The sequence below is a fragment of the Zea mays genome, chromosome 7 (assembly GCF_902167145.1).
Source record: "Zea mays cultivar B73 chromosome 7, Zm-B73-REFERENCE-NAM-5.0, whole genome shotgun sequence".
NCBI lineage: Eukaryota > Viridiplantae > Streptophyta > Magnoliopsida > Poales > Poaceae > Zea > Zea mays.
In genome coordinates, this window is record NC_050102.1 from 160,512,420 (window position 1) to 160,583,783 (window position 71,364).

Genomic DNA, 71,364 nt, shown 5'->3' on the forward strand with positions numbered 1-71,364 from the left:
CTTGGTCGTATCCTTTTCTTTGTCACTTGCGAGTTTTAACTCTATCCTTTGTTGCGTTTTGTTTGTTGTCTCCTTTACCCTTCTCATCACTCTATCCTACCTTGTGATTACATTATGTCTGTTATCTAAAATATCCAATCTCTTGTCCTAATTTGAGAGCAGTGTTTTACTTATCTCACCCTTGGCAATATCCTCTTCTTCACCGTGTGTAAGCCTTGACATAACTCCATTCTTTGTTGTACTTATACCACTAGCTCTTCAATGCCTTCGTCTTTTCCCTCATACTATTGTCTGTTATCGCCTCTGACACTTGTGATATTTATGTCTTCTACCTAAATTCTTACCTTGAACTTATCCTTTAAAAGCCTCCCCTTTCTTTCAACCCAATTTGAGAGTTGCGAGTTACCCATCTCTCCCTTGATTTCTTTTCACTTCTTGTCGCCTTACAAGTCTTGTCTTAATTCCATCCTTTGTTGTGTGTTTTATTTGCTATCACCATTACCTTGTCATCCATCGGTCTTGCCTTGACACTTATCTTTATTCTTGCTCTTTAAAAAAAATCTCCTCTCTTCCACCTCAATTTGAGAGTGGCAGTTTACCTATCTAACCCATGGACGTACCCTCTCCTTTTCCATTTGCAGGTCTTGTCTTAACTCCATCCTTTGTGGTATTTATATTCTTGGTTCTTATGCACGTTTACCTCCTCTCCTACATCCTCGTCCATTATCACCTTTAAACCCTCGTGATACCTATGCCCTTGCCACATGCCTACTTTGAACCTACCCTTTAAAGCCTCCTCTTTTTCATTGCTGTTTGAGGATAATACCTCACCTACTTCACCATTGATTGCTTCCCCTTCTTTGATGCCTCACAAGTTTTGTCTAAAATACATCCTTGGTTATGTTTGTCTGTTATCACCTTAACCCTTGTAATCCCTTGATCTTTACCATGATGCTTATCTTGCACCTGCATTTTAAAGCATCCTCTCCCATTTCATTTCAAGAGTGATGTCTTACCTATCCCGCTCTTGTTTGTTCCCTTTTTCCTCTGTCGCGTTGCAAGTCTTGTCCTAACTCTATCTTTTGGTGTGTTTTTGCCTTTCACCTCCCTTACCTTTGTAATCTCTAGATCTTTCCATGATGTTATCTTATGCCTACCTTTTGAAATATTATCTTTCCCATCTCGATTTCAGAATGGTGTTTACCTACCTTGCCCTTGGTTGCATTTTCTCCCTTGTATATTACAATCCTTGCTTTAGCTCCATCCTTTATAGTGCCCATGCCCCTATTTTGTATGTCCTATTATTCCCCTTGCCTTTCGATGGCCTTAGAATGGTTTCCCCTTGGTAAGGAAAGACCACCATTTAATTAAAAGTTACGTATAGCAACGAGATGTCTGTTGTTGTATGCTTGTGCTGTTTGTCTTTATGTTATGACTGATTCGCCTCTTTGTGATGAGTGTTGATGTGTTGTGGCCCTTGGTCCGCAATGACATCAGTTCACTAGGTGAGTGCTATATATTTAAGTAGTTGGGTTCTCCCCCTGCTCTCTCTAATCCGTCTATACTTACCTTTTCTCGCTATTCTTTCCTGTTGCACCTGTCCATTTGGCAACCTCCAACTCCTCCAAATCAGTGAAGATCAGAGTCGGCAACGCTTTCACCAAGTGCATATCAACGCTCCTGTTAAGGGGGTTAGCCGCTAACCCCAATGAAGACAATGTGATCAACATCAACCAACAAGATCAGGGTGGCGCAGCGGAAGCGTGTGTGGGTCCTAACCCATAGGTCCAGGAGTTCCTCAAGAACTGCATCAATTGGTCTCGAGCATCCGAAAGTCAAAGCAACAAGTCCGCAAGTTAAGGTTGCAGAGCGAAAGTCAACTCAAGAAAGTCGTGATCAACCGATGAACCAATCTCATTTTCTTGCTAGCCTCTTCTTGAATCTCGAGGGCGAGATTCTGTTAAGGGGGTTAGATTTGTAACACCCTGAGTTTGGGGGTATAAATTTTCTTTTCCAATATCCACCAAATTCAAGTGTTACCCTCTCTTTTCCTGGATTTTTCTTTTCTTTTCCCTAAATAGTGGGGGATTATTTTGTCTTATATCTACGTGTAAGCCTAGTAAATTAAAACCCTATGAGTGCTTTGATTGTCGTATCATGCTGAAGCATATTTTCACTTTGTTTGATGAGCGAGTTTGTGAAGTATGCGTTTAATTAGGAATTCGATTCGAGGTAGTAGGAAATAGAAAAGGAAGAGAAAATAACAAAATGAAAAAACAACAAAGAGGCCCAACATTATCTTTTCTATCTCCCCCTCTTGGCCTACGTCGGCCCAACCTCTAATTAGCCCCTCTCGGCCGGCCCACACCCCCTCCTCCTCGCGTGGCCCAGTTTCCCTTGGCCTGCTCGGCAGCCCAGCGCGCCCCTCCCCCGCCGGCCTACGCGCGCGGCCCATCTCCTTGCCAGCGCCCCCCTTCCTGGCCCAGCAGCCAGCGCGTGCGCGCAGCCCACTCCGCAGCCGCCCAGGCCGCTGCGCGCGCCCCAGCCCACCTAGCGAGCGCCTCAGCCACGCCTGCGCAACCCACATGCTCCCCGGCCGCGGTCGCTCGCTCCCAGCGTGCGCGTGGGCAAGACCGCAGGAGCGCAGGAGCAGCGCCCAGCCATGCCAGGCCATGGACCCACCTGTCAGCTGAGTGCAGGGCCCACTTGTCAAGACTATTTTTCCTCAACCGCCCACTCTTGTTTCTCCTGGTCGTACGCTCCCAGCGCCGCATTTTCTTCGTGCCTGGGCGTTCCCAGGTGCCATGCGAGTAGATTCGGCAACTACTCCATCCTCCTCTCCCTACCTGGCTATCGTGCAGCAGTAGCCTCTGTCGCCCTCTCTCTGGCCACTCGCGTGAGCCCCTGCTGGTCGGCTGCCCGGACACGACGGCTATGGCCGAGCCCAACGCAAAGTCATCCTCCAGGACTGAGCCCCTGTGCAGCCACTACCGCTGGCAGGCCTCGGTGTCCGGTCGTGCTTCGACAAGTCACGCGCCTCCGACAAACCTCGCGCCCGTCGTGTTCTTGCCTCTACGTCAATCGACACGCATAGGTGAGAATCCTCTTCCCTCTCTTTCTCTGTATTGCAACGAGTGTGTCCAGATCGGATCCCAGAGATCCTCAGCGATGGCGATCTTTGGACCCCTCTTTGTGGCTTCGATCTGACCAATCACGCCACGCCACGCCACATTAAATCCGAGAATCGTTAATTACGTGTTAACTTTTGCGTAGCCGTTAGATTTATTTTGTTCCTGTGCGTTAGCTTCGTAGGAGTGTCGTGCCCACAGTAAAAGTATTTTTTTTGTTATGACACATGCTTTGTGTATTTAAGTGATTAATTATTTACTAGATCGGTTATTAAAATAGAGATAAACAAATCTGTAATTTTAATTTACGCTTTATAAATATACGTTAATGTGATTAATGCAGCTCAAACGTTTTTGAATCAATACTTATTCAGTATACATCTATTTAATATTTCTTGCGTGTCGCGCGTTGTTCGTGTGCTACTCGCCTGTACTGTTCGCGTACGCTGTCACCGCCCATTCCGCGTGTGTCGCGTGCTCTGTTCTACGCGTACTGCGTGTTCTATCCGCACAACGTTCGCACATGCTGTTCACGTGTCGTCGTCCGCGCGAGTTGTGATTCGCGCACTTTAATAAAATTGTTTATTAGCTACGAACAGTTAGCTATTCAATATATAATGCGCCATAAACCCGTTTCTATTTGTTTCAGTCGTGTCAACTTTGTAGCAACACCGATTTCATATTAGTAACGTATTTTATCACGTCACAAGTCTATATTATTTAATTAGCTATTAATTCTGTTTTATAGTTTCTAACTCGCTCTTTTATAAATAAAAGTTAACTTGATTAATACAAACTTAAATGTTTTTTTCCTTTAATTTGTGTCTAGTATAATCACGTTATCTGTTAGCGAGCATCGCGCGTTGTCGCGCACATTATTTTGTGTATCAATCGTGCGCCGTGTGCGCGTCGCCGTGCTGTTCGCGTGGCACGTTTAAGTTAGTGCATGCCGTTCGCACGCATCGTGCGTGTCGTTCACACGTGTCGACGCGCGCTGTCGCGTACGCCATTCCGCGCAACTTGTTTAGTGTGTTGCGTGCCATGTCGCGCGGCAATAAACCAGTTCGTCTAGAATCGCTCATGTTAATTAATCTACGTAATTAAACGATGATTAACCGAGTAGTAAATCAATCAGAACTAAGTGTTAATTCTATCTGTGCATGCGATAAATACCTCTAATTGTGGTTATGTCAACTTAAGTGTTGCATTTAATTTATGTGTAGAATAAATACGACAGAGTTTAGTAGTAGTTCGTGCGTCGCGCCGTTTTCGCGGGTCGCGTGCTGTTTGTGTGACGCGCACGCTATTCCCACATGTGGCGCTCGTTGTCGTCGGGTCGTATGTTTTAGTTGTATAATTAATTATTGGCTTATTCTAGAGTTAATAAAATAACAATTTATTTAGAACGAGTATATAGTTTTAACTGATGCTTTTATAAATATAAATATTAGTTAACTTGATTAACACCAGCTTAAATGCTTTTAACTAATTATTTATTTATTCGTTGTTGGCGCACGACATCGTTTGCGCGTCATCGTGCTGTTTGCGCGCATAGTCGCGTTGACTCGTGCGTGTCGCGCACGGGCGTGCGCGTTGTTTTGCGGATGTCGCGCGTGCCATTCACACGCGTTGTCGCTCGCCGTGCGCGTGGCGCAGTATTGTTTCTTGTGTCGTGTGGCGTCTACGTGTAATAATAAATTATTTTCGCTTATCATATATTTTAGATAATCAACCTAAGGTTTGCTCGACTAATATTTATTAGATTAATATCTCAGTTAGATTAAATGTGTAATGTTCATTTGCGATTTTACAATAAATATTAACATGGTAAATATTAACTTAACTACTTTCTATTTATTTAATATTTGTTTAGTATAAACGTGTCGCCTATTTAGTTTTCCTCGCCTGCCGCGTGTGCTGTTCCGCACGTGATGGCGTGCTCGTTCGCGCTCGTCGCGCGCGCTGTTTCGTGTGTCATCAGCGTGCGATGTCGCGCGTGTCCGCGCGTCGTTCGCACGCTGTCGTGCTGTTTCGTGCATCGTCAATTCGCATCGCTTAGAATCTCTTGTGTTAATTAAAATTACTTATTTATTTGACAGCTGTTAGCGTAACGGATTTAATTAGAACTAAATAGCAGTTATAATTTATATTTTATAATATCGAATTAAATGTTTTACTTAATATTTATTTAGCGTAAACGTGATATCTTCCAGATCGACGCTTCGAGTTCGACACTTCTTTTTCCTCGCGTGACTGTTTTAACGCGCTCTAGTTTATTTTGCATATTTTATTATGTTTGTATTTGTATGGTGTAATGTTCTTATGCATATATGTGTTTGCTTGCTTGTGTCTGTTCGTCTTCGCTCCGCGTTGCGATTAGAATGCGATCCATCTCCAAGCTTCGAGGGATCGAAGATCAAGCGTTGGCGACCATGTGATCAAGCTCTCTGAGTTCTATGAGGCTGAAGATCCTGAGCATCTGTTTGGTGAAGGCAAGTGTCCTCTGACCTATTATGTCCCATTCACTTATAATTCATTGTCCCGCATTACTCAATTGAAACCTAAGGATTGACTAGCTTTCTATTTACCTTATCCTTGTTTACCTTTTGGGTTATCATGGTTAGCATTATGCTATTGCTTTACTTTAATCAATGAACATGATGTGAATATTATGATACGATGATGTTATCCCGATGATGTTCTTGTGATACTTTAGGGGGCTCAGGCTGTTTCCTGAGTACCTCTCCATAAGGACCTGTTCGTTGAGAGACCACCCGGGATAACAGTGCAACCATGATGGTGAAATGGGACGCCCTTAGCTAATTAATTAGAGGAACTAGAGGTGTAGTTGCTTCGCCGTCGTGCCGTCAATGGGGTCCAGGCACAGTGCTTGCTCTGCCGAGGCTGGGTGCCGAGGTTCTTTTGTTTGGCTTTTGTTAGTTACCCTCCTGCAGGGAGAGGTACTGTGTTTATCAAACTGGAGAAACCTAACGGGCGGCTATGACCTCTAGGGAATCTTTGTAAAAGCTACGTAGTGATACCCTGCCGGACCACCTAGGAAGTGATCAATGGGGAGTCATGATCCCCGGGCAAAATGGGAATCACGGCTCATGGGTAAAGTGTGCGACCTCTGCAGAGGGTAATGAAACTGATATATCAGCCGTGCTCACGGTTATGAGCGACCTTGGGATCCTCTTTGATTAGAGATACATATGATATGAGATACAATGGTTCTATTGATGGTTTTGGCTCGATGATGATAATGATGTTTTCTCGATGAGGAAATGGTTCATGGGTTGGCTATTACTAAAACTTGGCTTCCACTAATAATAAATACTTGACCAACTAAAAGCAACTGCTAGAGCTTAACCCCACATAAAGCTAGTCCACCTCAGCCAAACAGGACATTTGCTGAGTACGTTGATGTGTACTCACCCTTGCTTTCACAAAACACCAGGTTGCCTTTGGTGCAATCTATGCTCAGGTAAGAAGAAGGCGTCAAGGCGGATCTCTAGGAGTTCCACGACTTCGACGAGTTCGAGGATTAGGCTAGCGACCTCCCCCAGTCAGCTGCCTGTGGTGGGTTGTTTACGTTGGCTACGTTTCGATTCTGTGTACTTTGATTTATATTATGTAAATGACTCTAGTCTGTAATATCATTACTTACTCTTTATTGTAATTCGAAGCATTGTGCTATGATGAGTCATTTATGTAATCGCTGTGTACGTGAATTACTGATCCTGGCACGTACATGGTTCGTATTCGGTTTACCTTCAAAACCGGGTGTGACAAAGACGCCCTGGGAAGGGCCGTTCATCATTGCCAAGATTTTGAAGCCCGGGACATACAAGCTGGCCAACGAAGAAGGCGAGGTCTACAGCAACGCTTGGAACATCCAACAGCTATGTCGCTTTTACCCTTAAGATGTTTCAAGTCGTTCATATACCCCGTTCTCTTTACATACATAAATAAAGTCTAACCGTCAAGGAAGGGTCAGCCTTGCCTCGGCAAAGCCCGACCCTCCCTCGGGGGCAAGAAGGGGGGAACCCCCTCTGCATCAAAATTTTCCTCGGAAACGTTTTCTACCAAAATGACTTTCGTGCTTTCTGACTATATCGATAACAGAATCCTGCAAAACGAGTAAGAGCGCACGTAAGTGGCAAGGCCGACCGAGCCGAGGGACTCCTATGCCTCCGGGATACGGATACCTCACTCGTCACCTTCCGCGAAAAGTAACTCTTGCTCGGATAAGCGATTCTGCTACTGACGAACAAGTCCGAATACTCGAAACGAGAGGAAAAGAAACACAGCTTTATAACACGACAATAAGGTGTTTAGGCCTCGGCGATCGCGAAAAACACATGCATGCTCCAAACAGACTGCTCCGGCAGAATCAGACATTGCCCGGGGGAGGAGCGGCACCCTCGGCATCGTCTCCACCCTCGGCGTCGTCTCCACCCTCGGCGAAATCTGGCCCGGCTCCAGACGGCGACGCGAGCGGAAGGATCTCCACCTCGAAGGAGGACACCAGCACCGCGCTTGGGCCCGCGACGGCCGCGTCAAGCCTCTGAACCTCGGCTAAGGCAGCCTCATCTTCGTCGGGTAGGCAGTACCCCTCGCTGACCCGCTCTAGATCCACGTCGTAGTGGGAAGCGAGCACGGCGAAGGCCCGCCTAACGCCGTGATGCAGCGCCCCGCGGAGTCTGCTGCGCACATGGCCGCCCAAGGCCCGCAGGCGACTCTGGGGGGAGCTACCCGAGGGGACGTCATCGAGGCCGGAGACCTGGCAGAAGGCCAAGATAGCTTCGAACATGGCCACGCGTCGGCCACCTTCTGCTCAGCCGCCTGGGCAAGAGCCTTGATGGACTCGTTAAGAGCTGTCTCGAACTCTGCAGACAGCCGAACAGAATTCTTCAGACACGAGTTGAAGAATGAAGCTGAATCAAAGTCACAAAGCGGCCGAAACATACCTTCAACCCGGGCACGCTGCTCCGAGGCTGCGGCTTGGGCGGACTGAGCAGACCCGACGGCCACGGCCAGGTCCTCCGCAAGGGCTCTGGCCCGAGCAGACACTTTGGCTAGCTGACCCCCAAGGGCCTCAGCCCGGCCTACAACCTCGGCAGCCTGGCTCTGAGATTGGTCTCGCTCGCCAATGACCTGGCCAAGCTCCAGCTGCCGCTGCTGCGCCTCCGTCCGTGCTGACGCCGCCTCTGCCTGTGCCGCCGCTGCCTCCGCCTCCAGCTCATCACAGAGCAGCCGAAGGTCCGCCACCTCGGTGCTCCATTGGGCGAGGCGTTCATTAGCCTCGGCAAGCGCGACCCTCAGGAACCGCAGCGAACCCCAGACGTCGGTCTCGCGGCGGATGAACAGTGACTTGGCGGTGCTCACATCCATCAGTTCCTGAGGAAGGGAAGCAGGGTGTTACAAAGAATGCCCTGGTCACGCGAAAGGTATGCCTAAAATCCTTACCTGGAGGACCCTGGGAACGTCCCTGGAAAGGATCTCCATGGTCGACCGGAGCGACCCCATCGCCGCCTCGGCATACTCACGGAGCTCATCCCGAGACTGCTCCTCCCGCTCATCGTCAAGGACGAAGAGGGGTTTCAAGGCGTCGCGGGTCCAGAACTGGAGCGCCTGCCCACACCACTCATTGGGGTCGCGTCGCGCGGGGATAAGGTCGCCGCTCCCCAAGACGGGCCGCGGTTCTGCGCGCCCCTCCTCCAAGGCGTCAGGACCCCCTGCAGCCGACGCATCGGGTACCATCGCTGACGACGTACTGGGCCTCCCTTCGGCTAAGGAGGCGGGCTTCCGATCACCGACCTCGGCAACGGCGGCCGCCCTCTCCTTATGGCCGAGACTGGGGAGGTCAGAGACGACCTCGAGCAGCGGCACTTCAGCCATCCCAACATCAACGGTGACAGGTGGCTCCACGGGCAAAACAGCGACGGCCTCGGCAGGAGCTGGTGCCGGCGCCGGCAACACGTCAGGTGGGCTCGGGGCCGCAGCCACGCTAGCAGTCTCCCCCGGCACGATGGCCACCCCAATGGAGGGGTCAGCCTGGGAGGCTTGCCCTAGGGCAACTTGTGCCGCCTGGGCCCCCCGCTCGAGGGCGTCTTGTGCGGAAGCCGGCACTGTCTTAAGGGCCTTCCGGGGGGCCAGACCGACCGAGCCTTGCCTTCGTTTGCTGAAAGGAAGAGATAAAGCAGGATCAGGGCACACAGAGAAAGAGCCAAAACAGAGGTATCCTCAGATACTTACCCGCTCCGGACCAAGGCCAATCGTGCCTGCGGGGAGGCCCCTCGGGCCTCGGTCCCCGCAGGCGCTGCCGAGGGTTGCCCCGCTGTCGGCTTCGGTGCCTTTCCCGCCTCGGGCGCCCGAGGCGCCGAAGGGACGGCCTGCCTAGGCGCCATCACGACGGCCCGAGGATCAACCTCCTGTACAGCCGGCACGGGCGACTGCTCTTGGGGGACAGACGGATTGGCCTGACTCCCCGGAGTCACCTCAACTACCTCGGCCAAGGGGTCAAGTACCCCCCTCGGCCTGTCCCCGCTCCTCGGACCGGGACCTTGATGTCCCGGCCCCAGATACCGACGGTGCCAGCCCACTCGGAGGCTGGCTCGACGACCCCTGGTCCAGCCTCAGATCCGGGCTAAGGCCAAGATGGGCCGCCATGTCGTCGTCCTCGTCATCATCGTCGTCGTCAGGTGTCTCTGGCGATAGCTCCCTCGGGAGCCCGTCCCTCTCCTGCCTCCGACGGCGCCTCTCCAAGGCTTCATGAGCCCGCATCCGCTCGCGGGCCCGGGCCTTTTCCGCGTCCTTCTTCTCCTTCTTCTTCTCCGCGGCGACCCTCCGCGTGGCTCGGTCCACCGCGTCCTCCAGGACCGGTGGCAGGGAGGGCTTGTAAAACCCCAACCCCTGGAGACGAACGGAAATCTCGACGGTAAGAATCAAAGGCAACTCGGCACAAGATAGGAGAAGGAAGGGACACTCACCAGGGACACGTACCCACGCTCGGGACATATCACGGGCTAGGTAAGGGCGCCGGCATCCAGCCTCCCTATCGTGCCCGCTACCCGCCTGCGGAGGTCGTCGGCGGAGCGGGTGGCCGAGGACGTCTGCGAACCCTCCAAGTCAACCCCGGCTTCATCTCCGAAAGCGGCAACCGCCGCTCTGCCAAAGGAAGCACCCTCCGGCGATGGATGGCGGCAACCACCCCCGCGGCGGTGAGCCCCCCATCTCGTAACCTCTGCAAGGCCTCCAAAAGAGGCTGGAGTTTCTCCTGTTTCTCGCGCGTGGCCCCCCAGCGTCAGTTGCTGCCGGCGGCAGTCACCACTCGTTGAGAAAACGACGGGAGCCTTCCGTCGTCGTTCCGGAGGTAAAACCACCGGCGCTGCCACCCTTTGTTCGAAGACACAAGGATGGCGGGGATGTACTGCTGCGCGCGCCCCTGCCTCAACTGGAGGGTGCAGCCACCGGCCCGCACCGCCATGCGGACCTTCTTTTCCCCCGTCGTCAAGGAAAAAAGCTCCACGGAGAAGAGATGGGTCCACAGATCCCAGTGGGGGTCAATCCCCCAAAAACCCTCGCAAACCGTCGCGAAGATGGCCGCTTGCGCAATGGAGTTAGGGTTGAAGTTGTGCAGCTCCACCCCGTAGTAGTGCAGGAGCGCCCGCATGAAACGGCTCGCTGGCACTCTGAACCCCCGCTCGTGGAAGGAGACGAAACTAACCACATACCCCGACGATAGAGTCGGGTCGGCCTCGCTCGCAGGGGCCATCCACTCTGGCTGCGGGTCACCGGAGAGGGGACAGAGCAAACCATCGGCGACGAGGGCCTCCAGATCGTCCACCGTGACGGTAGAGGAAGGCCACGGATCGCGCGGCGGAACGACAGTCACATTGTCAGTCATCGCTGAACGAAGGGGATGGAGGCAGAGGGGACAAGGTGCGTGGTTTTCTTTTCTCTGGCTATTCTCTTAGGTTGCGGAAACCAAAGCAGAAGGTGAGCAGCAGAGTAAAGAACCACCGCCGGCCCCTCTTCCGGGTATATAAAGGCATGGGCGAGATCCATTCAACACTTCGCCCAAACCCGCCGCGAAGTTCAAACTCGAAGGCGAAACGCCCGTTCCTCGAACGACTCGCGCACGCGCAACGACCGCCCCGCGAATCGCCCGTCCCGTCGCATTAACTCCTCGGCAGGGCAAGCGACGCCTTTGGCAGGCGAAGCAGGCGTTGTTTCACCTCCGCCATGATGACCGCGTCAAAAAAGGTGTGCCCCACCATTTAAATTCATATCCTTTTCCTCTTCCCCTTTCTCTCTCTTGCTACAGGGACCGGGAAAGGGGATATTACAAAAGGGATCCTTCTCCACGAAGGAAGCGGACCCCGAGCCCTCCTACTGATCAGGGGTTCGAAGGCTGGCCCCTCGGAAGGGTTTCGACAGCCGCCCTAGAGCACTTGGGCTTCAAGCTCATTACTGATCAGGGGTTCGAAGGCTGGCCCCTCGGAAGGGTTCGACAGCCGCCCCAGAGCACTCGGGCTCCGCGCCCACTACTGATCAGGGGTTCGAAGGCTGGCCCCTCGGAAGGGATCGACAGCCGCCCCAGAGCACGCAGAGCAAGGGATGACTCTGGGTACGTCTGTTACATGGACGAGGCTCGGGCTACGCTCCCGAGGTACCCTAGGACATTTCCGAGACCAGCAGGAGCGATTTTGTAACAGAATCCCATCAGAGGGAGGCATCGAGCCCTCGGATCCTATCGAACGGGTCCGGGTCCGGCAAATCACCTGCAGGTACTTTTGGAGCGCGCCTCTGGGCCACTAGCCGACCCTTATCGAACGGGGCACGGGCGTCCACTCGGATTACCTGTTAGCAACTCACTAGAGACACCATGTTCGGCGCCCTCCGAGGGCAACATGGCGCTTTCCCTCCTTCCTCCTTGCGGAAAGGCGACGAAGGGGCGTATAATAAAAGTCGAGACAGTCCTTGATCGTCCTCTCGCTCCATGCAGAGGCTCGGGGGCTGCTCTCGCAAACCCGGTGAAAGGATCACGATGCCCAAGAGGGGGGGTGAATTGGGCTTTTCTAAAAATCAACACTAATTAAAACCTAAGCAAGAGCTAAGCAAGAGCCCAACTTCACCCCAACAACTAGCACTAAGAATATAATACTAGAAATGCAACAATGCTAAGACAATACTTCAAATACTTGCTAAACAAATACACAATGTAAAGTGCTTGAATTAAGAGCGGAATGTAAAGCAAGGTTTAGATGACTCCTCCAATTTTTCCCGAGGTATCGAAGAGTCGGCACTCTCCACTAGTCCTCGTTGGAGCACCCGCGCAAGGGTATCGCTCCCCCTTGGTTCTCGCAAGAACCAAGTGCTCACTACGAGATGATCCTTTGCCACTCCGGCGCGGTGGATCCCTCGAGACCGCTTACAAACTTGAGTCGGGTCACCAACAAGATCTTCACGGTGATCACCGAGCTCCCAACGCCACCAAGCCGTCTAGGTGATGCCGATCACCAAGAGTAACAAGCCGTAGACTTTCGCTTGACCAAGAGAAGCCTAATGCAAGTGGTGTGTGCTCTAGGTGGCTCTTGCTAGCGCTAATGAGGAACAAACGCGGATTAAGATTCTCTAATCTCCTCACTAGGCTTTTGGTGCTTGCAATGCTCTAGCAATGTGCTGGAATAAATGTGGAGTGCAAGACGTTGAATATGGTGGGTGGAAGGGGTATAAATAGCCCTCACCCACCAACTAGCCGTTACAGGCATCTCACTGCGCACTGGCGCACCGGACAGTCCGGTGCGCCACCGGTGCGCCAACGGTGCGCCACCGGTGCGCCAACGGTCGTTTTCCAACGGCTAGTTCTGACAGCTAGCCGTTGGACTCATGGCACACCGGACAGTCCGGTGCGATGTCCGGTGCGCCACTAAAATTCAACTCTGAAACTGGCGCTCTCGGGTTTTCTGTGGAGAAAGCTTCTTCCTCGGACCAGCCTGGCCCCACCTGGCAGAGGGTGCACCGGACAGTCCGGTGCACACCGGACAGTCCGGTGCCCCCAGGGACAGAAACCCTAACTCTTGTTTTTCAGCTGATTTTCAAATCGGTTTTCGTTCTAACTTGTGAGTGAGTTCTAGAGTGACACCTAGCACTGTATGTGAGTGTGATTGTGCACCAACACTACACTAGAACTCTCTTGGTCAAACTACTTATCGACAACCCCTCTTTATAGTACGGCTAAAAGAGAATAAAAGACCTAACTAAATCGCGAGTGTCCACATCTCCTTGACACTCGGACTCCGTAGACCTTTGCCTTTTGTTTCGTCGTTTTAGCCGTCGCTTCGAGTTCTTATCTCCGGGATTGTTTTCACTGTTGTAGTACTTCTACCTGTCATGCGACCTAACTTACCATTTGTCTCTACAAAACATACGTTAGTCACATATAATATTACGTTGTCATTAATCACTAAAACCAACCAGAGGCCTAGATGTTTTCACTCGGCTACGACCAAACCGTTGACAGCGTCAACAAACCGGCTTAAAAACTCGGAACCTGACCGTGCACCCGAGCTACAATCAGGTCGCATGAGGGAACAACCAGGCCGGCCAAGGGGTCACGAAAGGCATTAAGACGTCAGAGGAGTCAAACCACTCCTCCGAGGCCTCGGGGGCTACACCTGGCGGGTGCGCTCGCGCGCACCCACCGGAACAAAGTGAAACCGAGAAAGGCCGGTCCCCTTGCGAAAAGGTGCGACAAAGCCTCCAAGCGAGTACCAACACTCCCTTTGAGGCTCGGGGGCTACTGTCGGGTACCGTAATTAGGGGTACCCCCAACACTCCTAAACACGACTGGTAACCACCATCAGCGCAAGCTGCAGAGACTGATGGGCACGATTCAGGTCAAGGCTTCGTCTACTCAAGGGACGCGATCTCGCCTCGCCCGAGCCCAGCCTCGGGCGGGAAGAGAAGTCCCAGATGAATTCTCGCTTCGCCCGAGGGCCTCCTCAAGCAACGGGCGCACCCTCGGCTCGCCCGAACCCCAGCTCGGGCAGGCTTCGTTGTGAAGCAACCTTGGCCAAATCGCCTCACCAACCGACCGTATCGCAGGCGCGTTCAATGCGAGGATCGCCTGACACCTTATCCTGACACACGTGCCTTAGTCGGCAAGGTCGAAGTGACCACAGTCACTTCGCCCTTCCACTGACCGACCTGACAGGAAAACAGCGCCGCTCGCCCCTCTCCGACTGCTGTGCCACCCGCCAGGGTGAGGCTGACAACAGCTAAGTTCAGCCTCAGGCGCAACAGGAAGCTCCGCCTCGCCCGACCTTGGGCCTCGGCCTCAGGAGGAGGTCTCCGCCTCGCCCGACCTTGAGCCTCGGCCTCAGGAGGAGGTCTCCGCCTCGCCCGACCCCAGGGCTCAGCCCCCGCCTCGGCCTCGGAAGGTGGTCTCCGCCTCGCCCGACCCCAGGGCTCGGCCTCAACCTCGGCCTCGGAAGGTGGTCTCCGCCTCGCCCGACCCCAGGGCTCGGCCTCAACCTCGACCTCGGGAGGAATCGCGTCCTCGCCCGACCCCGGCCTCGGCCTCAGGAGGAGTCTCCGCCTCGCCCGACCTTGGGCTCGGACCGACCGCGCCACGAGGGATGCATCATTACCCTACCCCTAGCTAGCTCAGGCTACGGGGGAACAAGACCGGCGTCCCATCCAGGCTCGCCCCAGTAACAAGTAATGATGGCTCCCCGCGTGCGTCCATGACGACGGTGGTTCTCAGCCCCCTACGGAAGCAAGGAGACGTCAGCAAGGTCCCAGCAGCCCCAACAGTTGTGCTTCTACAGGGCTCAAGCGCTCATCCGACGGCCACGATACCGCGTACACAGGGCTCTAGCACCTCTCTGACAGCCACGTTGGCATGTACACAGCGCTCAGGCACCTCTCTGCCGGACACGTTAGCGCATAGCTACACCCCCATTGTACACCTGGACCCTCTCCTTGCATCTATAAAAGGGAGGTCCAGGGCCTTCATGCGGGGGGGGTCGCGCGGGAGAACGAGCTGACGAACAGGTTCACTCTCTCTCTCGCGCGCGAACACTTGTAACCCCTACTACGAGCGCATCCCCCGGGCGCAGGATAACACGAGCCGCGTTTTCCCCCTTGTGTTCCATCTCGCGCCAACCCATCTGGGCTGGGACATGCAGCGACAATTTTACTCGTCGGTCCAGGGACCCCCGGGGTCGAAACGCCGACACTATCTTTTTTCTCGAACACGCAGGAGAACTGCCCATCATTATATTAAGAAAAAGAGAAAAAAAAGGCCCAATGAGGACCCACACAAAAACCACCAAAAAGGCGGTTAGAAAGAAACTTAGGATATTACATGAATAAAAGAAAAAATGACATGACATGCCCTCCCCCTTAATCTAGCACTAGCAGGTCCCCATAGCCTAACATCATCCTTGATGTCCTAGATAATTTTGTTAATGTTTGGAGTAGTCCGATCAAATACACACCAATTCCCGTGTTTCCAAAGCCACCAGGCAACCAGGATTATTGCAGAATTTAAACCTTTTACTAGGAGCTTGGGGACTGTCATCTCTGCACTGAACCACCAATCTTGAAATTGTTTCTACATGTCCATTCCTAGAGTGAGGTGCTGCAGCCCGAAAAGAGAGGATTCGAAACCCGACATCTCTAGTAAAGACACATTGTATCAGGATGTGTTGTATAGTTTCCTCCTCTTGATCACAAAGAGGACATTTTGCAAGATGCTCCAGCCTCCGACGAGCCAAACAATTTGTTGTCCAACATCGGTTTAGAGAGGCTAGCCAGACAAAAAAATTACATCTTTGAGGTGTCCAACTCTTCCAAATCCTTTCCGTTGGTTCAAAATGGATAGCCCCCTCAAAAAGACAGCCATATGTCGATTTGGAGAAGTACTCCCCTAAGACAGGAGGAGTCCATCTATGTTGATCTAGAACTCCGGGGTGAAGCTGATAATCTTGCAAGAGATTCCAAACCATGAGCTTCTTAAGGAGAGCTTGGACCGACGGGCGTCTGTAGGAGTCATGCATTAGCTATTATGAGACAATGCATCTTTGACTGTTCTGGTTTTGAGGATTTTTTGGAGGATTTTTTTGGCACCCGAGAACTAAGAGTTAGTGCCACACCAGCCATGGTCTGTCCATGAAGCCAGTGATCAGTCAAAACAAGGTATGTCATTCATCACCCACTAAAGATATTATTGAACATGAAAACATAGCTGCAACTGTTTGGTGTATTTTGATCTCTATTTTAGCCTACATCTGATTAGGTTATGTTTTCTTCAGCCATAACCATCTCATATTCAGAGCCCAACCAAGAATCTCTAAATCATGGATTCCCAAGCCTTTCAGATCAAGTGGTCTGCACACCTTCGCCTTGTGTATATCACTTTTTTTGTTTTAAACTTTTATCTGTAAATAGTAGTCTACAGCACGAAATGATGTTTTGTGCGCTCATATCCATACCGTGCTAGAGATAGCCTAAGTTATATGTGTAGAATTTATTAAAAAGATACTTACAAAATTATATAGTAGGTTGAAGGACTCGAATATAATTTAGAAGAAATTAGGGGGCCAAATATATCCATGAAAAGACGGTGTGAAGTCCTATGCAACAAGTATTTTACTTACGTCGTAAAATGTATGAACTCATCTGCACTGGAATGTAAGAACACGAACTGAAATTACTATGGTGGTACCATGCTTTATTTGGAGCCTTAAACAAACAACAATATGTTACAAGCCTTGACCCTCTTTGTGGGGTCCCAAAACCAAAGAAGGTAAACAAAATGTCCGACACCAGCGAGCACAAGACTTAAAAGATAATTTAACACGGTATACAATCGGGAGACCATTTAACCTGACGATGTGCTAGCACATGAACTTGACTACGATAACTGAAATGTCGTCTTTGCTCTTCCGATTCACGGCCTGCTCCGTCAGGTGCTTGGCAGCTGCCTGCGCGTCCTTGCAATCCTTGATCTCGTCGACAGCCTCCTGGTTGGACATCACCTGCACATGCGCCATTCTCACATTATAATCATCATTGAAAATGGTAAACACAAACTTCATGGCTAGATCTATTTAGAGTCTACTGTTGATAACAAAAGACCCAGTTAAATTGCATGCAACTTGCAAAGCCATGTGCATACATGCATACAACATCGTTTGAAGACCATGCTGTGAATTGGGTTACACCGTAAATCCTTCAGACATGGTCTGTAAGAGTTTCATATGTATTACCTTCCACAAGCCATCACTTGCTAGAATTAAAAACTCAGTATTTTCATCGATAGTTTGCTCGACCACATATGGATCAGAGCTGAGGTGCTTCTTCAAGCTCCGGTCTCCAAATGCCCTTGCAACTGCCAGCTGCCCATCAACACGTGGCACATCACCTGCAAGTGAAATAAGTTTCAGATTAAATTTCAGTATATCAAGATCATATACATGTGACTGTCACAAGTGACACTGACAAGCAGGTAAGGAACATGTTTTGAGACAATAAAGAAACATCTGAGGCCCTGTTTGGAAGTGTAGTATTTTTGCAGTTTTGAAACAATACTATGGTATTTGATGATACTATAGTATTGGAACTCAAAAGGTGTTTGGTTTGTACAGGCAAAACACTGTTTTAAATACCATGTTTTACTCAAAACCGTCGTATTTTTAGAGTTTTCGAAACTCCACTCAGAACCTCATTTTCTTCTCTTCTCTCTACATATACTTTGTTTTTCCAATGGAACCAAACAGATCTCAATTTTGAGCAATACTGTGGTTTTACTATGGTAAAGTAATACCGTAGTATTTGTGTCATGTACAATTGTAAACTATGGCATCTCAAAGCTACAGTATTTCAAAACCGCATTCCCAAACAGGCCCTGATTTGGAACCTCAAGTCATGGCGAAAGTTGTTCCAAACATAACAGTTCACTGGTAGACAATGGCGAGAGATGAACATTTACCCGGTAGGTTTGATACAAAGCCACCCTTCTGCTCGATCGTTTGTCGCTCCATGTTTGGTTCATGGTCAACTGAAAGCTGCTTCGCTACACCGTTCTTGCTAATAACTGCCCGTGAATCCCCAACATTTGCAACAACTAGTTTCACGAACTTGTCACTTCCTATTAAGATGGCAGTAACAGCTGTGGAGCCACCTCTTCCCAACTCTGCTGCGTTTTCCAATATCTTCTGATCCGTAAGTTGGTATGCGTTTCGGATAGCAGTTTCTGGATCACTCAAGAATTCTGGCTGAGGAGGCAGGAGTCAATAAAATAATTAGCACAGTTGTCTTAAACTACATTGTCCCACCTTAGACAAGATTTATAGATCAAGTCGTTTTGATGCTCTTAATGTGGCTGTTGCATAGAAGTGCAGGTTGCAGATCTGCCATTACTTAAAAGTATATGCACAGTTTAACTAAATGAAAATCTCCTTTCAGCTTTTATAGCAAAAAAATCAGTATTTGCACATTGCTTAGAGAATATTATGGTAAATCAAGTCATAGGCCATTCCCTTCCCATAGGTCATAAGTATGAAGCTATCATACACACTCTTACATCATCTGAGTCAAAAGCAAAAAAGCGACTGCGGGCTGCCACTGATATTATTAAGTTGCATGCACCAACCAATTCAACACAAAAGCTTAAGCTGATAAGAAGTGGCGGACAATCCACTTATATTATATTCCAACAGATATTAGTCTGTAAACAACTGAAGATTAGAAAAGTTAACTAAGTGGAACATTACCTCACTCAAGATGTTATTGAAAAGATGGGAGCTCAAAAAGTCTGGAACAGTGTGGCCCAGGTGACCATCGAATATAGCAAACAATCCCAAATCATGTTCACCAACTTGCCGGTACTCTGCCACTAGATAATCCTCCATTGGATGATTAGATTTGCCCTTCACCAGATGGTAACCATGCTTGACACGCTTGCCTGATAACTTTGTCTTGCCTTTCCCTGTTTCTGGTCCTGATGAACTAAATGCATCTTTCACCTACCGGAAAAACAAATACTTCCATATCAAAAATATTCTCTTAACACAGCGAAGCACATAAACAAGCATGCACAAAACACACAAGTACACAACACAGCTAACCAAGAAAAAACATCTGGTTGTGCATCAAAATGATCAACAATATTATCAACCAAAACTGGACTTCTATTGAATATGCATTTCTTCATGCTGACTACATATGACTGTGCATGACATTTCATGAAACTTCAAAGATGAACCATAGATCACACATTGTAAAGCTCCTATCATGAATGACCACCTCTCATGAGATGTTTGTTCCAGAATCTAGTGACACATGCCTTAAATAGTATGAGTGTGTGATATGGCTTATGTGGGATCGGCTGGATTTAGGGGGAGTGCACCAGGAAGAATGCACGAGTAGAGATGATTGGGAGGATGAACGCAAGTGGTAGGGAGACCGGGGATGAACACAGCCGCTGTGGGCACCAGGGCGAGGGGAAGAACTCGCCAGGGTGACCCAAGAGCTGAGCCAGCCGGCATCAACTTCTTAGATGAGAAACCCTAGTTACAAACTAAGGCCCCTTTATAACTCAGGTGGCCTAACAACTTATCTCCTAGACTTAAGGAACTTATCTGCTAGACTCCAGGACTAATCTGAACCGACTCCAACAATACTGAGATAAACTAGGGAATAAGGGATAAGCCCAGGGAGGGGATAAGCTCAGGGGCCTTCCCTACTTCTTGTTGCGCCTAGTATACTGGCGCCCTAGGAAAGAGTCCACAACATTTCCCTCCTTCCCGACAAAAAGCTCGTCCTCGAGCTTGAAATCTGGGTAGTGTAGCTTGAAGTCTTCCATCTGTTCCCAGGCCGTATCTGTCTCTGAACGGCCCAGCCACTTCACCAATACTTCCCAAACGCCTCTGTTAATTCTTGCTCGCAGCACATGTTCAGGTGTTGGAATGACTCGGCCATGTAACAATGGTGGCAGAGGAACTATCTGGTCCGGGGCCGAGCCTTCAAACCTCTTTAGGAGCGACACATGAAAGACGTCATGAATCCGAGCATTCCTGGGTAACTGTAGTTTGTATGAAACTGTCCCAATCTTCTGCAGCACCTGATAAGGACCAAAGAACTTGGGGCTCAGCTTGGTAGGAGCTGCTGATGTTACCCCCACCGCTGTGCGCTGCTGTAGTCTTAGCCAAACCCAATCTCCCACATTGAACTCCACCTCCCGACGACGCTTGTCGTGGTATTGCTTCATGGTTACCTGAGCCTGTATGAGACGATCTTTAATGTCTGCCAAGAAGTCATCCCTGTCCCGGAGCTGTTTGTCTACTGCTGCCACATTTGAACCGCCCTGCTGATATTGGATCAAGGGTGGAGGATCCCTTCCATAGACCACTCTGAAGGGGGAACATTGGAGTGCAGTCTGATAGGATGAGTTATAGCAAAACTCTGCCCATGGGAGCCACTTTAGCCATGACTTGGGCCGATCACCCGCTAGGCAGCGAAGGTACATGGTTATGATTCTGTTAACCACCTCGGATTGGCCATCAGACTGGGGGTGGAAGGCTGAGCTCATGTGCAACTTGACTCCCGCTAACCGGAATAACTCTGTCCAAAACAAGCTAGTAAAGACTGTATCCCGGTCACTTACAATAGAGCATGGGATGCCATGTAGTTTCACAATATCATCAAAAAAAACTTTGGCCACTGAGGCTGCCGAATACGGATGTCCCAATGCAATGAAGTGACTATACTTTGAAAATCGGTCAACCACTGTGAGCACGACCGATTTTCCACCCACTTTTGGAAACCCGTCAATAAAATCCATTGAAATATCAGCCCATACCATAGAGGGGATTGGCAATGGCTGTAGCAGACCTGCCGGATGAAGATGGTCTGTTTTGTTGCGTTGGCATGTAGAACAGCCGCGTACAAATTCCTTCACACGTTGTAAAGCCATCCGGCTATAAAAAGAGGAACGCCATCGACACACTGTCTTCTGGACTCCTTCATGCCCCGCGTCATGTGCTTGAGCAAGCAGTGCCGGCCATAGGGACGAGGAATCAGGAATGAATACCTTGCCCTGGAACAGCAGAATACCATCAGTTTCAGCCCACCCTGGTGGGGCTGTTCCCGCTGCCAACTGTGCTCGAATTGCTGCTGCCTGAGAATCTGAACTGGATTCAGCTCTAAGAGTATCAAATAGGTCAAAAGTTGGTGATGAGATGTTGTAAACAGCCCCAGTATCTTCCTCCCGACGGGATAAGGCGTCGGCTGCTCCGTTGAGTTTACCTGGTCTATACTCCACTGTAATATCATAACCAAACAACTTGCTAACCCAAGTGTGCTGCGGAATTGTGGACAACCTTTGATCCAATAGGAATTTCAAACTGTAATGGTCTGTTCTGACAGTGAATGGGCGGCCCCATATGTATGGTCGCCAGTGACGGACAGCCTTCACCAACCCTATCAACTCTCTCTCATATGCTGGTAACTTCTGATGGTGAGGAGAGACTGGCCTGCTGAAATAAGCAATGGCGCCGTCTCCCTGGTGCAAGACAGCCCCGAAACCGGCCCCGGAAGCGTCACAATCAATGAAGAACCGCTGAGCAAAGTCTGGTAATTGAAGAAGAGGTGCTGTGATCAGAGCCTGTTTCAGCTGACAGAACGCCTCATTGGCTTCTACGGTCCATCTGAATGCCTCCTTTTTGAGCAGTGCCGTGAGAGGGGCAGCGATGGCACCATACCCTGCAATGAATTTCCGATAGTACCCGGTGAGGCCTAGGAACCCTCTGAGAGCCCGGAGTGTCTGGGGAGGTGGCCATGATTCCACTGCATCAACTTTGGAAGGATCCATGGCTACTCCTACTGCTGAAATAATGTGGCCAAGGTATGCAACTTCAGATTTGCCAAAGGAACATTTGGGTTGCTTGAGGGCGAGTTGGTTGGCACGGAGCAACTGAAACACCTGCTTCACATGCTGTAGGTGCTGTGTCCATGATGAGCTATAAATTAAAATGTCGTCAAAGAACACCAGGACAAACTTCCGGATGAATGGCTTGAGGATCTCATTCATTAGTGCCTGGAAAGTGGATGGTGCATTAGTTAGGCCGAATGGCATTACCAGGAATTCGAAGTGGCCACAATGTGTTCGAAAAGCTGTCTTGTGGATGTCCTCTGGATGCATTCGGACTTGGTGATACCCACTGCGAAGATCCAACTTGGTGAAGAAGCTGGCGCCACAGAGTTCATCCAGTAACTCATCCACAACGGGAATTGGGAATTTATCCTTCACTGTTTTTGCATTCAGCTCGCGGTAGTCAATGCAGAATCGCCAAGTATTGTCAGCCTTCTTGACTAGCAGAACAGGGGAGGAAAATCCGGACGTGCTCTGGCGAATGATTCCTTGCTGCATCATCTGATCACACTGGCGTTCGATCTCATCTTTGAGGAGTTGAGGATATCGGTATGGTCGTACTGCTACTGGTGCTGTTCCAGGTAACAGTCTTATGTGATGATCATGTCGGCGCGATGGTGGTAGTCCCTGTGGCTCCTCAAACAGATCAGAGAATGAGGTCAGAAGTGCCTCCAGACACTCCCGGCTCATATCCAGTGATGAGCAGCGAGGAGTAGCGCCACCAACGCCAGTCCACCGGATCATTCTTCCTTGCCTCCAGAATGTCATGGTATGCTTGTCGAAGTTGCAGACAATGGGCCCCAGTGATCGTAGCCATTGAACTCCTAACACCAGATCTAGTCCATCCAAGGGTAGGGAATAGCAGGATGTTGTAAACTGTTCTTGGCCAATGGTGAGGGTTGCGGTTACGCGGCCCTTGCTGGTTATGCGCTCACCGTTTGCCACCTTAACAGAGAGGCCGGCCAAGGGTGTCACCTGTAAGCCCAGGCGCGAGATAGCAGCATCACTCAGGAATGTATGGGTGGATCCAGAGTCAACGAGCGCTGTGAGGGTTATGCCGTTGATGGAGACCGGAAGCTTGAGTGTGTCTGTGACATCTATCCCAGTCATGGCGTGCAGAGAAATGCCCAGGTCCTCCGGTAGCTCACTGTCGGCTGGAATGCCTTCGTCGTCCATCTCGAGCAAAAACACGCCGCGGCCTGTGCACTTGTGATCTGGCGTGTACTTTTCCGGGCAATGGTAGCATTCCCCGCTGGCACGTTTGGCGGCGACCTCGTCAGGTGTGAGTCGACGGAGGCGAGGCCGGCTTGTCGCTGAAGTTGCTGGTCGTGCCCCTGAACCTGCTGATGATCTGGATGAGGCTGTTGCAGGTGCGTATGACGTCTTGCCGGGGCTGGGTGTGGTACCCAAGCGCCGCTCATACGCTCTGGCCAAGTGGAGGGCATGCTGAAGGGTGGATGGCCTCTCCAACTCGACGTCAGTGCGGAGCGGCTCCCCTAGGCCGGCGGTGAACATGTTGGTCTGCTGCTTCTGAGACATGTCATCGCAGCGGCACAATAACCTTAGAAACTGACGCTGGTACTCCTCAACAGTGCCGGTCCTGTATAGTTCCTTGAGGTCAGCCATGCCATTGGTCCGCAGAGGAGGTCCAAATCTCATTTGGAGGAAGTCCGCGAAGCGCGACCATGTAAGAACACCGCCTGTGTCGCGTTCCAGTGTGTAAAACCATTCTGCCGCCACACCCTCAAGGTGCAGGGAGGCCTGCCATACTTTCTCGTCTTCCCATGTCCGCATTCCTCGAAAATATGTATCGCACTTGTTGAGCCAAGGCAGTGGATCAGACTCACCATCATACTGTGGGAAGTTGACTCTGGGACGGGGGGGTGGGTCGTCTTCAAATCGCTCCCGGTTGCTGGCACTCCTGGTATGATCAATGTTTGCACCGCGGCCATGGGGGGCTGATCCCGATCCCCCGATCTGGCCGGTGCCCAACTGGACGGACGTCGAGGGGTCTTGTGGTCCAGTCGGTGAAGAGCCTCCGGGTTGGCCTTCCAATCGTGCTAGCCGCTGGTCATGAGAATCCATCCTGGAGTTGAGCGTGGCGAGCTGCGCCAAAATTCTGTCCAGTTTGGCAGAATCGGTCAGAGTGGCAGGATCGTCGTCGACGCCGGACATGGTGGTCGATGCGTCTTTTGGCTCTGATACCAAATTGATATGGCTTATGTGGGATCGGCTGGATTTAGGGGGAGTGCACCAGGAAGAATGCACGAGTAGAGATGATTGGGAGGATGAACGCAAGTGGTAGGGAGACCGGGGATGAACACAGCCGCTGTGGGCACCAGGGCGAGGGGAAGAACTCGCCAGGGTGACCCAAGAGCTGAGCCAGCCGGCATCAACTTCTTAGATGAGAAACCCTAGTTACAAACTAAGGCCCCTTTATAACTCAGGTGGCCTAACAACTTATCTCCTAGACTTAAGGAACTTATCTGCTAGACTCCAGGACTAATCTGAACCGACTCCAACAATACTGAGATAAACTAGGGAATAAGGGATAAGCCCAGGGAGGGGATAAGCTCAGGGGCCTTCCCTACTTCTTGTTGCGCCTAGTATACTGGCGCCCTAGGAAAGAGTCCACAACAGTGTGCCGCTACAAAACCAATACACATGTCCTCCGGATTAAAATAGTGGATAAAGAACACAGCACACAAAGACATCCATACAATGATACAAACTAGTTCGAGAAAAAAAGAAATCCATAAAAACAAGCAAAGATACATATATTTAATTTATTCCAGCAAGTAAAAAATAAACCTAAGGCAGCTATTGACTAATTTTCATTAGTTTGAGCTCTCCTATCAGGTTCTTGTGGCAACAGGTTGAAAAGCTCTGTCTCCTACAAAGAAGTTAGTTTCTTTTATGATTTCATTCCTCTGTTGCATAAGCAGCACAAGGAAAATTCCCATAACCAGATGAGGATCCTTTTGCCCAGTGACTCTCGCCAGTGAAGCCAAAGGGAAAATTTTCTTTGTCACAGGGGGAGGGGGAGCATTTAAGCTTTCTAGGTAAATATTTTGTGTAATGAGAATCGCCCGGGCTCCTAAAATTTTCTGTATCCACCACTGCCCTTGCCCACTAACAAAAAGATAAAGCATACGCTACAACTCCAATATTGAGAAAGTTTATGGCGTTCTAACTTTACCACAAGAAAATTATTACTCCCACTTGTATTGCATTTTATTTCAGATAAACTTCTTTAAGATGGGGTTGCTAGAACACCATAAACTTCTTTTGACTGAGCACCAGTTCTAACATCACACCCATTAAAATAAACTTCCTTTTGACAGAGAAAATAGGGGCAAAAAAGGGGTTGCTGACCCACTAAAATCACATCCATAAACGTCATGCAGATTGCAAATTTTCCCTCATTTAGATGGTGTTGCTGAACCCACAAAAAAGGGGCTCCTTCTACGTCAAAATATTACCAAGAAATGGTTTTTATCATCGATCCAACCATCCAGGCAGTGGAAGTGTGAAACCGATGTAAGGTATGTGTACAGCCCTCGATTCCTAAACACGCGCCAAAAGATTGTCCCATCAAGGGCCGCCCAGTTAGCAAGATTTTCAAGTGTCCGAATCCAGTGAGTCCCCAACTGGAACATCACGTCTCCAGAGTTTATCTATTTATCAGAACAATCCAAATAACCCGTCCTCTCAGCCCCGCAAATCTCTGCAACCCAAAGGAAACCTATGGAACAATGATGATAACCCTAACTGGCTGTATACATACAGCTATAAAACGAGAGAGAATCAGATATACTAGTAGCAAGGAAAAGGAAAACCATAGGGCAAAACAAGCAACAGTCTCCATCCTCTTCCATTTGAGGTTACCTTGTCCTTCACCTTGTGGAGGATTTCCTTGCCAGCCATTGATGTGCCCGCGCCCTGAGCCCGCCTGGCTGAAAGCTTCTGCCTCTGAAATCCAACCTCCTGCTAGCAGAACCAGCAATGAACTGGTTCCTTGGAAGTTAACCCCCTCCCCCCCTCCTTGATCTGCCCCACCAAAAATCAATACCCACTAGTCGCCTCAGCTTGGGTCAATGATGATATTTTATAGGTTTATAATTGAAGGGAGGTGGGTTGGTGATGGCGGGCCCCTGCCGCTGCCGCTGCCGCCCTGGTGTGTATGAAGCGAGAGGAGAGGGAGAACGGAGACTGGATCTTGGGTAGCGGCGGTTGACCTGAGGTTGGGGGAGATTGGGACATGGATGTGTCAAGTGGGGACAGGAGAGAGGAAATGCACACCAAACCATGGAGAAAAAGCGTCGTGTTTTTTCAGCCTTCCCTTTCCGTGTTTCACAGGAGAGATCGACAAGCTAGACCAGGATGGGCTGAGGAGGCACGTCTCAGCGGCTCATTTATGTTTGCAGTGCTCGATTTGGCGTCTGAAATCGGGAGTTCCGTATCCTCAACAAGTGATGAGTTGCGTTTGTCGCCGCGGTGACGATTGAGCTGAGTTTTATTATGACTGGGCTTCTTTTTGTTTCTCATGAGTTTCTACAAGAGCTTTGTGCTTTTTGCGCAATTCCATATATTCCTATCACCTTTTGTTCGTGAAAGAATGATTGCTTAGGAGTTATAGTCTTGAATCCAACTCTCACAATAATTGTTACCAATGTATGTAATTTTGGTGGGAGGCATCTTAAGATGTGTCGAGAGAAGTCTTTATCACTTACTTTATCGCTCAAGTTTCTAAGCTCATTTAATGACGTCGAGCCTATGAAACATTTTACGAATGCTTTCATTCTCTTAATCTCTTTCATTTTGAATCTTGTCAATTTATTCTTAAAGATATATAATTTTGCTTATTTTATGCTCGTTGTTCCCTTACAAGATTCTTCTAGTTTTTTTCCATACTTCATATTAAAATTCAAAATCTTTCACTTGCCCAATTACACCACAGTTCAAGGTTCGATGATAGTGGCAGGCCTAGGATTTGAAAGATGGGTATTCAAAATTTTAGTGGAGCATAATTTTTTTACAGTCTAAATCCTAGTCTAGTCGTCTTAACACGTATATAACCGATTATAGTATTACATAGAAGTAGTTTCATAGTATATAAAATATATAGCACATAAACTGGATCATAACTCACATAGCAAAGAATGAATACTAAGATGATATTGCTCTGCACTCAACATATAAAGGATTAATTGTTTGACATAACATATTTGGGGCCTAATAGTTATAAAACAATGTTATTTTATGTTTTCGACAATATTATAGTGTATATACAAATCATATATTGTATTAAAAATGCCAAAAATAAAGGATATTCAATTGAATACCCTTGCTACAATATGGGCTCGCCAATATTCGATGATCACTTTAGTCACGTGCTAGGGTTAGTCGTTGAATTGATACTGTTCTAGACCAACACTTTTGTTAGGGGGTGTTTGGTTCTGTGGACTAAAGTTTAGCCCGGGTCACATCAAGCGTTTGACTTTCAAATAGGAGTATGAAATATAGACCCAACCAACTGTACTAGATTCGTCTCACTTTTTAATCTTCGGCTGAGAAATTAGTTTTATAATCTGACTACATTTAATACCCCGAACGGAGGTTCAAACATTCGATGTGATAGGGGCTAAATTTTAGCAGGGGCAAACCAAACACCCCCTTAGTTAGGATCCAATGCCTACTCTAGACATTCCTTAGTCCCATTTCTTCCAACCATTAATTAACTTTTGTCAACAATGTCTAAGATGAAACTTTACTAGGTCTAATATAAATGTATGGGTTTATCTTGCTTTGACATCATCTACATCATACCAAAATAGGCATGCATGTGTTCTTTTATCTTTACATGATCAATTATCTTGCCTAGTGGCATACAGGTAATCGTTTTGAATCTTCACTTGCCCTCCTTATATAGTATGATTATTATCTTGATCGGTAAAAACAAAATGCCTTAGCTTATACCTATGTTTTGAGCCTTTGCATTTTGTGTTTTCTTCTCCATGTTAAGCATTTGTTCATCATGTGGCCATCATCGTCATTTCATGGTAGACCACCTTGCTTAAACCTTGGATATAGACTTGACTATCTTATTTACTTCACATCACTTAGAATGAAATATTAAATATTAGTATACTTAGTTATCTCAACTACCAAAACTATGGAATTTTTTACGAGCCCATGATAAAAAAACCTCTTGAATTGTAAATACTAATAGTTTTTTAAAGAGTTAAAATAAAAAATAGTCACATTCATTCATTATGGATCGGGCACATCATTATATAAGTAAGTACTGTATAATTTTCTAGGATGTGTTCCAAGAAAACTATATTTTGTTTTAACCGTTATGACCAATTCAAAAAGTTCCGAAATAGTTTGTCGCATTTTGGCGAATTGAAATTATATTTTCAACCTTTGATGGTTTACATAAAATTTTCATAGAAGGCAAGTGGAGTCAGTATTAGGGCATGTACAACCCTATTTATTATGGGATCTTTTGAGAGGTCTATAGGGGGGCTAATTGAAAAAAGTACAAAAGACGAGTTCTTCACGAAGAGCTTGTCTCTACACGAGTATACACATATATTGCCTCTTAATTTATAATCCAAAAACTTAAGTTTGTATCATACAATCTAACTTGAAAAAACTAAATTAAGAGTCTCTAAGTTGTACAAACCGAAATAAAGTATCTAGGTTGTACATGCCGACACTTGAATCATTGAATTGAGATAACTCGGTTGTTTATGTTATCTACGGTATATTTTAGTTTATGGTTGGCTTGCACGCAGTGTTGACACTTGGTAGATGATGCGCTCCTCAATCTTAAAAATCTATTGGTATTCACATTTGCGAGTGATCCCACTATCTATGCAAGCAGGTGGAGACCTAGATCTGTAGGATATTTTGAGAAAAAGTTCATTAATAGTTGGCATATTTAAAGAAAACATTTTGCTTTGCCAACCTAATATATTGTCGTGGTTATCTTTCCAACCCAGGATGTGGTGTGGGGAAAAGGTAGATGGTTCGATCAAAACATATATATTACATGGGCCTTTTTGGAGGGAAAACAACTTTTGGGATAGTAAGTCACATGTCAACACGTGGTTCGAGCAAACAAAGTTACGGATGAATCGTTAATGGAGTGTTTGGTTTGAGGAATGATATAGTCCATCATCTTCTCACTCCTCACTTTTTTGTTTGGTTTGTGGAATAGAGTGAATTAATCCATCACCACTTCATTCCTCATAGTTAGTTGTTTAGTACTAATATGTGGAATGACGTCATCCTACCAAATTTGAGGAATAGATCCATGATGCACCACTTCATTTTGGATAGAGTGATTCATCAAACCAAGCACCTCGTAAACATTTAAGAAACCAATTGGCGACGAAAAGAGAAGATGGCAGTCCATCGTAAGGAACTGGTGATAAATAGTAGTACCAGTGGTCGGCTTTGCGGTCAAGAATGATCTGTTCAGACTTGACTCGCGAGCATTGTGGAAAGGCGTAAGGGCCTTTATACTACCTCCAACAAAGCTCATGTTCTCTAAATATAAAGGTTTGTCAGATAATTTATCGTTCTAACAAGAGACTCTAAAAGGTCCTCTAAAATTTAGAGGATGACATGCGTGCGCTATATGTAGAGGTGTACGGTGGTCCTCCATACACTGTGCTGATTCCTGTGTTTGTGCGTTCACGTGCTGACGAGCGTTAAGAAATAATATAGAATGTCAAATCTAGTAACATTGTTGATATAGAGGATGAAATTTAGAGGATATTGCTGAAGATGAAAAAGATATATAATACAGAATCTTTTAGAGAGTGCTGTAAAAGATAGAGAATATTCTTTTAGAGGATAAATTTAGTGGACGTTGCTGGAGACACCTTTACAACTTATATACTACGTTTTGGTTCTCCAAGTACTATATACACCTTAGAAACTCTTTCATACAACCTAAGTCTTGTATCTTAGGACATATACAACATATATACTACGTTTCAGTTTCAAAGCATTAGATACACCTAAGAAACTCCTTCATACAATCTAATGTATCTAAGTTTTGTATCTTATTTACTAGAACATCTCAATATACAACTCATTTATGTGAGTTGTATGATAGAACCATATCTATACTTAGAGAACCGTGCTAAAGACGTTCATTCACCAAGATATTATATTTTATGTTTTTCTACTTACCCTATTGATACCCCTTAAAATACGAGACATTTATATGAGTTGTACATGCCCTTATTCACTAGAACCTTTAAAGATACAACTCATTTATATAAGTTATGATAAAGACGTTCTTCATAAACATATCGTCTCTTGTATTTTTTTACACTTACGTTATTGATAGGATAAGGAGCATTTTAAGTGGTTGTACATTCACTAAACCCATAATACGAATTTTAAGCTATTCGTCATCCACCGTTGCGTAAAGAAATGATCTGTTTCGTAGCTCCGAACTCGAAAGATAGGAAGTGAGATAAGACTTGAAACTTTATATTGTCTGTTCCTGGACTACTCGACCTGGTCAAGTCCTTTGAATGCAAGTAAGATAAAACGCGTGCGCACGGCACGCTACATGCGGACAAATTGGACGAGCTAATGAGATTTCTGAATATGCAAAATCTACATTGGCGACGAGGTGTGCGGGGAAACATGCGAGTGTGGAGCGCTAAGTTCCATACGTGTCCGAGAATACACAAGGTATATCCGATTAAAAAGTGTCATCATTGAGATAATCATAAAACATCACCAACCTACACACACAGCAGCGGCAATGGGTTGCTGGCCTGCTCTACAAATTGGTCAGCGAAAAAAGAATCTTAGTAGCCCGACGAACAGATACATAAACAACGTCGCAGAGATCTTGAGGCGAGGATGGTGGTCATCTGATTAAAGCATGCCTCCTCGCCCCTCGCTCATCCACCTGAAGCTGTGGCGACTTCGGTCTTGTCACCTGCTTCGTCGATCTGTGAGAAAAGCAATCACCGGTCTGTGAGATCAAGTTCAAGAGGCTGGACACTGGGGAAGAGAAAGTTTGGCTGTGTTTTTGCTGTACTCACTTCTGTGGTCGGAATGGTTTGTCAAACTTGGGGACCTGCCGGGCATGTGGCACCATGGTTCTCCTCAGCTGCTTCAGCGCCTTCTCCTCCTCAATCTACAGAAACAGATATTGCGTCGGTCGATCAGCAGCAGAAGGTAAATTTGTTGTCAAGGGGCAGGGAATGCATCTGTACCTTTTGCGCGAATTCGTTCTCCTCTCTCAACCTTTTGTAAGTCTTTTCTTTCTCTTTTATCTGCATCGCACACAAAATAAGCACACAAAATAGGTTTCAACCAAACATACAACATCATGCTCCAGATGGCAGGGGAAGTTTACTGACCATGCTATCAAATTCTGATCTATGCACAGCCCTCTCATCAACATGCAACACAAATTGTTGAACTTCAGTGAGAGGTTTCCGCTCTTTCTCCGGAAGTGGGATAGGGTCCCTGTGACAAAGATTACAAGAGGCTGTTTACATATCTCGCTCACAGAGAAAGGACGAATTCTTAAGAGAAATGGCTGCATGTGTTACTCACTCTTTCAGTACAGGTTGAGCTTTGACGATTCTCCTCTGAGCTTCTTCTCTCTCCATTCTCTGCCTTTCTTCCATCAGCCTTTGCTGCTCTAATTCGTGTCTCACCAAACTCTCTAGTTGAAAGCCTTCTGGTCTCGTACAGGGCTTAGGTTCAGGCTTCGGCGGCACCTGAACAAGGATTATGTTTAGACAGGATGAATCAAAGATTGTGGTGCCAACTGAAAACGTCCAGAGTAAAATTTTCACATGCCATCGGATAGTCTGTGGTGTATGGGTAAGGGTTAGCTTTGTGAACCCTGGCCTTTTCCTCCTCCACCTTCTTTTGTAAGAGTTGTGCTTCTAGCTGCCTCTCTTTTAATTGACCTCTTTCCTGCAAAAAGGGATGCATAATTATTCTGTTGCACACACATTATGAGAAATGCTGTGACTCAAAAAAGAATTACATCTCACGAACCTCTGTTTGTAGACTGAAAGGGTTTGGTATGGTGCATCTAGGCACACCTTGCCTGTTACTGTTTGAAGAACATTCAGAGTGAAGAGAGAGCTGCAAAATAGGACAAGAGCTTAATAAGATCTTGACAAAAAAACAGTATAGTGACTATACCACCGTATGGCTGTCGATAAATAAATACCTTGTCAAATAAGTCAGCAACTGATGGAGGACCCAAGCGAACATCGGTACAAAAACGGAATTCTTTGGGAGCTGTGACCTGAGACTTAGGATGGACAAACACTCCAATGTCTCCCTTACTCTCAAGAATCTGCATGACATGAGGCCCCAAACTTAAGCTCCAACTTCATAATCTAATCAAATGTATGTTCATCTATGACATGTGTTAGTACCTTTTTGTTTAGTGGCTTGGCCCTGAACTTGGGGGCCTTCTCCAGCTCCTCCAGTTCAAGTTCCTGAGAACTTTTCACACTGTTGAAAGAGGATGTTAGAATCTATCTTTTTTTTAAAAAAAAAGACGTCTGCTAAAATGACTTTGGTTCATCAATTTTGTGTGGCAAAAGCAAACCTTGGTGGCCTAGCTCTATTTGCTGTATGAAGTTGCGGTGGCTTTCGTTGTGTCGATTTCAGTGGCTTATTTCGACTCTGCAAGATTGAAACATTGAACTCTGTAGGTAAAAAAAAAAAAACACTAGCATCCTAAGATGCAGGATGCAGCAGCTAGGCAACTAGGACCTACCCGGATAGTATCTGCACAAGATACTTCCGAACAGGTGTCCGCATATCGACTTGCTCTCTCCATTGTTTTAAGATGAAATTCCTGTAGTTGATGCAAAGCAACAAATGAATTTATCAGTGATGAAAAAGTTCATTCATGAATTTTCCACTGTGATAGAATACGTACACTGAATTCAGAAATCTGTGGGGGTTTCCTTGGAAGTGGAGGGAACGAAGGGGCTTCAGCAATCTTTAGGCAAAAAGCAACAGCTAGTGTCAGCATGCAGTTAACGCAAGACGATCTTTCATGTAAACAAAATAGCAAGTTCTTACTTTTTTGTTGAATGGCCGTGCCCTGAACTTGGGTATCTTTGCCAACATTTCCTCCTCTATCTCTGCAGAGCTCTTTACTTTTACTGCTCGGATTCTTTGGGAAGTCTGGAACTCAGGTTCCTTAGGTCTAGTTAACACAAGCTTAGGCCTTCCCTGTAATGCAGCATCGTCCTGCATAACGCATAAGCAATTTGAATGTAATTATTTATCAAGACTGTATTCCAGTTGTAATAAATATATGTATGCTGTTAATCCTCATAGGCACGTGAGTGGTGAAATGGAATTGCAAATAATGTAATAATGACAAGCTAATGTACAACAGAGGTATGTGAAATGAATACTTACACGAGAACGAGATCTGCTGTGAGTGATGCTCAGCTTTCTGGTCCCTGATTCAAACTTCTTAACCAATTCTGCAGTTGATACATATGTTGTTGCTTCCTAAAAACGCCACAGGATTCATATTAGTAACACTTCATCTTCAGTTTTATCTGTTACAATCCCCAGTTCCCCACTAAGGCTGGTTCGGTTAGAAGTGGATTGAAAAGAATTAAATCCATAGCTAGTTAAAATTGAATAGAAAGATCCTCCCTGATCCCCATGCAACTGAAAAAGGCTTAAACTAGAATACTTCCTTAGTAGCAGGAGAGGATTTTTTTACCTTCAGAGAACACATATCCTCACGGGACCTCCTCACTTCATTGCTTACAGCTAAATCAGTTCTCCGTTTATGAGGCAGGACCTTAGTCTTAACATTGAGTATCTAGGCACAAGAACAACAAAAAAAAAAAGAGAAAAATTAGAACACAACAGTAACATGAATCTTACAAGTTCGTCTCCATTGCAATTCCCTTACCTGTCTGGCTCTTCCATCATCAAGCTTCTGCCTCTTCACCGCTTGGTTCGCTTGTGCAATTTCAGCGCCAGCAGTGGCTGCCTTTCCAGTCCCAACCAAATCACAACCACCCCTGAGAAGCCAACAACTCAGACAAGGGAAACAATCTCAAGATTTTTTTAGTATGCACATATGACCTTGAATCTTACTTGATCACGCTCCCCTTGGCATTCGTCGAAGCAGCCATAGTAGCTGCTCTGCACATGTTCGCCTGCGTCTTTGGCGTGCGCGCACCAGTATTCACTGAAGAGCTGTCACATGTCGAAATTGGAGGTGCAATTTTGGTAGAAGGAGAAGGAGGACGCGTCTGCATCTTAGGCGTGCTGGCAGCACCACCATCTGCTGCAAAGTCAGAACTTAACTAAGAATACCACAATTTTCCACCCAAGTAATCAAAGAACACAGAGGCTAGCAAATAGCAACTCACATTTTACGGATAGGTCTGTCGCCGAGAGGAACTCGAACGATTGGGGCGATTTATCCTTCTCTTCTTGAGCCGGATGTGAAGCCGGCGGCGATTCCGATATTGCCTCAGGACATTGAGCACTGACCAAAACATATGGCACACAAACTTGCCTGAACTTTCCACCATGATGAACCCAAAATAAATTTTAGTATGATGTGTCCGATGCTTACCCATCAATAGCATCTGCTCCGTGTACCGAGACGCTTCCTGCTGCCACCTCCACGGGCACCGCCTGCACAATTTACAAATATATAAATCGCCAGACGAGACGAACGAGGCGGAATAGACAAAATCACGGAGGAACTAGGAGCGAGAGCAATCCCCTTCCGTTTATTTACCTCTGGAGCCGGCTCCTCGGCTTCCGCGAAATCGCAGAGGACAGCGACCTTGGCTTCCGCCCTCGATTCCTTTATCCTGGGGTTGAACGCTGGAATCCGGAATAGGGAAAAATCAGGGAAAATTCGGCGAGGGAAATAAGGGCCGGAGCGGAGGCGGAACTGGGAGGGAAGGAGGGCGATCGGCGAGGAAGCCAGGAGGGGCTCAGCAGCGCGCGGGGGTTACGTACGCGACGGGGCGTGGCTGCGGGCGGCCTCGAACCAGCTCTCGGCGGCGCGTACGGCCTCCTCCGTTTCCTCGGTGATGAAATCGAAGAACCTGGGCGCAGAGAACTCGTACGCCTCGTCGATCGCCCCCGCCGCCACCGTTCCTGTGTCCAGCGCCATCGGCTCTCGCTCGCTAGCTCAATCAAATTATGCGTCTGCCCCCTGAAGCGGCGAGGAACTGGAAGACGAGTGAATGAAGCAGGAGGAGGAAACGTCGGCGAGGGAATGAGGGATGGATGAGGTGGAGCCGATCGGGAGAAGAACGTGGGGGTGGGCAATGGGCATACCCGCATAGGGGCAGGGGTCTCCAACGGTCGGGAGGTTTGAACCCTGTGCCAGGCTTCGTAGAGGAGTTGGCGAGTTGCCCTGGTGGACCGTTGGGCGCACGACGCACGCTCCCTGCGCGCAACGGCTATTTCCCGGGCGAGTCTGTGGGTGGGCCCCGCAGATTAACGGTAGTGGGACAGAGATTTGCCGGCGCCCGGCTGGTCACAGTCTCACGGAGAGGCCAGGCCGCCAGCCCGCCAGCCCGCCGCCAGCAATTGGGGGCGTTTCCCCAACGCTACACGCTGGCGTGCTGCTCCGGGGTCAAACTAAAAAGCGTTTATTTTATTTACAGTTATTTTATTTACGGAGTTGGTAACAAAATATCCATCTCCAAACTGGATTTACGGAGATACTTAGAAGTAGTGCATGTCCTAAAATCTATTAAAGTGATCCAATTATTCAAACTAAAATCTATTTTCTAATTGGTTCACACATATTGTTATATGAGATCGATCAAGTCATATACTTATATGGCTATTGTCATGCTCTATGGTTTATATGTTTATCGTTTTAAAATAATCATTTTATTAATTTTCGATCGTTATCGATGCACTTTCGATCGTATACTTTCGGTATCGACATTATCGAAATATCGATGCCGTTTTTGTTTCCGACAATATTGTATCGTTTTCGTTTCTGTCAAAATAATTTGAAAGTGGACTTTTTTCCGATTATTTTTAGCCTTACTCTGCTCTATAGTGACATGGAGAGGTATACTAGTATCCCGACGCGCTGTTTTGTTTGGCTGCAACAGCGTTGTCGCTGTTCATCTTGTGATGGGTAGTTAAGGCTGGGTTACCGACTACCAACGATCATATCAGTCCTAACATCCATCGATCCGTCGGTAGGTCTGCTTACCATTCGATTCAATCGATGTCAACATCATTAGAGCCTGCGTCGGTTGTTACCAATAGTTGATATCGATCTATCCAATGGCAGATCGAGAAACTGATTAAAGAAGGGGCTACTCAGATATGGCTATTTTTTAGTTTGAACAAAATGATATAATCGATACTTAATATGATACTTAATATGACAAAGTGACAAGATATATTTTAGATTTTGAAGACACATATAGACTAATTAGTATGCCTCCAACTCCTCAGGTTATAGTTGTGGGTGGAGAATTGGAGATGGGTTGCGCCCTAGGCGCATGTGGGTGATGGGAGGCCGTGATCTCCTCACGGCAAGGAGGAAGACAGGCGAGAGTTAGGGTGGGATGGCGGCTGATCAACTCTATGTTGATCTCTGCCCTCCTTCTTTTATTGATTACCAGGTAGGTATAAATACCCTCCTATTACAGACTAATCTGATAAGGTCTTAGTCCTTATCCAAGGCTAGAACGGGCCAAGCTACCAGCCCATCTAACGTACATATCCCCAATTAGGATCAGTTAAGCCGGGTTAGCCCCCTTATTAGTATTCCCAGACTTAATACCGACCATAACATCTCTCGACTCCTCCAGAAATAGCTCATCCTCAAGCTGGAAGTTTAGGGTTTATGGTTTAGGGTTCCCAGGATGCTTCTGCCACTGAAGTCCTGAAACATTGCACCAGTACATGCCATTCTTGGTGACATATACGTTCACACAGAATGCGCTCTAGTGTGGGCAGCAGCCGCCCTTTGTCCATATCTGACAGTGATGGAGTAGCTGTTGATGTATCGCCTTTGAAGGGCTTGAGTAGCCCTACATGGAAGACATCATGGATGCAAGCATCTGCTGGAAGTTGCAGGCGATAAGCCACATTACCCACACGTTCGAGGATCTGGAATGGACCTGCATATCGTGGTCCCAGTTTGCTTTTCTTGTTGCCTACCAGTGTGCGTGCTTGACTGTGAAGCAGTCGCAGCCATACCCAGTCGCCCACTTGGAATTCCAGCTCACGATGGTGCTCATCATAGTGACTTTTTGCATAAGCTTGTGCCTGCAATAGTCTTTCACACACATCGAAGAGAAAAATATCCATGTATCGTAAGAGTTCATCCACAACATCTGTGGATGCAATCCCATGTGTGTACGGTAGTAAGGCTGGGAGTGATCTTCCATACACTACTCGGAATGGTGTGGTGCAGAGAACTAAGTGAAAGGCCGTGTTGTAGCAATATTCCACCCCATGGTAACCAATCTACCCATGCTCTTGGCCTATCTCCTATCAAGCACCGAAGGTACATGGCTATAGTTTTATTGACAGCCTCAGACTGTCCATCTGTTTGGGGGTGTAAAGCAGTGCTCATACAGAGTTTGACCTCAGCCATTTTGAAGAGAACTCGCCAGAAGCTACCTATGAAGACTGAGTCACGGTCACTGACAATGGATAGTGGAAATCCATGAAGGCGGACTATGTTGTCAAAGAAGGCTCGTGCTACCGAGGCTACTGTGTAAGGATGTCCCAGGGCAATGAAGTGAGCATATTTGGAGAATCGATCAACCACATTGAGTATGACTGATCCACCACAGGGATTGGTATGCCTCTGACTCCTCAGGTTATAGTTGTGTGTGGAGATGGGTCACACCCTGGGCGGGTGTGGGTGATGGGAGGTCATGATCTCCTCACGACAAGGAGGAAGACATGTGAGAGTTAGGGTGGGGCGGCGGCTGATCAACTCTATGTTGATCTCTGACCTCCTCCTTCTATGATTACCAGGTAGGTATAAATACACTCCTATTACAGACTAATCTGATAAGTTCTTAGTCCTTATCCAAGGCTAGAACGGGCCAAGCTACCAGCCCATCTAGCGTACATATCCCTAATTGGGATCAGCTAAGCCGGGTTAGCCCACTGATTATGACTCCCTGACTTGGCTCTATGCTTGTACTTAATACCGATCATAACACTAATAACTTAATAAGTAGCTATGAAATCTATAAATACAATACTCAATGTATACAACTCATGAGTTGCGGTTGTGAGATAAATTTATCTAGCGAGTTCCTATATCTTGAAAATGCTTTAAAAGCTTTTCATCTCCAATATCCGCCAACATACCCCACTTAGTATACAATAGCATTCTATTATTTATCTACTCATCAACCATTTTGCTTGCTCTTTTGATCCTAAATCTTGATGATCTTCATAATAGAGAAAGCCAAGAGTAGAGGGTAGCGGTAGTTCGCAATCACACAACAGTGGTGTGGTGGCCTGGCGGTAGGCGGTTGTTACCTTGCAGTGGGCAACCTGACTGACTAGTCATCATCATCTATCATCGAGGAGCCTAGGCGCGTGCTATGGAGGAGATGGAGGGCAGCTGCTAGATAGACGGTGACGACCGAGGAGCGCAGGCGCCAGACATTAGACGACTAAGGTTAAGACGCAGACAGGGACAAAGTCTATGTCATGGTACCTGTGTGTCAGATGCGACCATGACTAGTATTTAGTGGGTCTAAAGAACTGCTCCTATAATTTTTAGGCCACAATCGGGCTATAGCCCGGCAACCCCTCCTACGTTTGTTGCTGGAACCATCGATATCGATCGATGTGTTAGACAATTCAATAGGTGCCAATCTAAACAATCAGTATGGATCAATTTTAACAACGTGCCTAGCTATTTTTAAGCTGTTTTAAATCTATTTTTAAAAAATCATGAAAATCAGTCTATAAATTACATTTTATTTTTGAATTACGTTGATTTTATGATTAAGCCATGCAAATTTTATTTATAAATTATAGATATATTATTTATGTTTTATGAATTATATAACTTTATTTATGTTTTTATAAATTATGTAGATTTCATCTCTATTATTAAAACGCCTGCCCGTATTCCCCGACAGGCTCACTGACCTCGTTTGCCAACGCGTGTTGTTCTCGGAACTAAAACCTTTGTTAAATTGAGTTGTGACTTTTGAGCCACCCGGTGTATGATCTAGACACCAGCTAGAGGGGAGTCAATAGATGATTTTAACTAAAATCAAAGACACTAAAGAAATTTAATCAATACGATAAGATATATAAATTTTCTAGCTACTAGAAGTATGCAACTAATGGGAAACAACAATATCAAAGCTAGAAATAAATGAAAATTCAATAAACACTAGTTACTTGCAATAAAAACAATCAAGAGGGAAAAAGAGACACCAGAATTTTCTTGTGGTATCGGTGATTCGCTAATCACCCCTAATCCACATTGAGGTGGTCACCAAGTTCTCACTTGCTCCTGAAAGGGAAATGTGCCCTTAGGCCATTTATATAATGTTTTGGTGATTAAGTGTCCAAAGTTGATTATGTGCCAAACAAGCAAGAAGTGCAAATCATGTAACAAGGTATGTTTCTAGACTTAGTACATTGTTTTGAGTATGTCGGTGTTTTGGGTCCGACCGCACACCCGGGGTTGCCCCTCAAGGTGTTTTTAGGAGTAGGACGGTGTCACCGACTGTAGCAAAATGGTTCGTGCCAGATGCACGAGGGACAGTGGACAATGTTTACAGGTTCGGGCCGCTTAGAGATGCGTAACACCCTACGTCCTGGGGAGTATGCTTGGTGAATGAGGTTACAAGGTAGCTCTCTGAATTGAGAATGCAGAGAGTTGAGGTGGGTGGCTGAGTAATAGGGTCGATCGTTCTGAAGGGGTGCCCCCTAGGCCTTATATACTCGACTGTGGGGCAATACACGTGGATATGATAACAATGTGTAACTAAAAGATAGTGAACTGTTTGAGTATATCTCTCTATAGTTCTGCCGACCTATCCTCGCATGGCTCCATTGCATGGGGGCTCCAGCGCGGGAAAGTTGGATCTCTGTTGTGGTCGCTCGCTCAACGTTGTGGGCCGTCCGGGCTCGCACCAATCCGGCCTCATGTCAACCTGCTTTACTGATTGTCCCTCCCCAGGCCCACGGAAGGATGACTTTACGATTTATTGGGCCCTTGGGCTTTTCGTGAGGTCTTTTGCCCTTCCAGTGGACCCGGGGGATATCTGTCCCCCACAAGCCCCCGATCTTTGGGTTGATTTTGAGGTATTCAGCCCAAAGATCCCAGGTCCAGCTTGCAGGTATTTTGGGGAAAACGATTTCTTACTGTCTCCTCCTGCGTTGATCACTCGTAAACTGAAGCTTTGTTTCGTGCTTGTGCCTTAGAGGTCGGCATTTCATATTGTAGGACCCTGAACTTCATTGGGTGCACCGGTGTAGCCCCCGAGCTTCGAGTAGATTTTGGAAAATAATCTACTCGAAGGTCTTCATCAGAAATTATTTTCATCTTACTCTTATGCTTTGGTTGAGGGCTAGCCTTGTCTTTAATCTTGTCTTATGCCTTAGAGGTCGGCACTATCTTGGCTTGAAATGGTGATCCATGGGGTGCACCGAAGGTGCACCCAATGGGTGTAGCCCCTGACCTTCAAGTGGATTTTTGAGGATAATCCATTCGAAGGTCTTCCTTTTGTGTCTTTTTGAAGATTATCCTTTTTGCCTGTAGAGGTCGGCATGATGCCATCCACATTATGCTTTAGAGGTCAGCATTATGTCATCAATATTATGCTTCAGAGGTCAGCATGTATTTTGTCTTTTTCATACGAGTTCGTGATCTGCCCATATCTCGCTAGGTGGTGCAATTTATTTGCTCTGCAACTGGCTGGACATTTGATGGACGTTCCCTGTCTAGTCTTCACGTCGCTTCTGTCGGTCAGATTCTGTACTTCCCGGCTATATTTGGCTTTCCTCTGATCCTTACTGATATCTCATTTTTGTCTTGAGGTATTCATTGCATGCCCTGCACAGATGTGACAGTTTTGAAAAATATACTGATAATTCCTGGACGTCCCCTCCAATGGGTGTGGACAAGGGACGACTGGTACGCTGAGTGTTTTAACCGGCTGCTTCTGAGTAGTAATGTGATGCGACGGCGAGTGTAATCATATCGTCCATGCTGTTGACTGGAGTCCCAATGGATGTTGCGTTGCGTGAAACGGCGTCAGCCGCCTGACGTGTCTTCAGACGAGTTGAAGTGTGTATTGAATGCCTCACGACTGTTCAGTGACCGTGGTTGGAGGTGAGCGGTTGCCTTCTTCTTCTATAAATAGTGCCTTTGCCTCTCCGGTTTTTTCATATCTCTTGCTGTTCTCCACTGCTTGCTTTCTTCTCCTTCTCGCGCTTCCACCATAGGCAAGAACAACAAGCGCAAGCGTGAGCCGACTCCTCCATCCGAGGACTTCGGTGATTCAGAGTACTCAGAGGAGGAGTTCTCCTCTGAGTTCGAGGGGTCCCCGGCTCCCATTCCTCTGCGTGAGTCGTCTGATGATTCAGACGACTCCCAGGGGCTTGCGGCGGAGGTCTGGACTTACATCCGGGCCGTCGAGCGCTCCGGGCTCGAGGGCTCGGATGAGTCGGAGTACTCCTCGGACGAGGAGGACTCGTCCGAGGAGGACGGCGGCGGCGATGGCGAGGACGACGACGACGACGACGACGATGACGAAGGCGGTGGCGGCGGTGACGGTGACGGCGGCGCTAGGGGCGGCAGCAGCGGGAGCGACGACGACAGCAGCAGAGGCAGCAACAGGGGCGGCAGCGGCAGAGGCAGCAACAGGGCCAGTGGCTAGATGCCACTGGTCCTTAGATGTTAGTATAGTATAGTTAGAATAATGTAGTAGTATTTAGTAGTGTAGAGTAGTATAGTGTAATGTAGTAGTAGTAGTAGTAGGGAAGTATCAACTCATAATGAGTTGATTTGTAGTATGATATCTTCCCTTTAATGAAGAAATTATACTGCCTTCTCTGTGCCAATTATCCTGCTTATTTGTGAAGTTGATTTCCTTGGAGTTTGTAAGTAAATAACTCTGGCATCATTTCGACGTTTCTAGAGGTAGCTGCTGAGTAACTTGTAGACGACGTCGGAGTTTTAGAGGTAACTGCCGAGCGACTGAAGACAACGTCAGCGTTTTAGAGCTAACGCCGAATGACTTGAAGACAACGTCAGCGTTTTAGAGGTAACGCCGAGTGACTGAACACGATGTCGGAGTTTTAGAGTCAACTGTTGAGCGACGTCGACATTTTAGAGGTAACGCCGAGCGACATAACCCTATGTCGGAGTTTTAGAGTCTACTGCCGAGCTACTTGAGGGCGACGTCAGCGTTTTAGAGGTAACGCCGAGCGACTTGAAGACGACGTCAGCGTTTTAGAGGTGACGCCGAGTGACTGAATACGATATCGAAGTTTTAGAGTCAACTGCCGAGCGACTTGAGGGCGACATCAGCGTTTTAGAGGTAACACCGAGCGACTGAACACGATGCCGGAGTTTTAGAGTCAACTGTCGAGCGACTTGAGGGCGACGTTAGCGTTTTAGAGGTAACGCCGAGCGATAGCGGGCTGCGCGGGCCACTTTGAGGATAATAGCCGAGTGATGATGTGGCGCACCGGTGTTTTGGAAATAACTGCCGGGTGATGACGTGGCACGCCGGTGTTTTGGAAATAACTGCCGGGTGCTGACTGGGCGCTTTTTGAAACGGTATCTGGCTCGGGAATATCCCATAAGTGTTGCACTTTTAGCCACCTCTGCTTTCCGTGCCCTAGTTCTTGCTTTCTTGCTTCCAAATCCTCTCTACAATTTGCCTCCCACTTTGCTCGCTGGTAGAATCGAGATGGCGCCCAAGAGGAAGGCCTCGAGTTCGTCTGCCGCGGTGATTCCTCCAATCGACCCCAACAGCCAGTTGCCTTTCGCAGGTAACCACATGTCTGTCATCTCCGAGCCCGAACTTCTCCACCTCGTGTCCATCGGGGTCCTTCCCCCGAGGGAGCTATGTTCTTGGCGGATTTGCCATGGGGTCACTGTCCCGACAGAGGATACCCATGAGTCCGTGATTTGCGCTCCTTTCCTTCTCCGCGGCCTCGGTCTTCCCATTTCTCCTTTTTTCCGCGGCCTCCTTGATTTCTACCATCTTAACTTGACCCATCTGAATCCCAATTCTATCCTGCAAATTTCCATTTTCGTTCATTTATGCGAAGCTTTTCTTGGCGTGCTGCCACATTTTGGGTTGTGGAAGTACTTGTATCACTGTCGCCCTGGGATGGCCGGAGGACAACATCAGTTGGTTGGGGGTGCTAGCTTGGAGATGCGCCGCGGGAGGAAGACTGAGTATCTTGAAATCCCTCTCAAAGACAGTATCAAGGGATGGCGCTTGGAGTGGTTCATTGTTGAGAATTATGGAGACTCTCTCCCCCCTCGGTCGGGAAGACAGCCGGACGTTCGCACCCCGAGTTGGACCGAGTCCCCCACGGATCAGGAGGTAGCTGAGGCAGGTGCTTTGCTAGCTGAAGTTGGATTGCTGAAGGAGAGGGGTCTGACTGCTGAAGCTGTGGTTGCTGATTTTGTCTTCAAGAATATTCAGCCGTTGAAAGACAGGGCATACTCGGCTTATCTGTATTGAGGCCTAGCCGACTCAACTCGGGTTACCAACAGAAGAATTCCCTCTGTAGACTTGGTGAACCGACTTGAGATGATCCTTAGAGGCAAGGTGTCAAATGTTGGTGCCCCAGTGGCATACTCAGCCTGGAACTTGCCTCCTCCCAAAGCCTTCACTCTTTTTGTGTCGAATCCACCTGTCACTGATGGCAGTTTGGGCCTTAGAGTGCGACCCTCTGCTGAAGAAGTTAGCGCCTTGGTTGCCTCTGAAAGGGAATTAGGCTTACACCTAGTCCCTAATTAATTTTGGTGGTTGAATTGACCAACACAAATAATTGGACTAACTAGTTTGCCCAAGTGTATAGATTATACAGGTGTAAAAGGTTCACACTCAGCCAATAAAAAGACCAAGTTTTGGATTCAACAAAGGAGCAAAGGGACAACCGAAGGCACCCCTGGTCTGGCGCACCGGACTGTCCGGTGTGCCACCGGACATGTCCGGTGCACCAGGGGGACTCAGACTCAAACTCGCCACCTTCGGGAATTTCCAGAGGCGACTCGGCTATAATTCACCGGACTGTCCGGTGTACACCGGACATGTCCGGTGCTCCAAGGAAGGTCGGCCTCAGGAACTCGCCAGCCTCGGGTTTTCTCCCTCGCCGCTTCGCTATAATTCACCGGACTGTCCGGTGTGCACCGGACTGTCCGGTGCAACCTCGGAGCAACGGCTACTTCGCGCCAACGGCTACCTGCAACGGCATTTAATGCGCGCGCAGCGCGCGCAAGAGTCAGAATCGCCCATGCTGGCACACCGGACATCAAACAGTACATGTCCGGTGTGCACCGGACACCCAGGTGGGCCCACAAGTCAGAAGCTCCAACGGTCAGAATCCAACGGCAGTGATGACGTGGCAGGGGGCACCGGACTGTCCGGTGTGCACCGGACTGTCCGGTGCGCCATCGAACAGACAGCCTCCCAACGACCACTTTTGGTGGTTGGGGCTATAAATACCCCAACCACCCCACCATTCATTACATCCAAGTTTTCCACTTCTCAACCACTAACAAGAGCTAGGCATTCAATTCTAGACACACCAAAGAGATCAAATCCTCTCCAATTCCACAAAAGGCTTTAGTGATTAGAGAGAGAGATTTGCCGTGTTCTTTTGAGCTCTTGCGCTTGGATTGCTTCTTTTCTTTCTCACTTGCTCTTGTGATCAACACTCAATTGTAATCAAGGCAAGAGGCACCAATTGTGTGGTGGCCCTTGCGGGGAAGTTTTATTCCCGACTTTGATTTGAGAAGAGAAGCTCACTCGGTCCAAGGGACCGTTTGAGAGAGGGAAGGGTTGAAAGAGACCCGGCCTTTGTGGCCTCCTCAACGGGGAGTAGGTTTGAGAGAACCGAACCTCGGTAAAACAAATCCGCGTGTCTCACTTCACTATTCGCTTGCGATTTGTTTTGTGCCCTCTCTCGCGGACTCGATTATATTTCTAACGCTAACCCGGCTTGTAGTTGTGATTATTTTTTTAGAATTTCAGTTTCGCCCTATTCACCCCCCCTCTAGGCGACTATCAATTGGTATCGGAGCCCGGTGCTTCATTAGAGCCTAACCGCTCGAAGTGATGTCGGGAGATCACGCCAAGAAGGAGATGGAGACCGGCGAAAAGCCCACTACAAGCCACGGGAGCACTTCATCGGAAGAGTCCCGCACCAAGAGGAAGGAGAAGAAGAAGGACTCCTCCAAACGGAAGGAGAAAAGGTCTTCCTCTTCTCACCACAAAGAGAAGAAGGAAAAATCTTCTTCCCACAAGCCACGTCGGAAAGGCGACAAGCACAAGAGGATGAGGAAGGTGGTCTACTACGAGACCGACACTTCATCAACATCGACCTCCGACTCCGATGCGCCCTCCGTCACTTCTAAGCGCCAAGAGCGCAAGAAGTATAGTAAGATCCCCCTACGCTACCCTCGCATTTCCAAACATACACCTTTACTTTCCGTCCCATTAGGCAAACCACCAACTTTTGATGGTGAAGATTACGCTAGGTGGAGCGATTTAATGCGATTTCATCTAACCTCGCTCCACAGAAGTATGTGGGATGTTGTTGAGTTTGGTGCACAGGTACCGTCGGTAGGGGATGAGAACTATGATGAGGATGAGGTGGCCCAAATCGAGCACTTCAACTCTCAAGCAACAACAATACTCCTCGCCTCTCTAAGTAGAGAGGAGTATAACAAAGTACAAGGGTTGAAGAGCGCCAAGGAGATTTGGGATGTGCTCAAAACCGCGCACGAGGGAGACGAGCTCACCAAGCGGGAAACGATCGAGGGGGAGCTCGGTCGGTTCCGGCTTCGCAAAGGGGAGGAGCCACAACACATGTACAACCGGCTCAAGACCTTGGTGAATCAAGTGCGCAACCTCAGGAGCGTAAAATGGGATGACCACGAGATGGTTAAGGTTATTCTAAGATCTCTTATTTTCCTTAACCCTACTCAAGTTCAATTAATCCGTGGTAATCCTAGATATACTAAAATGACCCCCGAGGAAGTTATCGGGAATTTTGTGAGTTTTGAGTGCATGATTGAAGGCTCGAGGAAGATCAACGAGCTTGATGATCCCACCACATCCGAAGCTCAACCCGTTGCATTCAAGGCAACGGAGGAGAAGAAGGAGGAGGCTACACCAAGTCGACAACCAATAGACGCCTCCAAGCTCGACAATGAGGAAATGACACTCGTCATCAAGAGCTTCCGCCAAATCCTCAAGCAAAGGAGGGGGAAGGATTACAAGTCCCGCTCCAAGAAGGTTTGCTACAAGTGTGGTAAGCCCGGTCATTTTATTGCTAAATGTCCTATATCTAGTGACAGTGACCGGGGCGACGACAAGAAGGGGAGAAGAAAGGAGAAGAAGAGGTATTACAAGAAGAAGGGCGGCGATGCCCATGTTTGTCGCGAGTGGGACTTCGACGAGAGCTCAAGCGACTCCTCCTCCGACGAGGACGCCGCCAACATCGCCGTCACCAAGGGACTCCTCTTCCCCAACGTCGGCCACAAGTGCCTCATGGCAAAGGACGGCAAAAAGAAGGTTAAATCTAAATCCTCCACTAAATATGAATCCTCTAGTGATGACAATGCTAGTGATGAGGAAGATAATTTGCGTTCCCTTTTTGCCAACCTTAACATAGCTCAAAAGGAAAAATTGAATGAATTGGTTAGTGCTATTCATGAAAAGGATGACCTTTTGGATTCCCAAGAGGACCTCCTTATTAAGGAAAACAAGAAACATGTTAAGGTTAAAAATGCTTACGCTCTACAAGTTGAAAAATGTGAAAAATTGTCTAGTGAGCTAAGCACTTGTCGTGAGATTATTGACAACCTTAGAAATGAAAATGCTAGTTTAAATGCTAAGGTTGATTCACATGTTTGTGATGTTTCAATTCCCAATCTTAGAGATGATAATGTTGATTTGCTTGCTAAGATTGATGAATTGAATGTATCTCTTGCTAGCCTTAGATTAGAGAATGAAAATTTAATTGCTAAGGCTAAAGATTTTGATGTTTGCAAAATTACAATTTCCGATCTTAGAGATAAGAATGATATACTTCGTGCTAAGATTGTTGAACTTAATTCTTGCAAACCATCTACATCTACCATTGAGCATGTCACTATTTGCACTAGATGTAGAAATGTTGATATTGATGCTATTCATGATCATATGGCTTTAATTAAACAACAAAATGATCATATAGCAAAACTAGATGCTAAAATTACCGAGCACAACTTAGAGAATGAGAAATTTAAATTTGCTCGTAGCATGCTTTATAATAGGAGACGCCCCGGCATTAAGGATGGCATTGGCTTCCAAAGGGGAGACAATGTCAAATTTAATGCCCCTCCTAAGAACTTGTCTAACTTTGTTAAGGGCAAGGCTCCCATGCCTCAGGATAACGAGGGTTACATTTTGTACCCTGCCGGTTATCCTGAGAGCAAAATTAGGAGAACTCATTCTAGGAAGTCTCACTCTGGCCCTAACCATGCTTTTATGTATAAGGGTGAGACATCTAGTTCGAGGCAACCAACCCGTGCTAAGTTGCCTAGAAAGAAAACTCCTAATGCATCAAATGATCATGCTATTTCATTTAAAACTTTTGATGCATCCTATGTTTTGACTAACAAATCCGGCAAAGTAGTTGCCAAGTTTGTTGGGGGCAAACACAAGGGTTCCAAGACTTGTGTTTGGGTACCCAAAGTTCTTGTGTCTAATGCCAAAGGACCCAAAACCGTTTGGGTACCTAAAGTCAAGAACTAAAATTGTTTTGTAGGTTTATGCATCCGGGGGCTCAAGTTGGATACTCGACAGCGGGTGCACAAACCATATGACTGGGGAGAAAAGGATGTTCTCCTCATATGAGAAAAACCAAGATCCCCAACAAGCTATCACATTCGGGGATGGAAATCAAGGTTTGGTCAAAGGTCTTGGTAAAATAGCTATATCTCCTGACCATTCCATTTCCAATGTTTTTCTTGTAGATTCTTTAGATTACAACTTGCTTTCTGTTTCCCAATTATGTCAAATGGGCTACAATTGTCTTTTTACTGATACAGGTGTCACTGTCTTTAGAAGAAGTGATGATTCAATAGCATTTAAGGGTGTGTTAGAGGGTCAGCTATACTTAGTAGATTTTGATAGAGCTGAACTCGACACTTGCTTAATTGCTAAGACTAACATGGGTTGGCTCTGGCATCGCCGACTAGCCCATGTTGGAATGAAGAATCTTCATAAGCTTCTAAAGGGAGAACACATTTTAGGATTAACAAATGTTCATTTTGAGAAAGACAGGATTTGTAGCGCATGCCAGGCAGGGAAGCAAGTTGGAGCTCATCATCCACACAAGAACATCATGACGACCGACAGGCCACTGGAGCTCCTACACATGGATCTATTCGGCCCGATTGCTTACATAAGCATCGGTGGGAGTAAGTACTGTCTAGTTATTGTGGATGATTATTCTCGCTTCACTTGGGTATTCTTTTTGCAGGACAAATCTCATACCCAAGAGACCTTAAAGGGATTCTTGAGACGAGCTCAAAATGAGTTCGGCTTAAGGGTCAAGAAAATTAGAAGTGACAACGGGACGGAGTTCAAGAACTCTCAAATTGAAGGCTTTCTTGAGGAGGAGGGTATCAAGCATGAGTTCTCTTCTCCCTACACCCCTCAACAAAATGGTGTAGTGGAGAGGAAGAATCGAACTCTATTGGACATGGCAAGGACCATGCTTGATGAGTACAAGACTTCGGATCGGTTTTGGGCCGAGGCAGTCAACACCGCCTGCTACGCCATCAACCGGTTATATCTTCACCGAATCCTCAAGAAGACATCCTATGAACTCCTAACCGGTAAAAAGCCCAATATTTCATATTTTAGAGTTTTTGGTAGCAAATGCTTTATTCTTGTTAAAAGAGGTAGAAAATCTAAATTTGCACCTAAAACTGTAGAAGGCTTTTTACTAGGATATGACTCAAACACAAGGGCATATAGAGTCTTTAACAAGTCCTCAGGACTTGTTGAAGTATCTTGTGACGTTGTGTTTGATGAGACTAACGGCTCTCAAATAGAGCAAGTTGATCTTGATGAGATAGATGAAGAACAGGCTCCATGCATAGCGCTAAGGAACATGTCCATTGGGGATGTGTGTCCTAAGGAATTCGAAGAGCCTCCACATGCACAAGATCAACCATCCTCCTCCATGCAAGCATCTCCACCGACTCAAATTGAGGATGAAGCTCAATTGGATGAAGGACAAGATCAAGAAGATGAGTCACCTCAAGTTGATGGCAATGATCAAGGGGGAGATGCAAATGATCAAGAAAAGGAGGATGAGCAAGAACTAAGGCCGCCACACCCAAGAGTTCACCAAGCAATCCAACGAGATCACCCCGTCGACACCATTCTCGGCGACATACATAAGGGGGTAACCACTCGATCTCGGGTTGCACATTTTTGTCAGCATTACTCTTTTGTTTCCTCTATTGAGCCACACAAGGTAGAGGAAGCACTACAAGATTCGGATTGGGTGGTGGCAATGCAAGAGGAGCTCAACAACTTCACTAGGAATGAGGTATGGCATTTAGTTCCACGTCCTAATCAAAATGTTGTAGGAACCAAATGGGTCTTCCGCAACAAGCAAGATGAGCATGGTGTGGTGATAAGGAACAAAGCTCGACTTGTGGCCAAGGGATACTCCCAAGTCGAAGGTTTGGATTTCGGTGAAACCTATGCACCCGTAGCTAGGCTTGAGTCAATTCGCATATTATTAGCCTATGCTACTTACCATGGCTTTAAGCTTTATCAAATGGACGTGAAAAGTGCCTTCCTCAACGGACCAATCAAGGAAGAGGTCTATGTTGAGCAACCTCCCGGCTTTGAAGACAGTGAGTACCCTAACCATGTTTATAGGCTCTCTAAGGCGCTTTATGGGCTCAAGCAAGCCCCAAGAGCATGGTATGAATGCCTTAGAGATTTCCTTATTGCTAATGGCTTCAAAGTCGGCAAAGCCGATCCTACTTTATTCACTAAAACTCTTGACAATGATTTGTTTGTATGCCAAATTTATGTTGATGATATTATATTTGGGTCTACTAACGAATCTACATGTGAAGAATTTAGTAGGATCATGACAAAGAAATTCGAGATGTCTATGATGGGGGAGTTGAAGTATTTCTTAGGATTCCAAGTGAAGCAACTCCAAGAGGGCACCTTCCTTAGCCAAACGAAGTATACTCAAGATATTTTAAGCAAGTTTGGGATGAAGGATGCCAAGCCCATCAAGACACCCATGGGAACCAATGGGCATCTCGACCTCGACACGGGAGGTAAGTCCGTGGATCAAAAGGTATACCGGTCAATGATAGGTTCCTTACTCTATTTATGTGCTTCTCGACCGGACATTATGCTTTCCGTATGCATGTGTGCAAGATTCCAATCCGACCCTAAGGAATCCCAGCTTACGGCCGTAAAACGAATCTTGAGATATTTGGCTTATACTCCTAAGTTTGGGCTTTGGTACCCTCGGGGATCCACATTTGATTTGATTGGGTATTCGGATGCCGATTGGGCAGGGTGCAAAATCAATAGGAAGAGCACATCGGGGACTTGCCAGTTCTTGGGAAGATCCTTGGTGTCTTGGGCTTCAAAGAAGCAAAATTCGGTCGCTTTTTCCACCGTCGAAGCCGAGTACATTGCCGCAGGCCATTGTTGCGCACAATTACTTTGGATGAGGCAAACCCTGCGGGACTACGGTTACAAATTAACCAAAGTCCCTTTGCTATGTGATAATGAGAGTGCAATCAAAATGGCTGACAATCCCGTCGAGCATAGCCGCACTAAGCACATAGCCATTCGGTATCATTTTCTTAGGGATCACCAACAAAAGGGAGATATCGAGATTGCTTACATTAATACTAAAGATCAATTAGCCGATATCTTTACCAAGCCACTTGATGAACAAACTTTTACCAAACTTAGGCATGAGCTCAATATTCTTGATTCCCGCAACTTCTTTTGTTAGATTGCACACATAGCTCATTTATATACTTTTGATCATATCTCTTTTATATGCTATGACTAATGTGTTTCCAAGTCTATTTCAAATCAAGTCATAGGTATATTGAAAGGGAATTGGAGTTTTAGGCGAAGACAAAGGCTTCCACTCCGCAACCCATCCTTCGCCGTCGCTCCAAGCCACTCTCCATCTTTGGGGGAGAGAACAAAAGGACTTCATCTTTGGTATAATCTTAACTCATTTGTTTATGACCAAAGAGGAAGACATTACTTCGATGGGCTCTAATGATTCCGTTTTTGGCGATTCATGCCAAAGGGGGAGAAAGTATGAGCCCAAAGCAAAAGGACCGCACCACCACCAATTTCAAAAAATTATTTATCAATTGGTATCCTATTGTGTTCAAAAGGAGGAGAAAATTAGTTTTTCAAAAATGTATATCAAAACCCTCTTGAACACTAAGAGGTGGATCTCCTTTAGGGGGAGTTTTGTTAAGTCAAAGGAAAAGCATTTGAAACAGGGGGAGAAAATTTCAAATCTTGAAAATGCTTTGCAAACTCTTATTCATTTACCTTTGACTATTTGCAAAAGATCCTTGAAATGGATCTACAAAAAGAATTTGCAAAAACAAAACATGTGGTGCAAACGTGGTCCAAAACGTTATATAAGAAAGAAACAATCCATGCATATCTTGTAAGTATTTATATTGGCTCAATTCCAAGCAACCCTTACACTTACATTATGCAAACTAGTTCAATTATGCACTTCTATATTTGCTTTGGTTTGTGTTGGCATTAATCACCAAAAAGGGGGAGATTGAAAGGGAATTAGGCTTACACCTAGTCCCTAATTAATTTTGGTGGTTGAATTGACCAGCACAAATAATTGGACTAACTAGTTTGCCCAAGTGTATAGATTATACAGGTGTAAAAGGTTCACACTCAGCCAATAAAAAGACCAAGTTTTGGATTCAACAAAGGAGCAAAGGGGCAACCGAAGGCACCCCTGGTCTGGCGCACCGGACTGTCCGGTGTGCCACCGGACATGTCCGGTGCACCAGGGGGACTCAGACTCAAACTCGCTACCTTCGGGAATTTCCAGAGGCGACTCGGCTATAATTCACCGGACTGTCCGGTGTACACCGGACATGTCCGGTGCTCCAAGGAAGGTCGGCCTCAGGAACTCGCCAGCCTCGGGTTTTCTCCCTCGCCGCTTCGCTATAATTCACCGGACTGTCCGGTGTGCACCGGACTGTCCGGTGCAACCTCGGAGCAACGGCTACTTCGCGCCAACGGCTACCTGCAACGGCATTTAATGCGCGCGCAGCGCGCGCAGGAGTCAGAATCGCCCATGCTGGCACACCGGACATCAAACAGTACATGTCCGGTGTGCACCGGACACCCAGGTGGGCCCACAAGTCAGAAGCTCCAACGGTCAGAATCCAACGGCAGTGATGACGTGGCAGGGGGCACCGGACTGTCCGGTGTGCACCGGACTGTCCGGTGCGCCATCGAACAGACAGCCTCCCAACGGCCACTTTTGGTGGTTGGGGCTATAAATACCCCAACCACCCCACCATTCATTACATCCAAGTTTTCCACTTCTCAACCACTAACAAGAGCTAGGCATTCAATTCTAGACACACCAAAGAGATCAAATCCTCTCCAATTCCACAAAAGGCTTTAGTGATTAGAGAGAGAGATTTGCCGTGTTCTTTTGAGCTCTTGCGCTTGGATTGCTTCTTTTCTTTCTCACTTGCTCTTGTGATCAACACTCAATTGTAATCAAGGCAAGAGGCACCAATTGTGTGGTGGCCCTTGCGGGGAAGTTTTATTCCCGACTTTGATTTGAGAAGAGAAGCTCACTCGGTCCAAGGGACCGTTTGAGAGAGGGAAGGGTTGAAAGAGACCCGGCCTTTGTGGCCTCCTCAACGGGGAGTAGGTTTGAGAGAACCGAACCTCGGTAAAACAAATCCGCGTGTCTCACTTCACTATTCGCTTGCGATTTGTTTTGTGCCCTCTCTCGCGGACTCGATTATATTTCTAACGCTAACCCGGCTTGTAGTTGTGATTATTTTTTTAGAATTTCAGTTTCGCCCTATTCACCCCCCCTCTAGGCGACTATCAGCCTCGCTCGGGGAGATTCCTGATGATGAACGACAGGTCCATTTTGAGGTGCCCCTGAATCCTAGTGATGCAGAGATAAGTGCTATGCTTGATTTGTTGGCTGAGGACTCTTCTGATGCTGCTCCTGCTGGGACATTGGTGGTGGCGCCCCTCCTAGAGGCTGGTACGACCTTGGATATTCAGAAGTCTGCCAGTACTCGCCCGAGGCGCCCTTGCCAAGCCAATCAACCTGATCCTTCTGCTGATGAGCAGAAAAAGAAAAAGAGACGCCTCCGGCGAGTATCCAGTTTGGATCGGGACGTTGGTACTTCGGTTCTTGTTGCTGAAGAAGTGCCTGTGACTGAATTTATTGACGCTGACCCCAATGGGTGTGCCCAATCTGCTGCTGATCCCGATGTGGGTGCTCCATCTGTTGCTGATCCCAATAGGTGTGCTGCCTGTGTTGCTAATGAAGACGACGGGGAGGAAGAGGATGAAGTTCCTTTGACTCGGAAAAACAGTCGGCAGTTCATTGCTAGTGGTGAAAGTAGTGGAGTTCCTTCTCCTACTTTGTCTGCTCTCATCGGTCTGCAAGAATTGTCCCTGGCGAATTTTGATCAGACTCTGGAGGATATGGTTCCAGAGGATTTGTTATCAGAGCCAGCAGATGATGGTGTGATGGAGGTTTGTGCTGATGTGCTTGATGCTGGGTTGAGGTCATCCCGTGCCTCGTCGACCTTAGAGCGCGATCTCGAGGGTCAGGAGACTAACTTGGATCGTCCTGGTCCCATGGAAGTAACTGAGGGCCCATCAGCCTTAGAGGTGGCTACCGCAGAGAACTTGGACCCCAAGGATGGTGTTGACACTTGCCCAGCCCCCGAGGATGTTGCCGGGGATGACTTGGTTCGGGTGGGAAGTGCGAGCCACTGCCCAGCCCCCGAGGGTGCTGCCGGGGATAATCCGGCTCAAGTGGGCAGTGCAAACTATGACCCAGCCCCCGAGGGTGTCCGAGCGGGGTCTACCTCTTGTACTTCCATGGACGTTCATGCGGGATCGCCTCCGCACTCCGGCTACATGGTGGTAGCCCAAGCTTTGGACCAGGGAGTCGCTTTAGAGGGCAGCGTCCCCGCTGACCAAGTTTTGGGCTCTGTTGATGGCACTGAGTTGGTTCCTGCTGGTTCGTTGCAAGCTTCTTCGGGTGGCGACCTTACGCCCGGTCATCGATTGATCTCTCATGATTTGGGGGTCCCTTCGTTCTTTTCCAACCTCCAGGTACTGTGGTATACTTTAGCTTGATTTTTACACCGCATGAACTGCTGTCATTACACTCATCTGCTCTCCTTATCAGGCTTTGGTGGACAGGATGGCTAGCCAGCTGAGGTTACAGGGTGCTCCTGTTCCAGAAGTAGCTTCGTCTCTTGCACGTTGGAATCCAGTGTTACTTCAACATCGTGTCTCTGACTTGGAGGCGACCAATGCTGGTTAGTGTTTTTTTTGCTTCTCTTTGTCTTCACTATTAAACTGCTTTACATTCTGACCCCTTTTGTTTGGTTGTCTCCTGCTAGGTATGACTCGGCAGATTTCCACTCTTGAAGAAAAACATTCTCGAGATCAGGCTGAATTGGTCCAGCGGTGCTCTGACTTTGAAGAAAAGTATTCTCAAAGTCAGACTGAACTAGCTCAGGTCTCTGCTGCCTTAGATGACGCCAATGCACTGAGCTCTTCCCTTCACGCTCAGCTTAATTCTGAAAAGGTGACTTATGAAACTGTGCCTTGCCTTGTTGTGCTCCTATTGCTTGCTTGATGTTTGAGGGAGTTGACTTTTGTTTGCAGGAAGAAAAACGTATCCTTGCTGCTTCTCGCGACAGCCTTGACAGATTGTATCGCGATTCTAGCAACTCGCTGACCATCCTGGAGAGGAGTCATCGCTTCACCATGGAAGAGTTAGACAACCAACGCTGTAAGCTGCAGGAATCCACGGATGAGGTGACCCGGCTCAAGCAATTGATATCAGCGAAGGATGCTACTATCAAACAACTCCGTGCTTCCAAGAAATCCATCGCCCAGGAGTTAGAAGCTGCTCGGTTGGCTGTCAAGGTTGCTAAAGAAACTTCCGTTACTCTCAGAGCCCAGCGTGACAGAGCCATGGATAAGGCCATTCGGGCGGGGCGAATCTTGATGAGGAGACTCGACGTGGTTGTTCCCGAAGATATAAGGGCTGACGTGAATGCTGCTCCTGATTCCTCGAGTCGCCCTTCCTCGTCGATTGCTCCTGAGAAAGATATCACAAAATAGAGAAAGATTTTGCGTGCTTTGGGCGCGCGGTTAGCATGGTCAGACATTTGTTAGAGGATGTCATTTCAGTACTTGAACGACATTGTTATTCTCCTATTGTTTCAGAATTCATCAGTTCGTAAATTTGCAGTAGTAAAATGATGTGTGATGGTTTTAAGACTGTTTTGCGGGATATAGAAGTCATCCTTATGTGAGTAATTGTAAGCACGTCAGATCGCCTTAAGTCGCTGCTGACTTTAGCCGATTGCTCTGTTAGCGGGGTATAGTGGTCACCCCGAGTTAAGTAAGCGCGAGCATGTTGCACCGGCTTGAGTCGTTGCTGACTTAAGCCGATTGCTCTGTTGGCAGGGCATAGTGGTCACCCCGAGTTAAGTAAGCGCGAGCATGTTGCACCGCCTTAAGTCGTTGCCGACTTAAGCCGATTGCTCCGTTAGCAGGGCATAGTGGTCACCTCGAGTTAAGTAAGCGCGAGCATGTTGCACCGCCTTAAGTCGTTGCCGACTTAAGCCGATTGCTCCGTTAGCAGGGCATAGTGGTCACCCCGAGTTAAGTAAGCGCGAGCATGTTGCACCGCCTTAAGTCGTTGCCGACTTAAGCCGATTGCTCCGTTAGCAGGGCATAGTGGTCACCCCGAGTTAAGTAAGCGCGAGCATGTTGCACCGCCTTAAGTTGTTGCCGACTTAAGCCGATTGCTCCATTAGCAGGGCATAGTGGTCACCCCGAGTTAAGTAAGCGCGAGCATGTTGCACCGCCTTAAGTCGTTGCCGACTTAAACCGATTGCTCCGTTAGCAGGGCATAGTGGTCACCCCGAGTTAAGTAAGAATGCAAGTCAATCATGAACAAACTGAGTATCTTCGAAGCCCTTTTTTATTGATGACATATTTCCATTTTACAGAGTACATCGTCGTCCCGATAGCTTTTGAAATACAGCTAGGGATAAAATTTCCTGAGGTGTTCTATATTCCAGTAGTTCCCGACTTCTGTGCCGTCCATCTGAGTGAGACGATATGATCCTGGCCGAGTGACTTCTACTACTATGAAGGGTCCTTCCCATAAGGATGATAACTTGTGCCGTCCTTCCCCCGTTAGAATTCGGCGGAGGACGAGATCTCCTACTAAGAAGGATCGCTGTCGCACGACCTTGTCGTGGTAGCGCCTTAGAGTCTGCTGGTACCGTGCTGATTGGATTACTGCATTCAGCCGTTCTTCCTCGAGTATATCGATGTCCTCCATCCTGGTGGCTTCGACTTCTGCTATGTTTTCGAAGATCAACCTTGGCGCTCCGAACTTGAGGTCGGCTGGTAATACTGCCTCTGACCCATAGACCATGAAGAAAGGAGTGTTTCCATGCAGAGCTCGGCTAGGCTGGGTTCTTAGGCTCTAGACGACATAGGGCAATTCCCTTATCCATTTTCCTGCGAACTTTTCATTCTTATCAAAGACCTTTTTCCTGAGTGCCTCCAGTATCATCCCGTTGGCTCGCTCGACCTGCCCGTTGGCTCTTGGATGTGCTACAGAAGCATACTTGATCTGAATGCTTTTTTGTTCGCAGAAGTCGAAGAACTCTGAACTTGTGAAGTTGGATCCTAGGTCAGTTATGATGCTGTTTGGTATCCCGAATCTGAATATTATGTCTTGTATGAATTCCACGGCCTTAGCTGAGGTCAAAGAGGCAATGGGTTTGAATTCTATCCATTTAGTGAATTTGTCGATTGCTACCAGTACATGAGTGTATCCTCCTTGAGCCTTCTTGAAAGGTCCAATCATATCCAGTCCCCAGCATGCGAAGGGCCAAGTCACTGGTATGGTCTGCAGTTGCTGTGCTGGTAAATGTTTTTGTTTTGACAAGTACTGGCAAGCTTCGCACCTCTGAACTAATTCGGCTGCATCACTCTTCGCTGTTGGCCAATAGAATCCTGACCTGAAGACCTTCCCGACTAGTGTCTTAGATGCTGCGTGTACTCCACACTGCCCAGAATGGACCTCATCCAGAAGTTGTTTCCCAGTAGATGAGAGAACGCACTTCATAAGGACGCCTGATGCACCCCTTCTATATAACGTTTCCCCAATGAGTGTGTAGTGAGCTGACTGTCTGGCAATACGCTCGGCCGCATTTTTGTCATCTGGTTCCTCTTCATTCTTTATATACCTGATGATTGGCCTTCTCCAGTCATCAGAGTCTGACTCTAGTTGATTCACAATATTACACTCTTCTGCTTGATCCATTGAGATGCTCGGCTGTAGTATTTCTTGTACAAAGACTCCAGGTGGGACCTGAGTTCGACTGGATCCTAGCTTGGACAATACATCGGCTGCCGTGTTCCGATCTCTTTCTATATGATGAAATTCCAGACCCTCAAATTTATCTTCCAGCTTTCGGACGGTAGTGCAGTACTTTCCCATTGAATCGCTTGAACAATCCCACTCTTTGTTTATCTGGCTAATGACTACCAGAGAGTCTCCGTACACCATCAGTCTCTTGATGCCCAATGATATGGCGATGTTCAATCCATGGATCAGAGCTTCATACTCGGCTGCATTGTTGGAGGCCGGAAACAGCAACTGGAGGGCATATTTGAGGTGCTCGCCTCCAGGCGCGGTGAAGAGAATTCCTGTTCCGGCTCCCTGCAGCTTCAGCGAGCCATCAAAATACATTCACCATACTTCTGCAGTCTCTGGGTTATCTGGTACTTGCTGTTCAGTCCACTCTGATACGAAGTCAACCAATGCTTGAGTTTTAATGGCAGTGCGAGGTCGAAATTCGATGTCATGAGATCCCAGTTCGCAGGCCCACTTGGCTATTCGGCCAATGGCTTCCTTGTTGTGAAGAATATCCCCTATTGGAAAACCAGTAACCACTATGACTTTGTGGTCATCAAAGTAGTGACGTAGCTTGCGGGCAGTTAGAAGTACTGCATATAATAGCTTCTGAACTTGAGAGTACTTTTTCTTCGAGGGACCCAGAACTTCACTGATGAAGTAAATAGGATGTTGCACTGGGTAGGTATGTCCTTCTTCTGCTCGCTCGACTACCAACACGGTGCTTACCACGTGAGTCGTGCAAGAGATGTACAGCAGTAGATCTTCAGCTGGTTGAGTTGATGTGGCTCGCCGTGGCGGCTTCAGTACTGGCGGTGTTGTCAAGAATCTTTTCAGTGCATCTAGAGCTTCATGTGCCTCTGAAGTCCACTGAAACTTATCCACTTTCTTGAGTAGCTTGTAAAATGGCAAACCTTTTTCTCCCAGCCTGGATATAAATCTGCTCAGAGCTGCCATACATCCAGTAAGTCGCTGAACCTTCTTTTGTGATCGAGGTGCTTCCATCTTCATGATAGCTTCAATCTTATCAGGATTAGCCTCAATTCCCCGGTGGCTGACAATAAACCCGAGTAACTTTCCTGCTGGTACCCCAAAAACACATTTTTCGGGATTAAGCTTCCATCGATACCGCCTCAGACTGTTGAAAACCAGCTGTAAGTCTTCAATGAAGTTTTCCGAGTTCTCCGTTTTGATTACCACGTCATCTACATAGGCCTCCACACGCTTGCCCCAGTGATCGGCTAAGCATGTTTGAATGGCTCTCTGATAAGTCGCTCCAGCGTTTTTGAGGCCAAACGGCATGGAGGTATAACAGAAAGCACCAAACGGAGTGATGAACGCTGTTTTTTCCTCGTCTTCCTTTGCCAAACTAATCTGATGGTATCCGGAATAGCAATCCAGGAAAGACAGCACAGAACACCCAGCGGTGGAGTCCACCACCTGGTCTATCCTCGGGAGCCCGAAGGGATCCTTTGGACAGTGTTTGTTGAGATCAATATAGTCGACGCACATGCGCCAATCCACTTTATTCTTTTTGAGTACAAGAACAGGGTTGGCTAACCACTCGGGGTGTAACACCTCTCTAATAAATCCAGCCGCGACCAAGCGAGCTAACTCGGCGCGAATGGCCTCTCTCTTGTCGGGCGTGAAACGACGTAGTTTTTGCCGAATCGGCCTTGCCTGGGGATAGACCTTTAGTTTGTGCTCGGCCAGTTCTCTTGGGACTCCCGGCATATCCGCAGGTTGCCATGCGAATACATCTCGGTTATCTTGCAGAAACTGGACGAGCGCGCTTTCCTATTTGTCGTCCAGGCTGTAGCTGATGATAGCAGTCTTGCGTTCATCAGCGAACCCCAGGTTGATCCTTTTAGTTTCTTCAGTCGGCCGCATAGAGGTCGTGGCCTGAGCTTTGTTTGCCGGTACTGCAAGGTCCTCCTCAGGCTTAGAGTTCGCCTGTGTTGAAGAAATCGTCGACGGCTTGGTGGTGAGGGCCGCTTGGATGGCCACTCGGAAACACTCTGCGGCGCCTTGGAAGTCGGCGCGCACAGTTATGATTCCTTGTGGTCCTGGCATCTTCAGTATCATGTACGTGTAATGAGGAATGGCCATGAATTTGGCCAATCCCGGCCTCCCGATGATGGCGTTGTACCCGCAGTCGAAGTTCGCCACTTCGAACCTAAGGAACTCGGTTCTGTAGTTCTCCGGAGTTCCGAAGGTGACGGGCATGTAGATGTGGCCCAACGGGTATTCCCCTTCAGTCGGCACGATGCCGAAGAAGGGAGTGTCCGACTCGTGGAGCTCTTTGAGGTGAACTCCCAAGCCTTGGAGTGTCCGGGGGAAGGTGACATTGATGCTGCTCCCCCCGTCCACTAGCACCTTCTTCACCCGGCTCTCTCGGATCACCGGATCGACGAGGAGCGGGTATTTTCCTGGGTGGTCGAAGTTGAGCCATTGATCCGCCCGAGTGAAAGTGATCGGGTGCTCCGACCACCGGTATGGGGCGGGAGGACCGGTGGTCGCCACCAGTATCTGGCGATCGTTGAGCTTTTGTTGTCTTTTGTTCTCCTGCGACCCGTGTCCGTCGAAGATGACGTTGACCTCCCTGTCAACGCGCGGGAAAGCTCCTCCTCCTCCCTCCTCCTGCTGATGGGGTTGTCGTGGTTCTTCTGGTCCTCCCCTCGGCGGAGGAGGAGGTAGAGGTTGGAAGGGTCGGCCGTGCCCAACGGAGTGCTTGAAGTCCCGAAAGTTCCGAAGAGTGTGGCACATGTCCTTGTGGTACGGGCACTGGGCGTCGAGGATGTCGTCCAGCGTGCGCTCGCCTCCGCGGAGTCCTCCTCGGGCGCGATAGGTTGGTGGTCCAGCGGCGTGCACTTCTTCGCGGGGTCTTTTCTCCCAGCGTTTGTCGGGTTGCTGGTTTGCGTCGCGTCGTGGGGCTGCCGGCGCGGGCTTTGCTCCCCCGATGAGGTCCTGGGCTCGCTCGTCGGCGGTGATGTAGAGGTCGGCTTCCCGGAATAGCTCCTCGGAGGTAGTCGGCGCCTTCTGCAATATGGCTCGGACGAAAACTGAGTCGTTGGATCCTCTGTAGAAGTCCTCGATCACGGCCGCCTCCGTGACCTCTGGGATACGATTTCTCATGGTCTGGAACCTTTTGAGGTATGACCGGAGAGTTTCGTCCCCCCGGTGCTTGATGGATTTGAGATCCCACGGTTGCGCCGGTTTGTCGGAGAGGGACTGGAAATTGGCGGTGAAGCGTCGACTGAAGTCGCCCCAGTCGTCGATGCAGTGTCGGGGTAGATGTCGCAGCCATTGCAACGCGTCTTGCCCGAGGACAATGGGTAAGTACGCGGTCATCACGTCTTCGGACGCCCCGGCAGCTCGAGCAGTGGTGGTGTAGACGGCTAGCCAGCCCCCTGGATCCTGCTTAGGTTCATATTTATCGACATTGGATACCTTGAAGTTAGGAGGCCATTGGATGGCCCTAAGGCGTGGAGTAAGAGAAGACACTCCACATGTGTCCTCCTGTCGTCGGGGATGATGTCTGTCCCGGGGAGGGGAGTAATTGTTGCGGTTCCTCGACCGTCCCCGGGTAGTACCGCCAGTTGAGGCCGTTGCCGACTCAGTTCTGGTGGCCTGGCTCCGAGCTGGGATGCCATGATCCCTGTCGTACTCCTCCCTACGGCGAATCTCATTCTCGTACCGTCGTTCACGCGAAGCATTGATGGAGCTTCGCGTGTCCCGACGGCTATTGATAGCGTGTCGTAGATCGTTCGGCGGGTGAGCGAGCGGTAGAAGATGGTTGGCTGCCTGAGTGAACAGTCGTCGATAGCCCTCGGCGTCGGGAGTCCGAGGGAGTCCATCAGCTATCCGAGCTAGTACTCCCCCAACTTCGCTCGGTGTGTTCATGGCTCGGGCGAAGTCGGGATTCAGGTTGCGCCCGAAGAGTGGATTCTCCCGACGTTGCCTTGCGTCTTGCTCAGCTTGTTCTTGAGCTCGGCGGCGATCACGTCGTCGGGAGTTCCTTCGTTCCCTGAAGACGCGTTCTTCCGGAGTTTCTCCTATCTCCGAGACCTCGTCTCGTGAGACAGGTTGCTCCGGATTCTGTTCTCCGGCCTCGTGATGTCGCCGAACGTTCCGGCGCCGGTTTCTCCGTCGGCGGGATTCTCGTTGAGGTGGTTCTTCTCTGGGTGCGGTCGGCTCGTCGTCGGAGACGGGAGGCGACTCCACTCTCCCGATGAAGAGGACGTCGGGGTAGAATGGTGCTGCTGTCGTGGCGACCTTCTTTCTGTTCTCTTTGAGGGCGGAGGAACGGAAAGAACAACTTGCTTCCCCTTGGTCTCCTTCTTCCTCGCGATTTGTGTCCATTCTTTTGTCGGGGAAGTAGACAGTGGAGTTCTCCGGGTCAGCGGGCTCTCGGCCCCTGACTTTTTGAAGGCGATCTTTTTCCGGAGAGCTGGAGGTTGCGCTTCTCCGACATTTTCGGAGTTTGTTGGAGGAGGCTTCTTTTTCGGCGGATCTGCAATGCGGTGTAGAGTTCCCTCTTCATCTGCCACAGATGAGATTTTTCCGAAGCTGAATACGGATCCGGGGCGGAGGGTGATCTTGCTGTGGAAGGTGACGACCATTGAGCTAGCTTGGATCTTCGACACACCCCCTACCTGGCGCGCCAGCTGTCGGTGTTTTGGGTCCGACCGCACACCCGGGGTTGCCCCTCAAGGTGTTTTTAGGAGTAGGATGGTGTCGCCGACTGTAGCAAAATGGTTCGTGCCAGATGCACGAGGGACAGTGGACAATGTTTACAGGTTCGGGCCGCTTAGAGATGCGTAACACCCTACGTCCTGGGGAGTATGCTTGGTGAATGAGGTTACAAGGTTGCTCTCTGAATTGAGAATGCAGAGAGTTGAGGTGGGTGGCTGAGTAATAGGGTCGATCGTTCTGAAGGGGTGCCCCCTAGGCCTTATATACTCGACCGTGGGGCAATACACGTGGATATGATAACAATGTGTAACTAAAAGATAGTGAACTGTTTGAGTATATCTCCCTATAGTTCTGCCAACCTATCCTCGCATGGCTCCGTTGCATGGGGGCTCCAGCGCGGGAAAGTCGGATCTCTGTTGTGGTCGCTCGCTCAACGTTGTGGGCCGTCCGGGCTCGCACCAATCCGGCCTCATGTCAACCTGCTTTGCTGATTGTCCCTCCCCAGGCCCACGAAAGGATGACTTTACGATTTATTGGGCCCTTGGGCTTTTCGTGAGGTCTTTTGCCCTTCCAGTGGACCCGAGGGATATCTGTCCCCCACAGAGTACTAACATATATTGTCTAAGTGCTAGAAATAGAGAAAAGAAGAGAAGAAAAGAAATGCAAAAGACTTGGCTTGGTACAACCGAAGTCCAGCTCGGCTTGGCACATCGGACAGTGTTCGGTGCGCCAGGCCAGCCTCCGGTGAACAGGCCACTCTCGGGAAAAGTTTGGCGGCGTACGGCTATAATTCACCGGACTGTCCGGTGAGCCAACGGCCGCCAGCGCAACGGTCGGCCGCGCAATCCGCGGGCGACGCGTGGCCCACGCCAATGGTCGATAGGGGCACCGGACTGTCCGGTGTGCACCGGACAGTGTCCGGTGCGCCAACTGGCACGGCGCTGCAACAGTCATCTACGCCAGAAAAGGATGGAGATCCGCACCAGACCGTCTACAGTGACTGTCCGGTGGTGCACCGGACTGTCCGGTGCACCACCCGACAGAAGGCAACTTTGGCCTTCCTTGTTGGCCTCCAACGGCTCCTAGCTGCCTTGGGGCTATAAAAGGGACCCCTAAGCGCATGGAGGAGTCACCCAACCTTATAAGAAACATTCTAAGACTCCAAGACTCCAACTTCGCGCATTTGATTCTTTGAGATAGTGACTTGAGCTCCATTTGAGTTGTGAACTCTGTGCATTGTGTCTTGAGCTCAAGTTGTGACTTGTGTGCGTGATTGTGCTTTGGATTTGAGTTTTGTGTGTGTTGCTCTCTCCTCCCTTACTTCCGTACATCTTTTGTGATCATCATTGTAAGGGCAAGAGGCTCCAAGTTGTGGAGAATCCTCGCAAACGGGAGAAAGACAAAGAAAGGAAAAACCATGGTATTCAAGTTGATCATCGTATCACTTGAAAGGAGTTGAGTGCAACCCTCGTCCATTGGGACGCCACAACGTGGAAGTAGGCAAGTATTACTTGGCCGAACCACGGGATAAAAATCGCGTGTCTCTTGTGTGCTTTCTCTTTGATTACCTATGTTCACAAGAACTAGCTTCAAGCTACTTAGCTATTCTAACTTTCATAATCAAGTTTTGTGGCTATTAGTGTTGAATTTTACAAGATCACCTATTCACCCCCCTCTAGGTGCTCTCATTTGGTATCAGAGCCGTTCTCTTCATCTAAGGGACTAATCGCTCAAAGAGATGGATCCTAAGGGAAAGGGGATGGTGGTCAACGACAAGGAGAAGGAGTCCCTCTTCAACGAGCCAAGGGACGACAAGCCCACTGACTCAGGATCGAGTCACAAGAATAGGGACGGGAAGAAGAAATGGCGGATCAAGAAGATCATTTACTACGACAGCGACGCCTCCTCTTCTTCACCAAGAGACGACAACGATGATGACTCGTCTAAAAAGAAACCGGTTAAACAAAACTATTCATTTGATTATTCTCGTATTCTGTTCAATTCCAATGCTCATTTGCTTTCAATTCCTCTTGGTAAACCTCCACACTTTGATGGAGAAGACTACTCTTTTTGGAGTCACAAAATACGTAGTCACTTATTTTCTCTCCATCCTAGTATTTGGGAGATAGTTGAAAATGGAATGCATTTCGACAGTACGGATAACCCTGTGTTTATTAATTAGCAAATTCATAAGAATGCACAAGCTACCACTGTTTTGCTAGCATCTTTGTGTAGGGATGAATACAACAAGGTGAGCGGCTTGGACAACGCCAAGCAAATTTGGGATACCCTCAAGATATCACATGAGGGAAACGACGCCACCATGATCACCAAAATGGAGTTGGTGGAAGGCGAGCTAGGAAGATTCGCGATGATTAGGGGAGAGGAGCCAACACAAACATACAACAGGCTCAAGACCCTGGTCAACAAGATTAGGAGCTATGGAAGCACAAGATGGATGGAACACGATGTCGTCCGACTAATGCTAAGGTCATTTACGGTAATTGACCCCCATCTTGTCAACCTTATTCGTGAGAATCCCAGATACACCAAGATGACGCCCGAGGAGATCCTTGGGAAGTTTGTGAGCAGGCGCATGATGGTGAAAGAGGCTTGATATGTGGACGATGCTCTAAACGGACCACTACCCGTCCACGAGCCTCAAACCATTGCCCTCAAAGCAACCAGCAACAGGGAGACACTACCAAGCAAGGTGGCACAAGTGGAGGACGCGGGCCTCAACGAAAATGAGATGGCGCTTATCATCAAGCGCTTCAAGACTGCATTGAAAGGACACAAGGAGTACCCCAACAAGAACAAAGCAAGGGGAAAGCGCTCCTGCTTCAAATGCGGTAAGACTGGTCATTTCATAACACAATGCCTCGATAATGACGATGACCAGGAACAAGAAAAGCATGGGAAGAGGGAGAAGAAGATGGTTTACAAGAAGGCGAAGGGCGAGGCGCACCTTAGTAAAGAATGGGATTCAGACTGCTCTTCATCCAACTCCGACGATGAAGGACTGGCAGCCTCGGCATTCAACAAGTCTTCACTATTCCCCAACGAACACCACACTTGCCTCATGGCCAAGGAAAAGAAGGTGAGTGTTCAAGATTCCCCTAAGTACTCTACTTCTAGTGATGAGGATTCCTCCGATGATAAAGTAGATTACTCTAGTCTATTTAAAGGATTAGATAGAGCTAAAGTAGAAAAGATTAATGAACTAATTGATGCTTTAAATGAAAAGGATAGACTTTTAGAAAAGCAAGAGGATATTTTGTATGAAGAGTATGATAAGTTTATTAGTGTTCAAAAATCTCTTGCTCTAGAGATTAAAAGGAATGAAATGCTATCTTCTGAGTTATCTGCTTGCCATGAAATTGTTGAAAGGATCACGATGCCCAAGAGGGGGGGTGAATTGGGCTTTTCTAAAAATCAACACTAATTAAAACCTAAGCAAGAGCTAAGCAAGAGCCCAACTTCACCCCAACAACTAGCACTAAGATAATAATACTAGAAATACAATAATGCTAAAACAATACTTCAAATACTTGCTAAACAAATACACAATGTAAAGTGCTTGAATTAAGTACGGAATGTAAAGCAAGGTTTAGAAGACTCCTCCAATTTTTCTCGAGGTATCGAAGAGTCGGCACTCTCCACTAGTCCTCGTTTAGCACCCGCGCAAGGGTATCGCTCCCCCTTGGTCCTCTGTCACACCCGGCTTTAAGGAACAAAGCCAGGTGCATCTCATACATGCGCCAAGAAGACAACATATATAATAACAGAGTGTATAGAGATAAATGTCATAAAACATCATAGTATTTATTACATAGCGGAAGACTTATTACAAAATAAAATAATAAATATAAAAACGAACTAAGGATCGTCGGCGCCAATGTCAACTGAGAAACGCCACCTAGATCAGATCATACTCCTCGCCTTGTGGATCCTCCTGAACCACCTGCTCTTCTCCTGTGGGGGGGTGTGAGACAGCAAGGGTGAGCTCACACATGATCATCGCTCAACAAGTTGTGGGGAATAATGTGACATGAACTCACCAAAGGTGGGAGCTCATGGAGTGTAAAGCTGATAAAAGAGAATGGTTAAAGCTGAGCATTGCTTTTAATGTTGGTCAAACTTTTATTAGAAATTACTAGATGTAAGTAAATACCAAACCTTAATAAATAATAGAACACAATTAATAATAAACCCATGCATATGCAAATGACAAAATTGAATTTAAGTTTCATAATTTAAACATCAGAGAGTCCTGAGCTGCTCATGACCGCGAGCACGGCTAGTATACCAGTTTTTTTACACTCTGCAGAGGTTGTACCCTTTACCCACAAGTCATGTTACCCATCTGCCAAGGGGTCGCGAATCCCATACACCTCTACCTAGGAAGCGCGGCAGGGCAACACTACGAGGCCTTTACAAAGTTCCACTAGCTTCCGAAAACCCGCTACAGTTTATAGGAAGCTCCAATGCAGGGTTCTTGGCTGACTGCCATCGCAGCAAAATCAACCAAGGACCTCCCTACACTGACCACTCCCCTACTACCCTTGCCCCTTTCGGGTAAGGTAGTCTTCCACTAGCTTTCCTAATTAGTCAGCCAAGGGCGTCCCATTAAACCCTTGTGGTGGCACGTGGTTCTCAAGTTAAGCTCTATGTTCCAATTAACATTAATGAACTTGACATGAACATAAATAGAATAACAAAAGAATTGGAACATAGAGGTAATAAATGATTATCCCAAAACCATGTAAAGCAATAGCAAACTACCCAAGTGAATCAGGGGTAAACAAGGTAATGAGATAAACAATCTAGGGTGACCTATTGGGTCCCATCAAAATTAACCTATGCATGGATAAGTGATATTAAAGAACATTATTGGGTAAAAAGTGGTCAAGGGCACAACTTGTCTTCAATGAGCTCCTGCTCAGCTACTTCAACCTGCTGCTCACCAGGATCCTCAGCAACGGGTTCTTCTACTCGCCACAATACAAACAAGCACAGTGTATATAGAGAAATTAACATTACACCAAACATATACATAAAATACACAGTAATAATCTACACATTAAAATAAAATCCTAGGAAGAGGAATAATAATTTTTGGAGTTATAGAATTTAAGTTATGAATTTTCAAAGGTTTTATGTGTTTAAAATAGGATTAAGTGTGAGATTAATTTTCTTACTGTTGTCATGATAAAACAGAGGCTCTAAGTGATAGACAATAAAATTACAAAATTTTAGGAACTGGAATGAATTAATTTGGAGTTAGTATGAATTTCCTATGAATTATTGAAGTTCTAGCAATTATTTTCCTATTAAAAATCTATTTATAAACCATTTTCCCTGATTTTATTATGTTCTGGACTGGGCCTCAATTTCAGTTAAGCACAGGGGGCTGTTTAACAAATAACCCGAGACTCAGAGCGCTGTGCTCTGGATGGCGGGTTCTATTTCCGAAAGGTCCAGGGTCTCTTATGCTAAAAAGCCAGAGCGAAAGGGTATCGCGTGATATCAGCCGTCAGATCTAAACCGACGGCCCAGATTAGACTTCTATCACCCTGAACCGGTATTCACTCCTAGCCATCGGATGCAAGATCTGCGGTCACGATTTTTAAATGCTCCAATCTACACGTGTGCGCACGATTTGGATCCAACGGTCGCCAATCACCCCGATCGAACAGGTACCCAGCTTCTAATCCCAGCCATCCGTTAAAATCGGACGACACACGCGATTCTCCCCAATCCCCGACCGGTGGCGACCCATTCACGGCGGCGCCCTCACCGGAGCTCGCTGCTATCCCCAAATCGGGCCTAATTACCCGCACTGATGGCCTCAAAACCTAGAGTAAGGTACTGCGAGGTATGAGGGAAGCATCTCACCGCTTCAAGACGCGCTGGCGAGACGAATCGCGGGAGCCTGCGGTCGGTGACGGACTCCAACCGACGGTGGGCAATCCCCGGAGTTGCTGGCGGCGGAACCCAAGTGGCCTAACTTCTACCGCATCACTCAAGGCCAGGAGTAGTCCCAAGGTACTACCGCAGGCACTGAGTCGACTTCAAACGAGAGATCCCTCGCGGCGGCCCGGTTCCTCACGAACTCTCCGTGCGGCGTAGCAGATGGGATGAGAAGAGGGAAGTGTTCGGCGAAGAACGGTCGCGGCTCCGTTTTATCCCCCCCCGCGTGGTCAAATTGGACCGATTTTGGCGGGCACGATCCACCGAGCTCGGCGGCTGTTGCGCCCAATCCGCGCGAGGAAGACGGGTTCCGTGGAGACGAAGAACAAGCGCCAAGGTGACAGAGGGGCTGACGAGGTGGGACCCGCGGAACAACGAGGGGAGGAGAACGCGGCCGCGCGTGTGAGACGCGAGCGAGCGGGGCCCGCCTGTCGGCGCGTGCTCACCAGGCTGGGCCGCGCAGGGTGACTTGAGTTTGGGCCGAATTGGTGTTCTGAGCCCAGTTAGAGTTTTATTCTTTTCCCTTTTTCTTTTCTTTTCATTTCTTTTCAAATTCAAACTTCAATTCAAATTCAAACTTTGTGGCACTTTGTATACTGGCTAATTATTTATTTTGATCATATCAACTGTGATGAAGTTATTTTAATGACAATTTTATTTGTATTGAATAGTATTCCTTTCTCTTCTCTATTTTCATGGTTTTATTTTCAAGTTAAACTTTAAATTCTATGGATCCATTGGTATGCTATTAATGGTATATTTATTTTATTAAGCACAAATGCACAACCAAATAAAAACTCAGCATGATGCATACACTTTAATGGTATATCCTTTATTACTTATTTGTTTTTTTGAATGTAGTGTTCACATGTGATGATGCATAAAGGTCAAACTCTTATAAAGAGAAATTGTTTCTCTATTGGTATTATTTATAGCAATTTACAAAGTGGGTGTTACAAATCCTACCCCCCTTAAAAATAATCTCGTCCTCGAGATTTAAGAAGATCTAGGGAAAAGGTGGGGAAAATCGATGCGAAGCTCTTCTTCTCTTTCCCAAGTTGCTTCATCTTCACCGTGGTGACTCCATTGGACTTTGCACATCTTTATCACCTTATTTCTTGTAACTCGAGTCAAAGTATCCAAAATCTTGATCGGGTACTCCGTGTAAGTCAAATCACCCTGAACAGTAAGCTCTTCCATTGGTAACTGTTCCTCAGGGACACGGAGACACTTCTTCAGTTGAGACACGTGGAACACATTATGCACATCCGATAGACTATCCAGTAACTCGAGTTGGTATGCCATCTCCCCAACTCTTCTAAAGATCAAGAATGGTCCAATGTAGCGAGGGGACAATTTGCCCCTAACTTTGAATCTCCTCATTCCACGAAGTGGTGACACCTTGAGATATACATAATCTCCTTCTTCAAATTCCAGTGGTCTCCTTCTATTATCAGCATAGCTCTTTTGCCTGGTTTGAGCCACCCTCAAATTCTCTCGAATTATACGGACTTGTTCTTCTGCTTCTTGAATCAATTCAGGCCCAAAGAATTGTCTTTCTCCAGTCTGATCCCAATACAAAGGAGTCCTGCACTTCCTCCCATATAAAGCTTCAAAAGGTGACATCTTCAAACTGGCCTGATAACTGTTATTATATGAGAACTCAGCATAAGGTAGACTCTTATCCCAACTTCCTCCATGCTGAAGGGCACATGCTCTCAACATATCTTCCAATACTTGATTAGTCCTTTCAGTCTGTCCATCAGTCTGAGGATGATAAGCTGTACTAAAATTCAACTTTGTACTCATGTTCTCGTGAAAGCTTCTCCAAAATCTTGAGGTAAATTGTGAACCTCGATCAGACACGATCTTCTTTGGTACTCCATGTAAACACACAATCCGAGCCATATATAACTCTGCTAGTTGAGAACCTTTATAAGTAGTCTTGACAGGAATAAAGTGAGCCACTTTAGTCAATCTATCCACAATCACCCATATAGCATCATATCCTTTCTGGGTGCGAGGCAATCCAGTAATGAAATCCATACCAATCTCTTCCCACTTCCACTCGGGTATCTTCAGTGGGTGTAGTAGTCTAGCTGGCCTCTGATGTTCAGCCTTAACTCTTTGACATACATCGCACATAGCCACATGTGCAGCTACATCTCTTTTCAATCCATACCACCAATACTTCCGCTTCAAATCCTGATACATCTTAGTACTACCAGGATGAATAGAATAATCCGAATCATGGGCCTCTTTTAAAATAGTCTCTCGAAGGCTTTTAATATCAGGAACACACATCCTGTCCTTGAACCATATAGTGCCCTGCTCATCTTCCGTGAATTCCGGAACTCGACCTTCAGTAATCAGTTCCTTGATCTCCTTTATTTTAGCATCACCAATTTGTCCTTTGCGGATCTCTTGCTCCAAAGTAGGTTCCACATCAATAGTAACTCCTTCAGTATGAGTAACTATCCCCAGGTTAAGTCTCCTGAAATCCTCGACAATCTCATCGGGTAGCTGGGCAACAATAGCTGAATGAACATGCTCCTTGCGACTCAAGGCATCTGCAACCAAATTTGCCTTGCCCGGGTGATAGTGAATTTCCAAATCATAATC

At 47.6% G+C, this 71,364-nt stretch overlaps 2 protein-coding genes across 3 annotated transcripts; both read right to left on the bottom strand.

Annotated features, from left to right (window-relative positions):
- Positions 1 to 16,851: 16,851 nt before the first annotated feature.
- LOC100191167 (uncharacterized) lies at positions 16,852 to 26,400 on the bottom strand. Its single transcript, NM_001136602.1, has 5 exons — positions 25,963 to 26,400; positions 18,917 to 19,168; positions 18,133 to 18,418; positions 17,411 to 17,565; positions 16,852 to 17,179 (listed from the first exon to the last, which is right to left on the bottom strand). Exons 1-5 carry the CDS (start codon positions 25,999 to 26,001, stop codon positions 17,039 to 17,041), a joined length of 873 nt encoding a protein of 290 aa, NP_001130074.1. The 5' UTR covers positions 26,002 to 26,400; the 3' UTR covers positions 16,852 to 17,038.
- A 4,284-nt stretch (positions 26,401 to 30,684) lies between these two features.
- LOC100383389 (Protein TPX2) lies at positions 30,685 to 35,527 on the bottom strand. 2 transcript variants are annotated; one of them, XM_008653502.4, is made up of 21 exons: positions 35,104 to 35,527; positions 34,877 to 34,965; positions 34,709 to 34,770; positions 34,500 to 34,618; positions 34,222 to 34,414; positions 34,034 to 34,145; positions 33,839 to 33,940; positions 33,523 to 33,618; positions 33,178 to 33,348; positions 33,032 to 33,094; positions 32,867 to 32,947; positions 32,696 to 32,772; positions 32,520 to 32,598; positions 32,309 to 32,437; positions 32,131 to 32,220; positions 31,927 to 32,046; positions 31,678 to 31,844; positions 31,479 to 31,587; positions 31,332 to 31,391; positions 31,158 to 31,252; positions 30,685 to 31,064 (listed from the first exon to the last, which is right to left on the bottom strand). In XM_008653502.4, exons 1-21 carry the CDS (start codon positions 35,258 to 35,260, stop codon positions 30,980 to 30,982), a joined length of 2,256 nt encoding a protein of 751 aa, XP_008651724.1. In that variant the 5' UTR covers positions 35,261 to 35,527; the 3' UTR covers positions 30,685 to 30,979. The 2 variants fall into 2 exon arrangements, with proteins under 2 accessions (XP_008651724.1, NP_001169515.1); NM_001176044.1 differs by having other exon boundaries at positions 30,792 to 31,064; positions 34,222 to 34,411; positions 35,104 to 35,379.
- Between the last annotated feature and the right edge of the window lie 35,837 nt (positions 35,528 to 71,364).

Excerpts from the sequence above, each read along its gene's own strand:
- LOC100383389 (XM_008653502.4), bottom strand. The coding sequence starts at position 35,260 with ATGGCGCTGGACACAGGAACGGTGGCGGCGGGGGCGATCGACGAGGCG. Across the intron at positions 32,773-32,866 it reads CTTGTGCAGATACTATCCGG|AGTCGAAATAAGCCACTGAA; the intron begins GTAGGTCCTAGT and ends TCAATCTTGCAG. Across the intron at positions 31,253-31,331 it reads AGAACGAATTCGCGCAAAAG|ATTGAGGAGGAGAAGGCGCT; the intron begins GTACAGATGCAT and ends CTGTTTCTGTAG.
- LOC100191167 (NM_001136602.1), bottom strand. The coding sequence starts at position 26,001 with ATGGCTGGCAAGGAAATCCTCCACAAGGTGAAGGACAAG. Across the intron at positions 18,419-18,916 it reads TCAATAACATCTTGAGTGAG|CCAGAATTCTTGAGTGATCC; the intron begins GTAATGTTCCAC and ends CTGCCTCCTCAG. Across the intron at positions 17,180-17,410 it reads CAAGTGATGGCTTGTGGAAG|GTGATGTCCAACCAGGAGGC; the intron begins GTAATACATATG and ends GCGCATGTGCAG.